This window comes from Spermophilus citellus, assembly GCF_964194105.1.
Source record: "Spermophilus citellus genome assembly, chromosome: 8".
NCBI lineage: Eukaryota > Metazoa > Chordata > Mammalia > Rodentia > Sciuridae > Spermophilus > Spermophilus citellus.
Window position 1 is genome coordinate 33407402 of NC_138189.1, and position 60948 is coordinate 33468349.

At 36.0% G+C, this 60948-nt stretch overlaps 1 protein-coding gene across 2 annotated transcripts; it reads left to right on the top strand.

The window, feature by feature from the left end:
* Window positions 1-15487: 15487 nt before the first annotated feature.
* On the top strand, window positions 15488-44225 carry TMEM33 (transmembrane protein 33). Of its 2 annotated transcripts, XM_081303323.1 has the most exons (9): window positions 15488-15662; window positions 15854-15923; window positions 18951-19045; window positions 19530-19717; window positions 24462-24529; window positions 26159-26292; window positions 33926-34009; window positions 38842-38962; window positions 39806-44225. In XM_081303323.1, exons 2-9 carry the CDS (start codon window positions 15879-15881, stop codon window positions 39809-39811), a joined length of 741 nt encoding a protein of 246 aa, XP_081159449.1. In that variant the 5' UTR covers window positions 15488-15662; window positions 15854-15878; the 3' UTR covers window positions 39812-44225. The 2 variants fall into 2 exon arrangements, with proteins under 2 accessions (XP_081159449.1, XP_081159448.1); XM_081303322.1 differs by having other exon boundaries at window positions 15489-15662; window positions 38842-44225.
* The last annotated feature ends 16723 nt before the right edge of the window (window positions 44226-60948 follow it).

Below are 60948 nucleotides of genomic sequence, written 5' to 3' on the forward strand. Positions count from 1 at the left end.
CAGTGTGTCCAGTATTATAACCACTTGGCTCACCTCTTAAAGCTTCCACCACCTTCTAACATCACCATACTGATGATGATCAAATTCCCAATGAATGAACCCTTTAGGGACAAACCACAGCAGAAAGTAAATACTTCTTTGCTTTCATCCAAAAGTAATACTGAAGCGTTAACATATACCTTAAGGAAAGTCATGCACATTGTTTATAGGCTCTGGCAGGATGCTGGTAAACTTCCTTGCTCTCTACCTTCAATTTGGCTTCGGTCAATGTGGCTCACTCGTAAGAGATCAGGAATAAGTATGTTGAGTATTTTCCTAGCTTCCTCCCTATAGGGTTGTTGCAGAATGGCTGCCCTCCTGGTCGAAGCCTACAACTGCTGCCAAGATAGTCTCTATAAGACTTCCTTTTCCTGAGTTTCCTTAAAACGTCCTCCTTTTAGAACATCGGACTTAGGGGTACTCATGTTCACATTAATTAGTTACCATGTGAGGACTAGTGCTCAGAAAGGAGCAGTACTTCTCAATAACTCAGTGTAGGGTACTGAGTATCATCCTAACGTGCTTGAAATTATCCCCTAGACCTTGGAATATAAGCTCCAGGAGGACAGGACCCTTATCTATGGTATTAACTATCCTTTTACCAATATCTGGTACCTGCCTAGAGCTCCTTCAATATTTAATGAATAAATGAAGGAATATTGAAAACCAAATCTGAATGAAATGGAATGGAGCTTAAAATTGACTTCTATATGTTTTTATTACATGCTTACTTAAAAGAATCAAGACTACTTTTACAAGCTATATTCTTAGTAAGCAGGTAGTAAGGAATAAGTATATGTTTATTATTATAACTATGGATAATGATCATTTTGATGTGGAGAATTTCTAATGGTCTTTAAGGCTATCAGATTAATTCAATGCACAAATCTTCTAGTGACTTACAAAAATTGAATAAAAAATCTATGAAACCACCATAATAGTTGAATTCCTATTGTATCCATAAAGGCAACACTATGTTATCCAAACCAGGGCTAAGCTCTTTGCAGGGCACATGTTCAGAAAATAGTGATATCAGCATGATCTGAGGGTGGAGTGTTTCGATCTTCTGACATCAAAGAAGTCACACATTGCATACCTGAATAGGCCCAAGTAAAGACTTGGCGATTTCAACAAAAGCAAACTTCAGATCCCTAAAAGGTAACTTAGGCAAAAGACATCATGAGTCACCAATTCAGAGGTGTCATCTTCAAAAAGTTAGCAGGACACTAACTAGTTGCTCACCTTGTGACCTCTAAAACTATTGATTTTTAAAGTCAACTAAAAGAAGGTAACTAAAAACAAGTGCAATGAGTTACGTCTAGAATGTTTTTTCAGGTTTTCCTTTGATTTCAAATATGCAAATGTTACTTAAACTATGAAAAACCTAGCCAGTGAAATATTATGTAGCCAATAAAAATTTAACAATGCCATAAAATGTTTTATATTTAGTGAAAAGCAAATGGATGATTCTTATAATGTAAGATAAACACAACAAAAGTATGGGCATTAACAAAACTAATGATTGTCTTTGGATGGTTGTACTATGAATGACTTTTTCATCTTTTTTATCGTATTTTTTAGATATACACGACAGTAAAGTATATTTTGACATATACATACATGGAGTTTCACTGCTCATGCATTCATATGAACATAGGAAGTTATGTCCTATCCATTCTACTATATTCCTAATCCCATCTCCCCTCCTTTTCCTTCATTCCCTTTGTCTAAGGCAGTGAACTTCTATTCTTCCCTCCCCACCTTACTGAGTGTTAGTAGTTACATAACAGAATGAATGACTTCTTTTTAAAATTTTTTCAAATTTTGTTTTTACATACTACTTGCATAATAAAAAATATCAAAACATAGTAAATCTATTATTTAAAAATACAAATAATTTGGGGCTGGGGCTGGGGCTTAGTGGTAGTGCACTTGCCTAGCATGTGTGAGGTACTGGTTTCCAGTCTTAGCACCAGATATAAATTTTTTTTTAAAAAAGGCATATCAACAACTAAAAATAAAAATAAAAAATTTTTAAAAGTACAAATAATTTTCTTCACTAACAGAGAGAAAATATGTAGATTGTAGAAAAATAAGTATAAAAATGACTCGACTTTGATCAAACTGTAAATATATTCAAATATAATTCAGCATCCCAAACTGACTTTTTTAAGCTTTCAAGAAGCCTACAAATCCCATTATGTAGGGCTCATATTCTTCTTATTTAATTTTCCTTGGATTTGGTTATAATTAAAGCACAGCTAGACAGTGTGATCTTGATCAATAGAGTTATTGCCCAGATCATACATGATAAAGTAACAAATTAAAAGGTTTTGAGATTAGCAATATTTAAGTGTTAAGTTCATTGTCTCCTACTTCCTTGTTGGTTCCACACTCCTGGAAATTTTTATCTATTTGGTGATTGAGTTTCAAAAGGTAGGGTAAAGTGTACAGTAAATTAGTCTATCAGGGTGAATTGAGATATTTGAGGTGAAAGAGAATAGAGTTAGGGTAACTTCCGTTGTGAAGAGTTATTGGATACCTTATCTTTTCAAGCAGAAATGCTTAAAAATTTCCTTCAACTGGGTGTTGTGGTACAGTCCTGTAATCCCAGCTACTCGGGAAGCTGAGACAGAAATCACAATTTCAAGGCTCACCTCAGCAACTTAGCAAGGTCCTGAGCAACTTAGCAAGACTCTGTCTCAAAATAAAAAGTAAAAAGAGCTAGAGAGGAAGCTCAGTGGTAAAGCACCCCTGGGTTCAACCCCAGTATAAAATTTTTTTCCCCTTCAATCTAGCAAAACACCGTATGCAAATCAAGGGTTGGAGGTAGCCTGGTCGCTTCTGGTCAGCTCTCTTTCATCAGTACTGGGGATTGAACCCATGGCACTCTACCACTGAACAACATTGCTGGCTTTGAAGATGAAGAAATTGGTCGGAAAATCCAAGGAATAGGATGGCCTCTAATAGCTGGAAAAGGCAAACCACCTAGAGCCCCCAGAAAGGAATGGATACCTACCTGACCTTGATCTCAGCCTACTGAGACCTGTATGGTACTTCTGACTTCCAGAAGTATAAAACAATGAGTATGTGTTGTTTTAACCATCAAATTTGTATAATTTATTGGAACACCAATAGAAAGTTAGCATAATAGACAAGAACTAGTGACATTGCTATCAGTTATCCAGAGCTTAAACTTAGCCTAGTCAAAGACAAAGTCCTTTAGCTCCAGAGTCTTCAGCATTCCATTGCATGTATGCTTATACCAAAGTCATAATTTTTTTTCCTTATGAGATAATAACAAAGGGACAAGCAATCAGGGTAGATAGATGATCTGGTTGGGTCAGGAAGACAGGGGTTGGTTCAAAAAGAAATGGAATGCTAATACCTCCAGGACACTTCCACCTCCTCCTCCTCCTTAGGTGGTGCCAAGGTCACCTGCCTCCAGAGAATTGTTCCTCCCAGCAAGGAGTTATTAATGAGGTATGTTGGATGGCTCTCTTCCTGCCCTTTACCAAAAGGGGAGAGTAGGAAGAGGGTGCATGAGAAGAAAGGAAACCTGATATCTATAAAGGGGAAGGATGCCCCCACTCCCTCAGGCACCCTCTCTGGACCACCTCCTCTCTGGAGGAGTCTCTCTCTGTTCCATCCTTTAAATAAAATTTCTTTTTTGCACTCGCCTCTGAGTTTTCCGGGTGTTCAATCAACACCAGGGGACCAGACCAATCCTTACCAGTCTCACTTACATTACCAATTTTGAAAAGTGAAAATAAACTTTATTAAGACTGCATACTCAAGAGCTACTCCACTGAATTTACAGAGCTTACTTTTTAGACAGCAAAGGAAAGTAGGAATGCAATCCTAATGAGATGAATGACTCAGCACTTAGCAATTACAAAGATGCTCTATCCAACCACAGGATTATTAATCACTGCTGGAAACAGAAATGAGCAAATTGATAACTTGATGGTTCAGGAGAATCCCACTTGGAAACTGGAGAGAGCCAAGTCATCAATAACTCAAGAATCAATTCTTGCTCCCTCAGCCAACCTCCAGCCAAAAGGAGTAATGGCCTATTGATAGCCAACTGCTTCAGCTTCTGGGATTATGTGACATCAGGATGTTCTTACCTTCAATTAAAATAAGCTGCATGACACTTAGGAATTTACCTACTTCTATGGAAACTCTTTTCAAGTAGAAGTTAGTTGGCAGGTATTGAAAAAAATGCAAAAATTAAAAAGCATCAATTTAAAAAATGATGATTGTGGTAGAATTATATGGCTTTTGCTGTCCCTGGCATTCATACCTTGTTCTTTTCATAGTGACACAGAGTTTTAGTTGTGGCTAATCCCACACATATTCCTCTCACTAACCTTCATAACAAAAACAAGAATGAATGAAGGACCCAAGCCTTGCTGTCTCTTAAACCAAATGATTAGTTTAAGAATTTTTATGGGACCAAATTTGATCTAATAGAACTCAACTCTGGATTATTATTTAAAAGTATTGGGCAGAGGCCTGATCTATGGTCTGGTCTTGCTAACATGGTGAAACATGAGCTAATGTGGAGGGAAAATCAGTTTGACAATGAAGTCGACTCAAAGGGAAGAGGGAGAAGAGATTTCTTTGATGTCTTTTGGACTCTTTAATCTAGTCATGGAATCTAGTCATATTATTTTGCCTGTAACCTCCTACTTATCTGTGTGGGCTTAATTTCTTTTCTGGTAGTCCTTTCTGTTACAGTAATCCCCCTTTGTCCATGGGGGCATATTCCACAGACCCCCTGTGGATTTCTGGAACCTCAAGAAGTACCTAATCTTATATATCCTACATGTTTTTTTCTGATACATACATACCTATGATAAAATTTAATTTAAAATTAGGCATAAAAAGAGATTAACAACAATAACTAAATAAACTAGAAAGATTATAACAACATACTGCATAAGTTATGGAAATGTGGTCTTTTTATCAACTATCTTATTGTTACTGTACTCTCCCTTCTTGTAATGATGTGAGTTTAAACCATGCCTATGTGATAAGATGAAGTGAGGTGAATGATGTACGCACTGTGACATAGCATTAGGCTACTATTGACCTTCTGACGAAGTGTCAGAAGGAGGATCATCTGCCTCATTTCAAAGTGGGTTGGCAGGAGGTTTCTTCATGTTACTCAAAACTGAGCAATTTTAAACTTATAAGTTATTTATTTCTTCTGGAATTTTCAATTTTATATATTTAATCCAGGGCACTTTACCTCTTAGCTACATCCCCAGCCCCTTTTATTTTTTATTTTGGACAGGGTCTTGCTAAGTTGAGGAGTCTGGCCTCAAACTTGCAATCCTCCCTCATCACCCTTCAGAGTTACTGGGATTATAGGCGTGGACCATGGTGCCCAGCTCAATTTAATATTTTTGGACAGTGGTGACTACAGGTAATTGAAACTGTAGAAAGAAAAACCTTACATAGGAGGGACTGCTATACTCACAATCAGAAGCGTTTAAGGCAATCATGTCAATTTAAGAAATCGTCTCAACATCAAAAAGAAGGATTAAGGAAGGAAGAAGGAAAATACATAGGAAAAAAGAAGACAGGTGTCAATTGCTAAAAATACAAAAAAAAAGCAGAGGGAAATTGAGAATATCATCCAAATGTTACATATATCATCCATAAATACAACACAAACATAACACAATATTACTTGTGATGCTTTTGCAGAGGAAGAAATACTGGATATTACTTCATTCAATAGTTGAAACTAACCAGAGAAATCTCTTAAGTTCTTGTACTACAGCGTCAGTATGCTTTATGTAGTCCCTCAATTGCCTCATACTGTACTGGAATTGACATCAGCATTTATAGTTTTATTTGAAGCTAAGACAATGACACAGAAATGGAGAAAATTCTGTCTGAGTTTGAAATGCCTGTGTGCCAGGAGGAGAATATAAAAGGAGAAAATGTAGCTATAACTAAAAGTGAGTGCCATATGTAAGTATCATTTTAGTACAAGATGATACATTGTTATCTGCCACAGTCTGGCTGGGCACAAATAACCAAGCCGCCACCAAGCCTTGTAGGTTCAAACAGCAACACTTTATTCCCCAACTCTCACCGGCACTCTACACACACTTCCCGGGAACACACTGCCTCCACCGGGCTCCACGAGACAATTCTCCCGGAACCCCCATGAGAACTCCACGGGAACTCCAAAGTGATGGGCACCCGAGGCAGCAGGATCCACCCTAATCCCGAGCCAACCTATTCCCAGCAGGATCCGCCCTAATCCTGGAGCCGCCCTATTCCTGGAGCAGGTTCACCTTTCAACCATTACCTCTGGCAAAATGCCAGGCATCATTCTGACTAAACTGTGGCTCTCAACAGTTATCTCATCTTTAGCTGTTCAAAACAAATGATTTCTTCTTAAAAAGCTTTTGAGAATCTCCATTGGAGGTCCATATCAGTGATCCTTTTAATTCTATATTCAGCACATATGAGAATGCAAAAGCAGGGTGAAATCAAAAGACCTCAATTATTAGATTAATATGACTAAGTTGATTCAGTCAGCAAAACTAAGTCAACCTATTAAAAAGAGTTTTAATGGAAAGTATCATCTTTCATAAATTGGGCATAAAAACCATGAAGCATTTGGAAAGAAAGCAACCTAGTTTGTGCCCTTTCTCATTTATCTTAATTTAATTGTTTCACAGAGCCATGGCCTTAGCCAGTTTCTGGCTCAGCTTGAGGTTTAAGGTCACAAGACAAACTGTTCCTTTTCCCTCTCTCTATATTCATTTAATATTTTTATTCATCTTTGAAAGAGAAAACTTTTCAACTCGTGTAACAAAAGACTAGTGTCAAAACATTTTAACAACACACACAAAAAATTGAACTCAACAATCAGTAATAATGGAAAGACATCTCCATAGAAAAAGAGGCAACAGAGAGACAACCTGAGTTGGTCACCAATAAACTTATGAAAAGGTGCTCAGCTTCCCTATCACTCAGGAAAACATAAATTGAATCAATAATAGCATATCATATGCAAAAGATTGATGTTATGATTCAGATGTGGTTGTCCCCCAGGGGATTCATGTGCTGGAGATTTGTTTTCCAATGTGGTGTTTTAAGAAATGGTAGAACTTTTACCGAAGGGAGATTAGGTCAGTGGGGGCACTGCTCTCAAAAGGGATTAATGCTCTTCTTGCAGAGTGAGTGAGTTCTCACTAGGTAGGTTGTTATAAAGTAAGACCACTGCCATGTGCTTGACTTCCTGTTTCCTTTCTCATTTCCCTGCCATGTTGTGACTTAGCCATGGAGCCACCCAATGTGGACTTTCAGACTCCAAATCTGACTTCTAAATAAACTTGTTTTAGAAGTTCCAAGACTCCACTATTTTGTTGAAGCAATTGAAAATAGACTTACATAGTTAGTCTGAAATAAAAATAACAAATGTTGGCAGGAATTAGGGCTACTGGCAATTACTTAATATGCAAAGTTGAAGATACCCTATGACCTACCTATTCCGGTTCTAAATATTTACTCTATCCAGTTATAAATATATTACTCTATTTAAGCTATCATGCATATCATTGTAGAATTGATTTTTTAAAAATATTCATTTTTTAGTTATAGGTGGACACAATATCTTTATTTTATAAGGAAAATACAAAATGAAATTAATAGAGCAAAAACATATTTAGGAGTCTAGGGATATAGTTCAGTTGGTAGAGTGCTTGCCTCACATGCACAAGGCCCTGGTTCAATCCCCAACACCACAAACACACACACACACACACACACACACACAGACACACACACAAACATTTAATTTGTGTAATAGCTGTGGACTAGGAAAAATGACTTTTGTAATCTTAAATCTTTACTTAGTTATACATTACTTTATTTATTACTTTATTTATTTATTTATTTATTTTTATTTCTTACATACATGACAATAGTGGAATGCATTACAATCATAATTACCCATTCACAGCACAATTTTTCATAACTCTGTATATAAAGTATGTTCACACCAAATTATGCCATTATACATGCGCTCTCTTATTTTTTTTTACATTATAATTCTTAATACACTTTTATACCACAATTCATCATATCTCTGTTTGTATATAAGGTATATTGGCACCAAATTCACATCTTCATACATGTATTTTGGATAATGATGAGGGTCTCCTTCCACCATCCGTGCTATTCCTCTTCTCCCTCCCTTGTTATACATTATATTCCCTGTTTGAGATTACATTAATCTTTACAACAAAAATGAATCTTTTGAACACAACTTTAAATGAGCTAAAGTTTAGCCTATTTTTGGAGCCATTTTAACATGGAGTAAGGTGGGAGGCAGAAATTTATCTCAGGTAAGGTGGGGCTGTTCACGAATAACACAATACAATATTACACCTAAAACATTAATCAAAGATAGGCTAAGACAGCTTTTAACTTTCTTTTTGTGGAAAAAGTGGCAGAATACTTCTACGTTTCACAATATTAACCTTTAAACAGGTCAGAATTTCATTATCTTTCAAAAATACATTTAATTTTCCACCCCAATGTAAAAGGTAACACAAAATTTTACACACATCTTATTGATAACAGGTCCAGTTACAGAACATTAAATGATATAAATAAATCTCCAATATATATAAACTTATGGAAATGTTTTTTTAAATATTTATTTTTTAGTTGTAGGTGGACACAATATTTTTATTTCATTTTTATGTGGTGCTGAGGTTTGAACCCAGTGCCTCACATGTGCTAGGCGAGCACTCTACCTCTGAGCCACAATCCCAACCCCTAGAAATGTTACTTCTATAAGTTTGAAAATACCATTTCGGACAACTTTAATTTGGAAAACACCAGCTTGGTAAAGTGCTTTCCTAAGCTTTATATTTTAAAACTTGTATATTAGGAGAACATGAATATTTAATATACAAGGAAGAACTAATAGCTAGCATCACAATTATGCAGATGTCCTTATATTAACTAAGTTCAATTTTCACAGTAAAATTCAGAATCCACAGATAGTATAGGCTTGTAGAGTTTAGTAATACCAGCAAAAATCAAGAATAGCCTTAAGTGCTAGCGCAGTAGTGGACACCTGTATAATCCCAGCAGCTTGGGAGGCTGAGACAGGAGGATCTTGAGTTCAAAGCCAGCCTCAGCAGTGGTGAGGCCTAAGCAACTCAGTGAGGCCCTATCTCTAAATAAAATACAAAATAGGGCTGGGGATGTGGTTCAGTGTTTGAGTGCCCCTGTGTTAGATCTCCGCCCCCCACCCACCGCCCACCATAAGAGAATGGCCTTAAATCTCTTATTCATTTAGGAACAGTGTTAATGATCAGAACTAGACTTAGTTAAAGCAATAGATATAAGCCAGCTTTTCAAATGGCAATGTGGCCCTTTTATGTCAGATGCAATGTATAAAAGACAGCACTTATTGGTTAAGACAAACATATATTTAGTTTCAGATGCATACATATCTCTAGTCTCATAAATTTAGGTTATGAAAATCAAGCCTGTTCAAAATTTTAAGGCATCTGTTTCTCTGGCAAAGAAAAATCCTAAAAGTAATGCACATCACACTTTGATATTTTATAGCTCTCAAGTCTAGTATAAATTGGTACTCATCAGTGAAGTTTTTTTTTTTTTTTTTTTTAACAGGCAGAGTAGGATATCTGGCAAAGCTGACTCAATTCTCATTTTAAACAACTGTCCAAAGAGAATGAATGCCTCTTTTTTTAAGGGAGTACTCTTTTTCTCCCTTGGAGCAAGTTATTTCTTCCTAAAACAAAATCTTGGTTAAGATAACACTGATCACCTTTCTGAGGTCCCTTTGATCTAGAATGCCTCACTCACTTCTAATAGACCTCCAGCAGAGCAGGCTCTATTTTCTTTTCCTGGAAGGCACTTGCAAATGAAGTTGTTGCTTTTTGGGTGAGAATGTTACTCTACATTTAACTTACACAACAAATTTTACCCTAGGAGAGGAATCACACTCTGGCATATACTGAAAAAAAAAAGTGCCTTAATCTTTTTTTTCCTTTCAGTTTGTACTCAAAGGGTTGGAGTACAGGTTGTTTGACCAGTCTCCTTTATCATCATCATAACGCCATCAACTTTAGGTGAGTTCCCCACTGTCAATCGTACCCAGAGACTCTCTCTTTATATACCTATGTATCTAGGGCACTTTGTCCAGTGAAGGTCATATTGACCACACAGAGATTGTTAGGGACCTCTCTCTGCAGAAATCAGCAGGGCCAAGACACAAGCACTTGCATTCATGGAGACTTGGGGAGGCCCTTCTATTTTAGCTCTTGGGCAACCGGCAGGGCTGTATCCAGAAGGGTCCTTTGACTAAATAGGGCATCCTGTCAGATCTTCAAAAGGGGAGACCATTTTGTTCCCAGGTTATTATTTAATAGTGCTGGAGCCTATTGCCACATTCCTTGTGACTGGCAGCTTTCATTTTCCACCGCCATTAAGATAGCTAGTTAATCATCAGACAATGAGTGTAATGGACACCAGATAAGGTTTTTTGAATGTAAAGGCAACCTATGAGGTTATGCATTTCAGCCCACTCCTTTGTCCTAGAGTGGTGAGAAAAATGGAAATGGGAGTGGACTCAACAGGAGGTTGCAAAAATTCAGACTTAAGGACTAAAAGCCAAATATGAAGTCATGGGCCAAGCCAACAGCCTTGGTACCTTCCCAACATCTGTACAGCATAGATTCTAACAATTAGCCCAATGCTTTTAATGTCTGTGCAGCCTGGACTCTGACCCTGTCTTTACCCAGAAGCCTAAGTCCCCAGACTAGTATACTCTCAAAAAGCTTTCTGCCAGTTTCCCCCCTCACATCATGGGGAGTTCCATCTTTTTTTTTTTCTTCTCATTCAAAACTAATTTTATTTCTTTTATTTTTGTCCTCTGCCACCATCCATGGATTTCATTTTTTGAACCCATGAGACAGGAACCCAGAAAGAAAATCAGTGAGGCCTACAGCCTACATAGATTTTATTTGTCTGCAGAAGCAATGAACTGAAAACTTGTTCTCAAACTCCAATTTTATTGCCATGGGCAAAGAGTGGCTGGAAAGCAGAGTAGAGGCCCAGCCCTCTTTGCCCTTTTCTCTATAGACCAGGTAGCTTTCTTTCCTGAGTTTTTCTTTTTTTCTTTTTCTTCATTCCAGGACTGGAGTCCCTGACTCACAGCTGCCCAGGGCCAAACTGCAAGGGGGGGGGGGGTACCTCTGAAGCCATGTGACTTCTCTTAGCCAATGGGGGATGTCAGAGAAAGGTGGAGTGGATCCAGGGATGGACAGCAAGGCAGTCAGTCTCACTGATGTCTTCAGAGTGAAGATCTCTGATGTGGCAGGACAAGCAGTTTAAATATGGTTCCAAGTTTATGCTCATTGGCATCACCCTCAAGCATTGCTCTGTCTTTAGATGATGGTCCTTATCAATTGTGACTAGACATTGCTAAGCATTCCTGTGGCTGATGTTCTTATAGGTGCTCAGACTGTCAGCACTGGGTTAAAGAGATTAAAAAAAATTAAATCCTCTTTTGGTGTCCTGCTATACACGCACATTAGAGGCAGCACCTCTTTGTATTCAACTTAGTTTTTGACTGTTTAGACTCCTTATTACGTACTCACAGAATCTTTCACTTATTCTGTCTCTGACAGGCCAACTCACAACCACAAAATTGTACAATAATTCAGAAAACCATTCCAAAGTCCAGATTGTTACAAGTAAAACATCATCTTTTTTTTAGACAGGTTTATATCTATAGGTGGCCCATTTGGCCAAGATGTTTCCCAAGAAACAATCTATAGGATCAACCCAGTATTGCCCAAGACTTCAAGGGTCAGAAACAGATACAAACAAAAAACAGAGACAGACAAACAGAGACGATTCCCAAACCATGGCTGCCAGGAACCTTTAAAACAGAACAGATAGGGGGAAATCCCCCCAAGTTCCCAACTCCTACTGAACCATGACTTCTACACCAGCAATGCTACAGATAGATGTTCCTATGAAGAGGGACCAGATGTTCCCTCAAAGGGGAACCAGACGTGTGGAATCAAGGGTCTCCTTGTGCACACCAGGGGAGCTTATCGGATGGCCAATGTGTTGCAACTTCACTAGGCTCAGTTTCCTTTTTCTCAAAGTAGACCAAGATGGAGCAATCTGTAAAGTTCAGGGAAGAAAAGTGAGAATTCCCCCAAAGCAAAAGGAGCAGCTGTGGGAGTTTCTAAGTCCCTCCCTTTACTCCCAGGGATATAGCTCCTCTAGTTCCACCTGAGGCACACTCACCCATCTCCTGACTTTCCAGCAGTGAACTCTCAAAAAGTTCACTGTTCATCCTCAGCATAGAAGTGCAGTTGCTTGGAGTGCCAGGTCTGCCCAAGAAAGCCAGAGCAAGGACTGTTCTCTGGTCCCACCTGGGTTGCCAAATTTGTAATCAAAATCTCAGTCCTTGTCCCCAATGCCAGTTCATGTCAATTTAATAATGAGGAGATGGTTTAGAGAAAAGGGAAAAAGAAGTTTTATTTCTTTGCTAGCAAAGGAGAAATACAGGGGACTCCTGTCCCTGAGGCTGTGATTCTGCCCATCAGGAAGAACAGGGGGCTTTTAAAGAAACTCTACCAGGTGTGCTCTAGTACGGGGGACCCAGGGTACCTTGATGGTGTGTTAGGATTCATTTGTTAATTTGGGACATACTTTCTTCCTAGATTCTTTGGCAGACATCTCCTTACTGTGGAGCACAGATAACACAAGGTAATCTTGTTCCCTGCTCTAAGTTAGGGAAGGGGTCAGGGAGAACAGGAAAAGAAAAACATGTCCCTTTTAAAATAAGCAGCAAGAGCTATATTTAAAAGGTGAAGTGGACCACTGTTACATTACTACATCTTATTATCTATGCTCTTGAGATTATTTGTGTCCATGATAGCTGTATGATGGAAATATGTATTGGTGTGTTATGCCCATACCTTCCTTCTTCCAATATACAGAAACATTATGTTGGTAGTTTGAAGAAGATCTTGGTAGTATTTATACCATGAAAATATCAGCCAACACTACAAATCAGAGCTTGATTAGTTGTTTTGTTGGTCGTCTACACTTTGATGCAGAAAATGTTAATAGTATGGATTAAATTTATAAGTGTATTATGTCGGTAGCTGTTACATTGTGAATAGCACAAAAATGAGTAAATGTTCCTCTGATATTAAAAAGCTAGAGTTCAATCTAGCAAATATGTTAATCACATTATTATCAAAGGAATAAAGTTTTAATAAATGTGTTAGTTGTTTCACTTTCATCTTTTTTTTTATTGGTTGTTCACAACATTACAAAGCTCTTGACATATCATATTTCATACATTAGATTGAAGTGGGTTATGAACCCCCAATTTTACCCCAAATGCAAATTGCAGAATCACGTCGGTTACACATCCACTATTTTACATAATGCCCTATTAGTAATTGTTGTATTCTGCTACCTTTCCTATCCCCTACTATCCCCCTCACTTTCATCTTATTCGTTAAAAATATCAAGAAACATTCACGGAATTATACTCATTCATTATAACCTTTTATTGCTATCTATGCAAAAGTTCAGCAAAATTTTAAAAAAGGATTCTATGACAATCTACTTGCTATATGGAATTTATAATAAGGAACATTTAATATGTTAATATTTTAATAATAGGATTTTAAAAATCAACAGTCACACTGGCAGGTAGACAATTATAAGAAGTATTAGGAAGTAACAAGTACTATAAAACATGTAATAAATGATATCTGGGGAGTACAGAGGAAGTAACATTTTAGCTCAGGGGGAGGACAGGTAATCCAGGCTGCAGATCCTAAGGGCTGAACTTGGCCAATGGCCTTAGAAAAAGAGAAGTTTACTCTATTATGAGAGACACCATTTGATTTCTAGGTTGCAACTGAGTAGCATCAGGATTGCCCCATGGGTCCTGAGGATAAGTATACATCTGAGGGAGCAGGAGCATGACAGGTCCAGGGGCAGGAGTATATCAACTGTCCTATAGTCTCTGGTCAGTTCCTTCTCTCCACTCCTTTAATGCTTGATTCTCAATCCACTGCTCATCTACTGCATTCTTCCCTATACTTCTTCTCTAGATCTCAGCAGATGACCTTCCCTCTCCCGCACACCTATACCCAGTCAGTCAGCAAGTCATCTTTCCTCTTCTCTTCCCCCACAACAGTGCCTCAATCTAGAATCCCATCTCTTCTCCCCTAGATGTATGTAATGGGCCTCCTAACTAATCTCCTAGCTTCCCCTTATTGTCCTTCACACTACTGCCAGAGTGATGGCTTAACCCAGGGCTGTAAAGGCCCCAGTATAATATATTCCAATCCCCCAAAAAGAACTTGGAGGACTCGGCAGAGAATGTTTGGACATTTTACTATTCAGGTAACCCTTGGTGCCACAGTCTGGAATAAACTGGGGGTACACCATGCCTACAGGCAAAGGGGAACAAGACATAGGACAGATTGCACATCAACTACACACAAAGGTTTCTTCAAATGTTTGATGAGCACATGACTTTACTTCACAACTGAGTTTGTTCTGCTTTGATACCTACACAAATACTGGAGATAAGGGAAGTAGATAGTTTCCTTCTTCCTTATGTTCCCTAGCACATTCTTTGGAGTCCTTTTTAGTTCACCTTCAAAAATAACAAGACTTCTAAGCACTGACTTGTTTACCCCAGCAATGATCTTTCTGAATCGTATGCTGTCACACATCTGCTTAAAATAATACCATGGGTCTCTGGTTTTCAGGATCAAGTTTAGGTCCTCTCATGAGCACATCCTTGTCTGCCTCTCTAGGCCAAATGTTTCACAATCCCCTTCATTCTGCTCAGTCTGAACTTGTTCTCTGCCTCTTCTGTTATTTCATGCACTTTCTGTTCCTCTGTTTGTAATCCCCTTTGACCCAACTTCTTCTTCTTCTCTCCGGCCCCCTTCAAGATTTAGGATCAGAATTACCATTTGCAGGAAACCTCCCAGTCCCCTTCTGATTTAGGCACCCTTCTCTGTGCTCTTTGAGATTAACTCAGTTTCTGCCCATATTATACAATTTTATGCTGTGATTTCGACTTATTTGTCTGGGTTTCCTGCAGACCGTGGCATAATCATCTGTTTATCATTGGAGCCAAGCATGGAACCTGTCATACAGCAGGTTGAACCATAGAGTGAGCTCCTTGAGGGAGAGATCAAAGATGTATCTAACATCTCTATATTAAGGAGGAGAGAGATACTGTGGTTTGGACATGATCAGAGCAGGGAGAATGAGGCAAAATTTGATACCTCTGTCTCGCCCTACTTGAGTAAAAGACAGGTGGAGTCGAAACGAAGAGAAAAAAACTACACTTCCCGTCATGCTCCGGGCCACCTCCGGGGTGCTTTCGTCTTCACGCCTCGACCTTGCGGAAATGAAAAGAGTACTTCCGGGTCCGGAGATTAACCGGGCGCCGGCAGCGTTGGTTCGGCCCTTTAGGGCCTTGCTCCGAAGCTCCGCCTTCGTTTCGGTCTTTCTGGAAAGCCCGCTTTGATCTCGGCGGTGCGGGACAGGTATTTCCCCGTGGCTGTGGGTGCTTCTGGGACCGTCTACTGCAACGGGGCGGGCAAGGCTCTTTTTCTCGGGAGGCTGGAAAGCTCGGAGCGGAGCAGGGCGCGGCGGGCCTCTGGAGGGAAGCAGGTTACCTGGGTCGTGGTCCAGACATTCACGTTTTGTTTCTTGTGTCTTCTCTCCGCGATTGCAGCGTCCCGGGTGCCTGTGTGTCTCTCATGGCTGAAACGACCCCAAATGGCCCCCAAGGGGCGGGCGCTGTGGTAAGTGAGCCGGCGGGGTCGCGTTGGTTGATTTGCTAGAGGTAGGAAGGAGCAGGAAGTACTGCGAGGACCCGGAGCGTTCCAGAAGCGCTGAGATTTCTGGACTAGCATGAGTGAGTGGGTGCGGGTGCGGGTGCGGGTGCGGAGAGGGGAGAACCGAAGGGAAGCTACAGAGGGAGCTACAAGTTTGCTTCTGAAACCACAGCTGACTGTCTTGGAGCAGGTGGCTGTCACCAGCGTATCTTGGAAATTGGTCCTTCTTGCTTTTCCCCACACCTCAGTCTCTAATTATCCTAGGCCCCAAGGTTGAAGATGCCGTGTAAGGGTATGCCGTGACACTAGCCTCATGGCGCACTTGCGTGGGGACTGGAAACCTATGTGTCAACTTTATGCCATTGTATAGAAATGACGCACAGAACCATCTGCTGTTTTCCTTCTTCACATTGTTCTTACTTCTTTACAAAGCAAAGTACCAAGCTTTTGTAATTTTTTTTTTTTTAAGATGCCAGTCAGCAACTTCCTAGTTACTTGCATCCGAAGCATTATTATCCTCTGATTTTTCCACCCTAAGTGTGTGAATCGGGCGAATTACTTTTTGAAATCATTTTGCAAGTATTTCTACATAAACACTTTAAAATTTTGCTGGCTCATTTAAAAGTCTTTGTTAACCCACAAATATTTCGTTATTCTTTCACATGACCACGTTAAGTTAATCACATGTGGGAAATTTAACATTGATAGGTGATATAAACTGATATGCAATTCATGTTCAAGTTTCCTTAATTGTCTTTTAAAGCTGCTTCCTTTTCCTCAGGGGTTCTGCCAGAAAGCATGCATTATGTTTACTGGTCATATATCTGCTTCCCTCCCTTTTTTGTCTTTCAAGATTGGTAATTTTTTTTTTTTTTTTTTTGTGGCCAGGGAGATTGAACCTAGGGGCCTTGTGCTTTGTGCATGCTAGGCAAGTGCTCTACCAACTGAACTACATCCCCAGCCCTAAGATTGTTAATTTTCTAGAGCCCAGACCTATTCTGTAGAATGCTTCTCAAACTGGAATCCCATGAATGATTATTTTGTTCTTCTCTGTGCATTATAAAAAAGAAGCATTTCTTTTATTAATTAACGATGGACCTTTATTTACTTATTTGCTTATATGTGGTGCTAAGAATCCAACCTAGTGTCTCACACATGCTAGGCAAGTGCTCTACCACGGAGCCACAACCCCAACCCCATATGAGGAAGCATTTCATGTTCATTTATCCTATTGTTGGGGATTTTAAGTTTGATTCTTTAATTAAGATAGTGTCCACTGGATTCTACATTATAAAGATGCCTTTTTCCCCTTTGTAATTAAAAAGTTGTTTTTGAGGCTCTGTATCTTGTTCCTCAAGTCGTTTTTTTACCTGAAGATTCATTAATATTTTTTGTCTGTACTATTTACTGCTAGTTGGTGGTTGGCCAGGTCACTCTTTTTTGTTTTGTTTTGAAATGTGGTCTTACTTGTTGCCTAGGCTGGTCTTGAACTCTTGATGGGCCCAAGTGATCCTTCCTGCCTCAGTCTCCCAAGCAGCAAAGACTATAGATGTGTGCTACCAATGCTAGTCACTCTCAAAAATCTGAACCAAAATATGCCCTTTTGACTTTTCTTTTATTGTGTGATAAAATGAAATGCATAGCTCAGCAATTTATGGTAAAATGAACACCCCATACAAATGGATTTTAAAGAAAATATCCCCAAATTAAATTTCAGATTGTGATGTAGAGCTTGGACATTTGTAGAGGAACTGAGCACAGAAAGCTAGATTTATCCTTCTGTTTGACCATTCCTGATCATTTAAATTTAGGGGAGAAATAGTATGGTAGGTAGGATACAATCAACAAGAGGCATATTTCATATTTCTGACATTACCTACATATGATTTAAGAAGGAATGCAATAAAATGTATTTGAATTTTTAAATGTTCGTGCATTTTTACTTAAAAAGTTTTTTTTGTTTTTTGTTTTTTTTTACACTTTTCCCCCCAAAGATAATGAAGTTAAATTGCTTAAAAGCAGTGTTCTGAAACTTCAAATAGACCCATTAGTGAGTTTCAAAATTAGCTCTGTGGAAGCCTTTTTTTTTTTTTTTTTTTTTTAAATACAGTAAGAATAAGTATTATTTGTGAAACTTTGTTATACTTCATATACCCATGTATGTTTGTATTAGATCTCAGTGTTAACAGTATTTGTGGTACTGTAGTTGAAAAATGTAAAATTCTCTTTAGAATATGAATATAAAATACATCTTAATGATAAAGCATATTTTTACATTTTTTTAGTGCTAATGAACACTCTGGAGAAAGAAAAGCAGCAAAGGAAAAGAATAAGAAAAAAATGAAGAAATATGCATGTGGAAGTTTAATATAGTGTCACTGAAACTTATAGGGACAAATAAAGCACAAATCCCATCTTAAAACTTGTAGGGGAGCCTTAAGGGGATGCAGAAATCATAATCAGAGAAGCAGGTGATATTTAATAGCTGATAGTTGTATGTTGAGCACTTCCACTATGTTAGGCAGATCATCCACTGAGTAATGAGTTCAACTGTAACTGACTGATGACTGTGGTTTTTACTTTGTCCTTTCAAAAGTTTATTTGTTGTTGCCTTTTTATTCAGTTCTGAGACCTACCTATTTGGGTTTGAGATTTTGCTAAGAATAGGCATTTGGTTCTCTTGAGAGCAATTAGTTCTTATTTAATGTTCTTTTTAAATAGATGAAGCCAATATTACAACTGTTGAAAGAACACAGACAATTGTAGTTAAATTTCTGTCCAGGTTCCTGTGCTTTCCAAATCAACACTATAGATTTTTTTTAACTTGTCATTGAGCATTTATGTGAAACAGTTAATTGCCTTGAGAGTTTTCACTTAATGATTTAAAAACAAATGTTATAAGGTTGTTGAAATATTTTGAATATGAATAAACTATATATTCTTAACATAATTTGCAGGCTTAATTTACTACCATATTTTTCTTTTTAAATACAGCAATTCATGATGACCAATAAACTGGACACGGCAATGTGGCTTTCTCGCTTGTTCACAGTGTACTGCTCTGCTTTGTTTGTTCTGCCTCTTCTTGGGTATGTACTATACATAATTCTGGCTTTGATATTGTTCTGTTTTTTATGAAATACTTTTTTAGGTGTAAGAATTGTTAAATTGTAAAAGGTTCAGGGACAGATAAAAACACAAGTCCTTAGTAATATAATCAGTTGGAAGGATTTATGATTTGTGAAACTAAGCATGGTGAAAATCTGAGCGAAAATGTAGGTTCAGGGTTAAGACAAGTTCATGATTTTTGCATTTTTGACCTTTTTATCTTGATGCGAAGAATCACTGCTTTATAAAATTTAGTTGGATATATATATATATATATATATATATATATATATATATATATATATGAAATGATGCTTCTAAGAAGATAGAACAAGTTCAAGGAATTTTTTTCTATTGATAGTTAAATGAGTTAGGTGTTGTGCAATTATGATGCAATTCACAAGGGAGGAAGAGACATGGTAGTTGTTTATGTCTCATGATAACTTCTCCTCTGGTAATTTACAGGTTGCATGAAGCAGCAAGCTTTTACCAACGTGCTTTGCTGGCAAATGCTCTTACCAGTGCTCTGAGGCTACATCAAAGATTGCCGCACTTTCAATTAAGCAGAGCATTTCTGGCCCAAGCTTTGTTAGAGGACAGCTGCCACTACCTGTTGTATTCACTCATCTTTGTCAATTCCTACCCTGTTACAAGTATCCTTTTCTACTTTTTTGACAGTGAAATGACCAACTAAATATGTAGGGGATCTGTTGATTATTTTTTGCTATAGGAAAGATTAGTAACAAGGGCATTCAATAAAAGTTGAAGTTTTTGCTTTTTGGCACTTCATTTATATGAAAAAGGTATGCTTATTTTAAAAATTTCAGACGCTAAAGCTTGAAATGTAAACTTTGAAGAGCTGATTTGGGATTTTTAAACTTTGTCTATAAATATTCTTTCATAAATTTCTTGATTAGCAATGGGTATTTTAAAGTTCAGATTCAAAGCATAAGCTTATATAGGATTTGTGAATACTTAAAATTTTCTTTCATTTAACTGGGCATATGTGGTGGTACAGTCCTTTAATCCCAATAACGCAAGAGGCTAAGGCAGGAAGATCCCAAATTCGAGGTCAGTCTTACAAACTTAGCGAGGCCCTGAGTAACTTAGTGAGACACTATCTCTGAGTAAATTAATATATAAATAAATAGGGCTGGGGCTGGGGGTGTGGCTCAAGCGGTAGCGCGCTCGCCTGGCATGCGTGCGGCCCGGGTTCGATCCTCAGCACCACATACCAACAAGGATGTTGTGTCCGCCGAGAACTAAAAAATAAATATTAAAAAAAATTCTCTCTCTGTCTCTCTCTCTCCTTAAAAAAAAAAAATATTAAAAAAAAATAAATAAATAGGGCTGGAGATGTAGCTCAGGTGTAAAGAAGCCCTGAGATCAAGCCCTCGTACCTCCCCCCAAATATTTTCCTTTAATTTATAGCTTCTTTGAGAAGGTATCTAGATGTCTTCCTTTTAAAAAGGTAGATCATCACCTATTTCCTTTTTTTTTTTTTTTTTTGTAGTCGTAGTTGGACACAATAACTTTATTTATTTATTTTATGTGGTGCTGAGGATCGAACCCAGGGCCTTGCACATGTGAGGCAAGTGCTCTACCACTGAGCCACAACCCCAGCCCACCTATTTCCTTTTTTAACTTTCAGTGACCTAGGAACAAATGAAAATTTATCAAGAAATGATTAGTAAATTTAAAATAATATTTACTGTATGTAATGTAGAAACATGGATAACATGTATGGAAACAACATATAGATACATATGGATAATCCATGTAGCATTGAGAATTAATAACTGATTTGGAATATGTATTCTTTCACAATTTCAAAAGTATTGCCAGATGATAATGGGTATTATTCCAAAAAGGAGAGAAGTTCTACAATTCATTGTGTTTGGGAAGCACCAAGTTAAAGATTTTGAAATAGGATTCTTTGTTATAGGACCTTTGTGCATTGTGAGATTAATGTTTCTTAATTTTTTTGTATAGATCACCCATTAGGAAGTTACTTAGTGTTTTAAGAAGTGCTGATGTAAGAGTTTGGGGTTTTTTGTTTCTTTGTTTTGTTTTGTCTTTTGGTGCCAGGGATTGAACCCAGGTGTGTGTAGCCACTGAGCCACATTCCCAGCCCTTTTTTATATTTTGAGATAGGGTCTCACTAAATTGCTTAGGGTCTGGCTGAGTTGCTGAAGCTGACTTTGAATTTGTAATCCTCCTGCCTCAGCCTCCCAAGCTGCTGGGATTATAGGTGTGCACCACTAACCCAGCTTAAAAGCTTTTGAATATTTCTGATACAACTATATATAGTGGAAAACATAATAAAATATTTCTCTAAGACTAAATGTCCACTTAGATGATACCTATATTGTGAATTATCATTTTTAAATTGTTTTTGTCATTCTGGGGATTGAACCCAGGACCTTGTATATGCCAGGCACACACTCTACCTATAGGTCATGACCTTTGTGATGTTTACTCAGTTTCCCCAAGCTAGGGGGATGAGTCAGATTAGAAATATTAAAGGTATGAGAAATTTAAGAAATAATACACAAAAATAAGTGAAAAGCAGGATCCGATGGAGACCAGCTCTGATGGAGATTGGGTCTATCTCTCCTAAATGGAGTCCCCAGGCTTTATTTAAATGAGTAGGAACACCAGTGGGATTCAGTGTAAAGAACTTCTTGAGGAAACAGGAAGAAGGTGGCAGAAACAACTTGGTTGAAGCTTAGCAGGTTGTACCCACCTTCGTCTGCATTTGTACCTAGGTCTTTGAGCTAAGGCAGGATGTCAGCATAATCTGGGCATTCTTGAAGTTCTCAGAAAAGTAACCTCCCTGCCTTGTGATGGCTCATACAAACCCATAATCATACGTGGCCTATATAGCCTCCAACACCTAAATACTGGCAAAATAAATTTCCATTTCCTCACTACTTATAAAGAGATGGAAGTGAAGTATAGCTCAGTGTCTGGCACAGATCAGGTGCTTAGTTAAGTTTTGTTGAGTGAGTCATGAGGTCATGCCAAATGAGACCCATGACTGGGAAGATAACCTGTCTTTTATATGCAGTTGGTTATTAACTAACCCATTTCTCATGGGAATGTTGAAGTTTAAGGATTTCTTCTTCCTTAAATTTTTATGGGAGGGGAAAGGGAGCAGTGAGAATAACATAAACTAGTAATTGTCAAGGAATACTAATCTGATTCCTAAGGCATTATGGTAATAAAAGTCGCCAAAATATTATCATAAACATTCTGACTTTTTAAAATATCTTTATTTGTGTTTATTTATTCATTTATTTTTTAATGTGGTGCTGAGGACTGAACCCAGGGCCTCACACATGAAGGGCAAGCACTCTACCACTGAGCCACAACTCCAGCCCCGATCTTTGTTCTTATAAAGGTGATACATTGCCCTTGCTCTATCAGTGACAAGTACTTAAGAGTTAAAATTGTAAACTTTTCACCCCTTATCTTTTCTAAATAATTTAAAAGTGACATTGAGAACTAAGATTATGAATATGTTATTAATAGTTTGTTCCCAAGCTTTGTGCTACATGTCTATTATCCCAGCTAATTGGGAGGATAAGACAGAGAATTAAAAGTTAGAGGTCAGCCTGGGCAATTTAGTGAGACCCTGTCTATAAGTAAAAAGTGAAATGTGCTGGGGATGTAGCTCCATGGTAGTGTACATCTCGGTTCAATCCCCAGTACTAGGAAAAAATTATTTATGAACTCTAGAACATTAGCAATAAAAGAAATCATTAGAAATCTCTGGCTTTGATTTCTTGTTATTTGACAGAGGATAAGGAAAATGAGGTTTGTGATAGAGCCAGGACTGGAAGCAGGTGTCTTGATCCCAATTCAGGGTTCTGTTTTCATTACCTGATACTACTACTTATTGAATTGATCTTCAAGTCTGGATACTTGTCAGAGTTTAAATTGTATTATTTAAGCCAAAACAGTTTCACAGGGGGCCTTAAAGAAGAGAGGATTATACCTTTCATCAGTTTCAAAGGATTTATGATTCATTAAAAAGTTTAAAACTGTGCGTGTGTGTGTGTGTGTGTGTGTGTGTGTGTGTGTGTGTGAGTGAGAGAGAGAGATCTCTTTTTGGGTAATTGACATTTTAATTCTTGTGAGTGGCAAGAAAGAAATGGTCAGGGTATTAATTTGGAGAACTACTGTATTAACAAGATTTGGTTCTTCTAATACTTGAGATGAAGGTGCTTACCAGTTGGAAATTGGAACCTTTGGGTCCTAACAGAGAATGTAATAAATTTGAGTCTTAGATTGTTAGAGCATTACCACTTCCCATTCATGTCAAGCCTTCAGCAAGTATAGAAAAACAATGATTCATTTCTTACAAACTGCTTATATTTTTAGGGCCAGTATTTTTACCAGTCATCATTGACTAATAGTCTCTATCATTTCATGGAAATAACAATTTTTGGGTTTTTGTTGTTGTTGTTTGTTTGGTTGTTTTTATTATAAGGCTGGCAAAAATTTGGGGTGGAGAATGGAATTTTCTGAGAAATTTCCGTTTTACAAAATGTTGCAGGAAAATTGTATATTTACCCTGGGGCATTAAGCCAAATCAATGATTTTAAATACAGAGATTCTCTATGTCTGTAATTAAACTGATGAGACTTTCAGTAGATTATATACCACCCCAGATATATACTATCTTATTTATTTTTACTAATTGAGAGGATAATTATATCAGCTTTATAGGTATGTTATCTTAAAATATAATGGGGTCTTTGTAGGAAAGAAATAATAAAACATCTTCAACTGAGAAAAATTTGGGAATTATTCCTTAAACCATTGCCTCAAACTCTCTTCATTCTCTTAATGAGACCCTGTCTATAAGTAAAAAGTTAAATGTGCTGGAGATGTAGTTCCGCGGTAGTTTATACCTGGGGTGAGATCTGTGAAAGCACTGTAAAAGACTTATCTCTGTGTTTGAAGATTAACTTAAGTGGCCAGGATGACCATTGTGGGGTTAAAAACCGCATGCATAGAAAAAAACTAAGTAGCCTAGATTTTAATTTAATTTAGCAAATATTTGCAATGTTTTATTACCTCAAAAACTTTGAGGTAGCCTAGATTTTAATTTAATTTAGCAAATATTTGCAATGTTTTATTAACCAACAAATAAAAAATAAATGAAAAAAAACTTTTCACTATTAATTTTCTTCATAAAGTGAAATAGTTTACTTTCTTTTTTATAAAAAACAAAAACTTCATTTGATTCAAAATATATTAGTAAACCAATAGCCATTTCACTGAACTCATTTTGCAGGTGGTGTTTCACATTTGTATATTTGAACTTAGTACATGGCTTGTTTGCAAAGTACTTGATAATTTTGTGTTTTCCTTAATTGTTTTCTTCAGTGAGTATTTTCCCAGTCTTGTTATTCTCTTTGCTTCACGCTGCCACATACACGAAAAAGGTCCTTGATGTAAGTAAAATAATGCTGTTTCTTTGATTCCTGGGAGTTTAAGTTCTAAGACACTCTGGCATTTGTCACAAGAAAGTTCCTCTGTTCTCTTACACACTTGTTATGAATTATTTAGTGATTTAGTAGTTTTGAGTTTAGAAGTTTTTATTGAGGTGTCACAAATAGTACATTTTGGGGCTGGGGATATAGCTCAGTTGGTAGAGTGCTTGCCTTGCATGCACAAGGCCCTGAGTTCGATCCCCAGCACCACAAAAACAAAACAAATATAGTACATTTTGTAGATAAAGGATTGTACTTAAAATATTCCCTGGTTCTCAGAGGAATTTCCATTAAAAAAATTTTTTTTAAAAACCTTTTTAAGTTTGATAGTTGCTAGGTGCAATGGCACATGCCCGTTATTCCAGTGGCTCAGGAAGCTGAGGCAAGGATAATACAAGTTCAAAGGCAGCCTCAGCAACAGTCAGGCGCTGTCTTAAAATTAAAAAAAAGACTAGGGATGTAGCTCAGTGGTAAAGCACCCCTGGGTTTAATCCTCAGTACAAGAAAAAAAAAAGATTTGATGAGTTGTCAGAGGTTTCTTATTTAGTCACTGTATAATTCCAACATACCAGATAGACTATACCAAATCTCTTTTACACTAATATTAAGAACTGCTGTCTTCCTGAAATTATTTCATTGCTGGATTGGAACATTAAGCCTAACATAAGTGTGCCAGGTGGATTTACTGCATATACACTGAAATTTTAATTAAAATATCCAAATTTGTGCCTTGAATCAGACTTCATTTTATAATTTCTTTTTTTTTTTTTCAGTCGTAGATTGACACAATACCTTTATTTTATTTATTTATTATATTTGGTGCTGAGGATCGAACCCAGTGCTTCACGTGTGCTAGGCAAGCACTCTACCACTGAACTACAATCACAGCCCAGGACTTCATAATTTCTATCATTTATTAGCTAAGGAATCACAGATATTTTAACTGTATTACTGAATAGGCAGATTTTGTTAAGATTGGAGAGAAATAATAACATTTTTTGGTAAAATAATCTTTTTTTAAAGAAACAAAAGCATCTAAGAATGAAAAATATTTTCATTAATGTTTTCGACTTCAGATACACAAAATAAAGCAAGAAAATACATTCTTCATTTTTAAATAGTTTGTAAACTTTCAGTCATTTTTGTATCACTTACTTCTGGTTCTATTGCCTGTTGGATGTGCTATTTATCTATAAAGAAAGAAAATTTAGTCAGCTCTTAGTTATCCCTTGGTTCTGCATCTGTGGATTTAACTGATTGCAGATAAGAAATATTTGCAAAAATAAGTTTGTGTCTGTAGTAAACAGGTATAGACTTTCTTTCCCTAAATGATACAATATTAATAACTATATAACGTTTACATGGTATTAGGAATTATAAGCAATCTAGAGAAGACTTAAGGTATAAGAGAGGATGTTTATAGGTTATATGCAAATACTGTACTATTTTAAATAAGCATCTTGAGTATCTGCAGATTTTGGGATCTGAGTGGTATCCTGAAACCAATCCTCCATGTTTCCTGAAGGGTGACTGTAATTGAGTTATCAAAAATACTTCATTATCGCTAATGTATATTTTCTTTTGTTTTAGGCAAAGGGTTCAAATAGTTTACCTTTGTTGAGATCTGTCTTGGATAAATTAAGTGGTAATCAACAAAATATTCTGAAATTCATTGCTTGTAATGAAATTTTCTTGATGCCTGCTACAGTTTTTATGCTTTTTAGGTAAGAATAAAAATACATTTATTTTGGAAAGCTAATGACTAAATGAATAAGTAAAAATATTAAGTTTCATGTTGCTTGAAATTATGGTGTTATAGTAATAGTTATCTATGATTGCCTCCTTATTTTGTTTGTACCCTTGGTATGGAAAGTAATTCATGAATAAAGAAAGCTCTCCTTTTGAAAGTTAGAACATTAAAATATCATTGATCTCTCTGTTGATATCTTGCATTTAAGTTTTAAAACAGGGCATATGTCTACCTGGATGATTCTTTTTTCAATTTTTAGTTTTCTAAGGAACAAGATATTATAGATAAAAGTTAAAATATTATTTGATTATAGGTCTTAGTTACAGTTTTTTTTAATCTTTTAGTTGTCGATGGACCTTTATTTTATTTATTTATATGAAGTGCTGAGAATCAAACCCAGTGCTTCGCACATGCGAAGTGAGCACTCTACCACTGAGCCACAACCCCAACCCTTAGTTGCAGTTTTGTTTTCTCTTTCTTACAGGTGTAAGAGTTTTGATATGTACATATAAAAGAATCCTTTAATAATATACAAGTGTGTAGTAAATACATAAGTATCATAATTTATTAATTGTCTCTCCCGTGCTTTTTCCTACTTGAATGTTTTCATAACCTGTTTATACTAATATACAGTCATGGTTTGTTTCATTTAATGGTTGTATAGTGTTATATCAGATGAGTATGCTGTTTTATTACCCATTTCTTTATTGTTGGACATTTTGTTTCCATGTTTTTGTGTTTCCAAATACTGATGTAGTATACATCTTTTTCTGCTTACACTTAGGTGTTAGTGTTTTCTTTAACACATCAGACTTCATTTTGCCATATTATAAGCTAAATTCATTTTGTGTTTAATAGAAATACCAAAATGTCCTGTAAAATGTTTACATATCTTGTTTTTCCTAATCTTGTTGATTTGTAATAAACTATTATTGATTATAAATTTATATTTTATAATTTCATATTCATTGCCTTGAAAAACTAATGATATTTGTATATACCTGATAATTATATCTTTCTTTAGCAGTCTCTCTAAACATTTTGTAGATTTCCTTAAATGTAAATGCATCTTTTCCTATCTTTTAAGTAATGCTTTCCTCTGAAAACTCTATGGTCACCACATATTGCTTAAATTATGGGTCCAACTAGATAATATACTTTAAATAAAGTTCTAGATTGATGCATGAAAGATTTTTATTTATTTATTTTATTGTAGTTGTAGATGGACACAATACTTCATTTTATTTATTATTTTTATGTGGTTCTGAGAGTCAAACCCAGTGCCTCACACGTGCTGGGCAAGTGCTCTGCTACTGAGCTACTGCCTCAGCCCAGGATTTCTTATTGGATGTTATGGACCTGGATTCTAGTTGATTTGACCATTAATTTATATTCTGAACCTTGAATTTCCTCATTGAAAATGTAGTTTTGGTCTAGGAATGTGGCTCAGCAACTCATGAGGCCTTAGATTCAATTCCCACTAGTGCAAATGAAAAAGAAAATTAGAAAGTAGTAGTATTACCTAACATGTGTGAGATTCTGGCACTGCATTAAAAAAAAAAAAGTTAATTGAAATAGATAATGTTGAAAATTCTTCCATCTGCAAGGAAGCTGAATATAGAATTTGATGCATCTTTAAAACTTTCATCCCAAATTTTAGTTAAGTTTTATCCTAAAAACTGAAGTTACATAAAGGGTAATGTAATCTAAGTCAAAGGAAAAAAAGAGGGATAAAATAAGAATTTCAGTATTTTCCCCTTGATGTATAGGTCTAATTTTCATCTCTTTCTTGTGTGATCTTGATCATTTAAACACTTTAATTAGTAAAAGGAACTTTTTGCCTCTTTACTTTCTTACTCATTTTTCTTGGGTTATCTAATCCTGGTCTTGAGGAATACCAGGTTCTGCCATTTGTTTCCTGTAAGTAGCTAAAAGTAAAAATAGTAGGTAACTTTTTTTATTATATATATGGATATGGATGTAATTGATGTCTACACTTCGAAACCTCCAAATTCTGTTTAATAAGCAAAATTATTTTGTTCCTCTTCAATTAGCTTAAGGATCTGGGGTTGCAACTCAGTGGTAGTGTGTTTGTCTAGCATTTGTGAGGCCCTGGTTACAGTCCTCAGCACCACACACACACACACACACAAAAAAAATGACTAAAATAATTTTAGTGAAATGCAATGCAACTTAGAGAAATACCTCATTTTTCTTGGTAGATAATTAAATTGTGCTCCTTAAAGATTTCATTTAAACACTTAACTATGTACACATACATCTTAGTTTTCACATTGTAAAGGAGATATGAATTTACCAGAAATATTTAAAGAGTAAATAGCTTTATTGATTTCTTTACTCTTAACTTACTCTTGTAGTGAAACTGTATTTTGGTGTCTGTTGTCCAACTTCCCTGTATTCCCCTTCCCTTTTCCCTTCCTAATCTCTAGTAATCACTATTTCACTATCTTCTTTGATATCAAATTTTTAAGCTTATACATATGAGTGAGAACATACAATTTTTGCCTTTCTGTGCTGGGCTTATTACTTTATAATGTCCTCCAGTTCCTTCCATTTTTGCCATGAATGACAATATATTTTTTTGTGTGTGGCTAAATAATTATTATGTGTATGTACTTGGATATGTATGCCACATTTTCTCTATTCATTCTTCTGCTGATGGATTCCTCAGTTGATTTTCATATCTTAGCTATTGTGAATAGTGATGCAACAAACACAGGAGTGTAGGTATCCCTTTGATATGTTGATTTCATTTACTTTAGCTATATATTCAAAAGTGGGATATAGCTGTGTCATAGAGTAGTTCTGTTTTTTTTTTTAAATTTTATTTAGTTTTGTGAGGAAATTCCATACTTTTCTCCGTAATAGCTGTACTAATTTACATTCTCACCCGCTGAATTTAAGAGTTGCTTTTTATTTTTTTCATTGTAGCCATTCTGAGTAAGATGATATCTCATTGTGGTTTTTGATTTGCATTTCCCCGATGGCTAGTAATGTTGAGCACTTTTTCTTGTTCATTTGTATATTTTCTTTTGAAAAACACCTATTCAGATTATATGTTCATTTGTTTAAGTTTTTTGAACTCCTTATGTGTATTATGTATATTAATCTCTTGTCAGTTGAATAGTTTGCAATTATTTTCTCCCAGGTTGCCTTTTCATTGTTGATGTTTTCTTTGCTGTGCAAAAACTTCCTAGTTTTATATATCCCATTTGTCCATTTTTGCTTTTATTGATTGCCTTTAGGGTCTTATGTAGAAAAGTAATTTGCTTATTCCAGTGTTTTGAAGTGTTCCTCTTATGATTTATTCATACTTTGATAGTTTCAAGTCTTTCATTTAGGTCTTTGACCATTTCGAGTTGACTTTACTATATGGTGAGAGAGAGAGGAATATAATTGCATTTTGCCTGTAGATATCCAGTTTTTTTCAGCACCATCATAGAGGCTATCCTTTTTCCAGTGTATGTTTTTGTTTTCCTATGTGTGTTTTTGACACTTTGTTGAAAATTAGTTGGCTATATTTATTTGTAGGATCTCTTCTGTTCTCTTGGTCTGTGTTGGTTTTTATGCAAGTATCATGTTGTCTTGGTTACTGTGTTCCTTTATATGTAAGAACAGGTAGTGTGATGTTTCCAGTTTTGTTCTTTTTGCTCATATATTTTTTTTATTTTTCTAGTCTTGTTCCATATGAATTTTAGGGTTTTTTTTCTTATTTCTGTGAAGTTGGTGTTTTGATAGTGATTGCATTGAATCTGTATATCATTTTGGGTATGGACATTTTAACAATATAAATATTCTTTAGCTATAGCTGAGGATTGAACCCAGGGGTGCTCCACCACTGCCCTCTTTATTTTCTATTTTTGAGTCAGTCTTACTAAATTACCCAGGCTGGCCTCAAACTTGCAATCCTTCTGCCTTGGTCTCCTGAGTTGCTGGGATTACAGGCCTGTACCGCCACACCCAGCAACAATAGTCTTTTAGTTCATGAACAAGGAGGGTCTTTCTGGGTTTTGTTCTTTTTTCAGTGTTTTGTGTTTTTTATTACTTTATTTTAAAGAATTAAAATTTGTTTACGAAGTTATAGTCCATTTCTTTTGTTTGTTTTGTTTTGCAGTGCCTGGGGATCCAATCCAAGGTATTGCATATACTAGACAAGGGCTGTACCACTGAGTTACATGCCCAGGCCTCCATTTCTAAAAGGAAAAGCTACTTATGCTTTTAAATATGTAACTTGAATGTACCCAAGCTAACATTTAAAGCAATCATAAATAATGACTATTCTTTGTGTGCTACCTTTCATGGTAGACACACAGTCTAATATTAGAAAACTATATTTAAAAATGAACTTATAATTTGAGTTGTGTTACACATACATGTACATGCATGCAAAGATGGGTAAACGGATGATCATTATAATTTTATTCCTAATTGTGAACTGGAGCTATCCTAAATATTCATTACTAGGGAGCTTGTTACATAATGGTACAAGTAAGTATAAGAAGGAGTATTTGAACCTATAAAAAGAACAAGGTAATTTCTGTATTGTCATATGGGATGCTTTCCAAGGTATAATAAGTTAGTTAACAGTAGTATGGGCTGTTACCATGTGTGCAGTGTTAGTATTAGCTATTTTGTATACTTGTGTACATAAATAGAAGTGTATTTGAGATTGTGCTAAAACTTTGAGAAAGGGCTAATTTGGATGAGGGGAAACTTGTTTTTCAGTGAGTATTTTCTATGTACATTTTCTGTATTCTTTGCATTACTTCTTCAATTTATGTATTTATTTTTTAAAAATATTTTTTGGTTATAGATGGACAGAATATCTTTATTTCATTTATTTTATGTGGTGCTGAGGATCAAACCCAGTGCCTCACCCATATGAGGCAAGCGTTCTACCATTGAGCCACAACCCCAGCCCCTGTTTGTTTTAATATTTTTTAGTTGTTGATGGACCTTTATTTATTTGTATGTTGTGCTGAGAATCGAACCCAGTGCCTCACACATGCTAGGCAAGCATACTACCACTGAGCCACGACCCCAGCCCCCCTGTTTGTTTTTTTGATTTTTAATTTTAAATTTTAGTTGTCAGTGAATAAAGATTCACTGACAACTAAAATTTATTTTTTATATGCGGTGCTGTGAATTGAACCCGGTGCCTCACACATGCTAGGCAAGTGCTCTACCATCTACAACCCTAGTCCTAGTCAATTTAGAAAGTTAAGTTAATTTGTCAAATTGTTGGAGAAAATGGATGTAACATTTAATTTAGTGATGTTTGTAAGTTTGTACTTTTGCTATAAAAGTAATATCATGCATTGGGTGCAGTGACACATGCCTGTAATCCCAGCAGCTTGGGAGGCTGAGGCAGGAGGATCACGAGTTCAAAGCCAGCTTCAGCAACAGCAAGGTGCTAAGCAACTCAGTGAGACCCTGTCTGTAAATAAAATACAGAATAGGACTGGAGGGAGATGTGTCTCAGTGGTCAAGTGCCCCTGAGTTTGATTCAACATCCCCTCCCCCCGAAAATAATATCATGCAACTTGAAAGACTAAAAAATTAGCATAAGAAACTACCTTTAGCATCTTAATGTATTTCCTCCAAATTAAGTTTCAAGATACAGGGCTGGGGATGTGGCTCAAGAGGTAGCGCACTCGCCTGGCATGTGTGCGGCCTGGGTTCGATCCTCAACACCACATACAAACAAAGATATTGTGTCTGCCAAAAACTAAAAAATAAATATCAAAAATTCTCTCTCTCTCTCTCTCACTCTTTCTCAAAAAAAAAAAAAGTTTCAAGATACAGTTGTAATAGTATGTATAGATTTATGTTCTGCTGTTTTCAAAGTTGTTATATAGTTTTTATAACAAAGATTATAAGTAGTTGCATACTAAATCCATTACATAAACATAATGATGTTATATAAATTTATGTCACCCTACTACTTTTCTGTCCACTGTAGGTTTGTGTTGTGTTTTTTCTTTCTTTTTGGTGATAGTAGGGATTGAACCCAGGGTCTCTTACATGCTTAGGGAAGTACTCTTAACACTGAGCTACATCTCTGGCCCTTTTTAATTTTATTTTGAGACAGAGTCTTGTCTAGGATGACCTAACTTGTGATCCTCCTGTTTCAGGAGTAGCTGGAATAATAGGCATGTCCCACCACACCCAACTTATTTTTTCTTTATTTATTTTTGCAGTACTAGGCATTGAACCCAGGATCTTGCACATGCTAGGCAAGTACTGTATCAGTGAGCCACATCCTCAGCCCCATTGCTATGTTTTATTAGTTATTTCCATGAAAGTTTTAATCCAGATGGAGTTTTCTAGGAAGAATTCCAGACTTGGAGTTTCAAAAACGTATCTATAGATAGATAGACATAACATATATTTATATATACATATATATATATATATATACATCTTTCTTGAGGTATTTAATTATGCTTTTTTTTTTAAGAGGAGGGGGAGAGAGAGAGAGAGAGAATTTTTAATATTTATTTATTTATTTTAGTTCTCGGCGGACACAACATCCTTGTTGGTATGTGGTGCTGAGGATCGAACCCGGGCCGCACGCATGCCAGGCGAGCGCGCTACCGCTTGAGCCACATCCCCAGCCCTAATTATGCTTTTTAACCAAGAATACTTGTATAGGCTGTATAAATTTGCTAGTGAGCCAGTATAATTTTTTTTTTAATATTTTGTTTTTAGTTGTAGATGGACACAGTACCTTTATTTATTTATTTATTTATTTATGTGGTGCTGAGGATTAAACCCAGTGCCTCACACTTATCAGGCAAGCGCTCTACCACTGAGCCACAACTCCAGCACTGCCATTATAGTTTTAGTTTTTGTTTGTTTATATAAAATAAAGTACTTTTTATTTGAATATGTGTTACGTCTTAAAATTTAATTTCATCAATGGTAATTATGGAAGCACTTTTATGTAACTTACTGATTTATTTAGTATGTTATAATTTCAGCTGAGCACAGTGTCCCACACTTGAAATCCCAGCTACTTAGGAGGCTAAAACACTAGGATTTGAGGCCAACCTCCGCAATTTAGTAAGACCATATCTCAAAATAAAGTAAAAAGGGCTGGGGGTATTGCTCAGTGGTAGAGTGGCCCTGGGTTCAATCCCCAGCATTGAAAAATAAATAAAAAATTCAAAAGTAATACATGGCCAGGTGTGATGGTGCACACCTTTAAGCCTAGCATTTTGGGGAAGCTGAGACAGGAGGATCGTAAGTTTGAAGTTAGCCTGAGCAACTTAGCAAGACCCTGTCTGAAAATGAAAAGCACTGGGGCTGTAGTTCAGTAATAGAGCACCTCTGGGTTCAATCCCTATTACCACCAAAACAAAATAGGTAATATTTATAGATTATGTTTATAAAAGTTTAAGCAATAACATTTTACTCTTTACCATCATCTATATTCTTTTATTTCCTTTTTAAAAATAACTTGGGTTTAGATATATTTCATTTAAATGAAGACATACATTCTCCATTTGAATTGACTATTGCCTTTTAAAAGTATATGTATGAATTTGTAATGTATGTTATTACTCTGTATTTGTTTATTTCAGTGGCCAAGGAAGTTTGCTCCAGCCTTTTATTTACTATAGATTTCTGACTCTTCGATATTCCTCCAGAAGAAATCCATATTGTCGGTAAGCTGATGATAAGTTTAAGTATTTTCTATTTTTTAGAGAATTGTCGAAATATAGTATTACTTGTAAAAGTAATTTGACTAACAGTTTAGAACTTGGAAGAGACGTTTTTGCTGTTTGTTTTTTTATTTAGAGACAGCATTTCACCGAGTTGCTTAGTGCCTAGCTTTTGCTGAGGCGGCTTTGAACTTATGATCCTCCTATCTCAGCATCCCAAGCTGCTGGGATTACAGGCATGCATCACCATGCTGCTGGTGGTAGCTAGGGTTATTGAGGTAGTTGTACAGATGCTATTTGACTTATGATAGCGTTATATCGTTGAAAATATTGTAAAGTTAAGAATGCATTTAATACACCTGCCCTACCAAACATCACAGCTTAGCAGTCAGTAAGTACACTATGTCAGTTGTTCACTGTCATGATTAAATGGCTAACTGGGCTTACAGCTTTCCTCTGTTGCACACTCTCACAATTAAGAGTATTCAGCATATTTCTAGTTGTGGTTTCTGTTGAATGTGTCACTATTCCACCATAATAAAATTGAAAAACTGGAATTTCTTAGTCTGGAAACATCTGTATTTCTTTTTAGAAATTACAACTGGGGTTATCTTGACCACCTTTAAAACACTACTATGGTTAGGTAATTTAAAGATGTGTAAGACAAAAAATCCCATTCTCTAGGAGCTTTCCTAGTTGAAACAAAAACATGTCCTGAATACTAATAAGCAATAGTTGAGGATAAAATATTCACAAATCAATATACAGTAGTCCCCTTCATCCACAGTTTTACTTTTTCTTATTTCAGTTACATGTCATCCAAAAGTGGAGAATTCCATAAATAAATAATTCACAAGTTTTAAATTGTGCATAGGTCTGAATAGAATAATGAAATCTTGTGCTGTCCTGCTCCTTCCCACCTGGGATGTGAACATCCCTTTGTCCAGCATATCCATGATATATAATGTCTAATTTATAAATAAAGGTTTATCATAGCTATATGTGTATGGGGAAAAAAAAAAAAACAGCCCCAATGGAGGCTCCTGGAACATGTCTTCCTTGCGTAAGGCAGGGATCACATATAATGAATTGCCATATGGTTGCTTTTTTCTATCCGTATTATCTATAGTCCACAGAAGTGGGAGTGGTCATTGGGCCAGAAGATAGACAAGCCTAGGAAAATTTCCCAAATTAGAGGTTTAAATTTGATCTGGAAGGATTAAAACATTAAAGCATTTTAGGTAGGCAGGTAGGTATTAGGAACATAGTTCAGAGGAAAAAAAGTGCAGGCCATGTTTGAAGGGGCATTGAGTAAAGGAGTTTGATTCCAGTGCAAATTCAGAATGATAAATTGCTGAAGCAGAATAAGACGGTATATTGGAGTCATGTCAAAAACTTCTTGAGTTTCAATATCAAAAATTTAAAATCTGTTAGATATGTGGGAATGATGATTTTAACATGCTCAGAATATTCTGATATTCTTGTACAGAATGGGTTGGATGAGAATAATGGGGAAGCAGAGAAGTATTTTAGGAAATTAGTAGTTTTCAGGAATGGAAGTTTAGTATACACTGAATTATATATTCTGTTCTCAAAGTGAAGTAGAAATAAAATGAATAACTGCATTTAGTAGATTTTAAAATGTAATTCGGTAATGTTAACACACCTTTTATTTTCATGTTTAAAATAATGTAGTAGAATTCAGCAGGAAATTCAATCAGTGTGTTATGATTAACTCTATAATACCATCACAAGTACACTTAAAAGAGCTGAATTTGAATGCTGACCCATCATTTACCAGGTGTGTGACTGTAGGCAAGTTATTTAAATTTAAATTTCTTCATTGGTAGAGGGGGAAACCTCCTCCTGAGGGTGAAATGAATCATATTTTGAAAGTACTTAGACTATTCAGACATGTACCTCTAGTCTCTATTATGTAGGCTGGTGAGGTAATAGGATTCCATGATTCCAAGAATTCAGGCCATCATGGGTGAAACTATTGAGACTTTTTCTTTAAAAAGTAAGTGCTTAGACTCTCATTATCTTTTAGGTTCTAAATAAATATCTTCCTTATTCTATGAGCTGATTTTCCTTTCTGGGGGCTTTTTATGCTTTTTTTAGACAATGTCTTTTTATGATATTTTCTGAAGTAGAGCTTATTTGTTTTAGACATACAATCCTAATGAGTTCCTTAATAAAATAAGTCTTCATTTTTATTGATTCCATGAGTCTTTTCCTTTTCTTTCTGGTCCATGCATTCATTTCAGGTATTATCTTCTAGTTCCCTGACCTGACCTTCATTTTTCATTAGCAAATTATACCCTGTTTTTTTCATATACCCTTAAGTCACATTAGTACATCTAGAAATTTAGAATGTTTCATAAATAAAAATGAAAAGATAACAGTGGGTCAAGCTACCACAAATATGTGCTAATAAATGTCTTCAAAGATTGCTTATAAGTATACATTTTAATCATAACAGTGGAAAGGTAATGGAAAATATCAATAAAAATGCAATAAAGCTACATTTTCTGAACTACACTATTTTTTGTTAAGGGTTTTGAGGCTGTCTGTACTGACAGTTAATACCATTTTTACCTGTCATGATATTTATTATTTATAAAATTTTAAACTCAGCTCCTAAGTCACAATAAACTCTCATTTAGGTACTTAAAAACCACATGTCACTGGTGGCCACTGTATTGGACAGCCCAGATACCTGGTATTTTCATCATCACTGAAGATTCTGCTGAACACCATGACTCTTTTCTTTCTTTTTTATGACCACAGTATTTTTTAGGGTACTTTCTAGCTTTATTCATTTGATTGAATTATTCAGAAAACATTGATAATGTATGATTATAACAGGTGCATGTAGAATTAAATATCTGCCTTGTGGGACTTACAAGTTAATTAGACTCCTAAGTCAGTATGATGATAAGGTGCTGTGAAAGCATAGAGAATAGGAGATAAGTGAGAATTCACTGAGGAAGTGGGATTATAAACCAAGTCTTTTAAAGAATGAACCTGAGTCCTGGAACAAGGGTGCCTGAAAGTGCTTGTCATACCAACATTTGATGTCTGAGCTCAGGAGATACATAGGGAAGTGGTAAAGGTCTTTGCCCAGAACGATAGATGGTAGAAAGGACTAGATCATGAAAGGGTGTGGATTTTATTTCGAGGTGGGGGAGCCTTTGAGGTTTGTACATGGAAGGATTGGGAACACCTGTTTGATCTGATTTTTACACATATATATTTACATATATGTATATGTATTTGTAGTTTAATTAGATTGACAGCATGCCTTTCTTTTACTTATTTTTTGTGGTGCTAATGATTGAACCAAGTGCCTCACATATGCTAGGCAAGCACTCTGCCCCTGAGCCACAGTCCCGGCCCCCGATTTAGAGTTATTTCAAAAGATGTATTACAAGCTTATCAAGAAGAGAAGATGACCCGTGCAAACCCATTAGAGTAGTACAGAGCCTGCAGTAGTGGAAAAGCTAAAATGTTACGTAGGATGTAGCATCTTAGAGTGTGGGAAGAAGAATGAGATAGAATGCCTCCATCTCCAGGTTTTGGGTCTGGTAGCTAAAGAGACTGTGAATAATGGTGCTGTAACAAGGAAAATACTGGCCTTTGGTTGTATGTGCATCTTTTCAAATTGTATTCCTGTCTTTGTGTGAGAGCATATTAAATACTTAAAAAAAAAAGTTCAAACCATAGATGTCACAAAACGGATACAGAAAAGTAAAACAAGAGTTGCATCTTCATGCAGGATGAGTCAACATATAAGGTCAAACTCATAAATAGTAAAATACTCTTGCTCTTTCAAATCACTTACAAATTTTACAATATACCTGTATATATTTTGTGTATACCTGCCAAATAGTATACATGTAACATGTACCATGTGTAATAAAGGGTACTTTGTAGGCAGTGAGCACAGTTGGGGCAAAGGGAAAGTCCACACTGTGTTTGAGGCATATCTATGCAACATAACTCAATTAGAAGTTGTGGCGAGAGATGAGCCAATAGTTAGATTGAGATAAGATCATATAGTGTATTTTATGGGCTTTAGTCTGAATATAAAGAGCCAGTTCTATCAATAGAAAGAAGCTCTGGGAAGTAAATTCTATTGACCACCTTTGTTGTCTTATTTAAACTTCACTACAACTCTGTTAAATACATGCTTTTAATTTACAGAAGAGGAAAACTCTTGAGAGAATATGTTCTTTAGTAGTGTGTGAATTACCCATAATTTTTTTTTTTTTTTTTTTTGCTCTTTTTAAGAACAAGTTGAATTTGCCGAAGTTAAATGTGAATATTACCTGACTCTACCAAAGAAAAGAATGAAAGTCTTTCCTAATCTCAGTCCTCAGAGATAGTTTTTATTTTGGTGGTGCCTTGTGCGTGCAAGGGAAGCACTCTACCAACTGAGCTATATCCCCAGCCCAAGATAGCTAGTTTTTAGAATGCGTTTGTTATTTGAACTTTTTCACTGAAAAAAAGATATGAGTGCAGATTTTGAGAATTTCATTGTGGATATATATGTTGTTTTTGTTTTTTTGTGGATGTGTTTGTTTTTTTGAGATGGGTCTCACTGTGTTACCACCACTGGTCTTGAATTCCTTGGTTCAAGCAGTCCTCCTTGAGTGCTGGAACAACAGTTACATGCCACCCTGGTGATGTATATATTTGTGTGTTCCCTATGATTCATTCTATGTTAATCATTCCTCAAATTCTTTGTTGACTGGGTAACATCTTCATCAGCATTTTGTAACACTATATTGCTTTTTTCTTGTGTTTTTGAAAAAAACTATTTTATCTTGCAGGAACTTGTTTAACGAACTGAGAATTGTTGTTGAACACATAATAATGAAGCCTGCTTGTCCACTGTTCGTGAGAAGACTTTGTCTCCAAAGCATTGCCTTTATAAGCAGACTGGCACCAACAGTTGCGTAGTTTAACTTCTAGTTAAGCTATGTATATAATATAAGCATTATTAGCAGCTGGTACTTCTACTAGGGTATCCTAAATTCCAGGTGTTAACACTGACCTCAATTCAACTTACATAATTTACATAGTAAATGCATCTCAATGGAAAAACAGTCATTTTCCTGGCATGTTAAATCAAGCCTTTTCAAAAGTTGATGAGAAAAATTTTACTGTGCTCTGTTGCTAATGGTTAAGGAAGTTTGTATCTAGTGATAAATGTATCAATTTTTTTAGATGCTGCTGTGCCTGTATCATGAAGTACATTTATTTTTTGAAAAAATAGTTCTGAAATTTGTTTCTACCTAATTTGTAACCTAATCTGGCATGAATTCATTATGGTAATAACATATGAATTTGGTATATTTTAAGACAGTATTCTTTTTCCATTCAGTAATTTTGGTTGATGATTTTAACAGAAGCACTGTAATTCTATTTCAAATTGTTATTGATTTTGTGCTACTTTGCTAGGACAGATTTATTTTGGATGTATCATTATACGAGGCAGTTTATGTCTTATGCTAGGAGCTTCTGAATTTTTATTTCCATAAGAATTCTGTGGCTTTGATTTTTTTTTTTTAACTCAACTGTAAGCCTGTTAGTCAATTGGATAAATATTTGGGGTCACATAACCACTTTATATCAGAAAGTAGTAGTGACACAACTTTGCTTTCAAAGACCCATTGTGAAATATTTCTTAAATAGGAAATCCTTTTACAAATGTGGACAGATAGGTTTATTAGTATTATAGTTTGTAAAATTACCTAGTTCAGGTTCTTGACTTCAGTTTTCTTGGTTTCTTAGGCTTGAATTTTCCTAGAAAATTGCAGCAGTCAGATGCCTTTTGAAAGGAATGTAACTGAAGATTGAGCATATGGCTATACTCATGTCTGAAATAATAATGAAGAATATCCTGTAGATTACATATTTATCCATCAAATCTGATTTGAAAGGTTAAGTGGAAAGTTTTTTAGGTAAGGTAATATGTAATGGGCCTGGGAGAGGAATCGGGAATAGTATGCATTTCAGTCTTGTAATGCATAGATATATTTGAAGAAATTGGCTGTATTATGCAACTGTGATTTGAGTTGTATAATGTGTTAAATCCTGTTCATTGAACTCCCATCAACTACTTTATAAAATTCATTCTGATCCTTATTATTGTTGCATGATTGGGAATGTTCAAAAACGTAGCACAATTTTAGTATAGAATAATATAAATGTTTTTGTATCCTGTTTTCTTCTGTCTGCATGTAATATGGATTTCTCAAATACATTCATTAGTGATTTATCAGTAATATCAGTTTTTCTTTTGTTCAACTTTCTAATCTATAGAAAGATGAAATTCTTAGGCTAGATTGCCAGAAAAATTCTACTTTGATAGCTTAACTGTAACCAGCTATTTTTGTAATTTTGTAATATTTATCCACTATGTTGGAGAAGCAACCTCATAATATACAGTTGATTTTGTGTGTGTGCAACTAGCCTCATCACTGTATGTATAATCTGATGGTTTTGAAAACTAACTTTCTAGAGCAATAAAGTGACTATAATGTTAAGTAAACACACTGATTTCTAATGTGTTTTAAAATATTATCTAATTATATCAACAAATTTTGGCAGCTGAAGGCATAATTTATTTGAAAAAAAATTTCCTTTTTTTTTTAATTGTTAGAAGAATTTGAGAAGTAGTGCTGTGAGAGTTCATTTATACCTATTACTTAGCTTCCTCTTATGTCAGCATCTTATGTAACTAGTAGAATATTTATCCAGAGTAAGAAATTAATCCTGGACCATTGTTAACTAAAGTTTAAAACTTATTTGGATGGCACCAGTTTTTCCATTTGTTGTGTACTTGCATTCTATTTTTACCTTGATTGCCTTTTACTTTTAAATGTCTATAAGTATTAATTTTGAATTTTTCTTCTTTATTTTAAAAATTAACAGTGGTCAAAAAGATGTCCCTAAAGGAAGTAATCCACAGTGGTTTAAAAAAATTTTTAATCTTAAAACTTCTGTAATTTCAGATACTTGTGCTTTAAATCAAGGCTTTTAAATCACATAGTAGGATTATAATATTTCTGATATGCTCATGTTTGAATGGAAAGAATAGATTTATTTCTTAAAGGAAGACTTAATATATAAATAATAGTCAAATTTATGAGAAACTTAATTTTACAGTTTGAGCATTACCAGATATTTGATTTGCTAGAAATTCTGCATAATGAATGTGTACAAGTATAGCTTATTTGGTATCTGAAATCATAGCGTTACGTGTACACCTCTAAAATTAAGAAAATCTAAAAACAGTATACAGAATGAATGCAGTAGGAAAATTAAATCTTACTGCGTAACTGAACTAATTTTTTCTTACAGGTGTAAAAGAAGTTGATTTAACATCCAGAATATCTCATTGTTTAGGAAATTGTATAGTGCCATTATTTATTAGAACCTCTTGGACAGGTGGACACCTCATACAAAATACATTATTCTAGCAAGCGTTCTCTATTACGTTTGTTTTGTATACTTGGTTTCTCATTAATTTAAAAAGTCTCAGGTATAGTTTATATTTAAATTTTCTTGGAATAAAATTCACCAAGATTAGTGCTTCTGGGAAGAAGCTAACATCATCATCATCATCATCATCATTATTATTATTATTAAGTTTGCGTATTTAAGAATGTCCCTTACAGAGAACATGAGGCCAAGCTCATAATAAACCAGAAGTTATGAAAGATTAATACATTCTGTCATCTAAGTAGGAATTGAAAAACTATTAGTACTTTACTTTGTAAGAATCAGGATCAAAAATTCAGATAGGGTTTGTAAATTTAAGGCATGGATATTATTTATTCTGGAAAGGAAAATGAATATGTAATGAGACAAATGGAACTGAAAGATTCCGTTTTTAAAGCATTCAGATGACAGTGAGTAAATTAATTTTAAGGGATTGTGATAAACACCCTCAACAGCTATTAATATAGCTATTCTAAAGCCTCAGAGCTGTCACTTAGTTTTGATAGAATGAAAACCTCAAGGGAGAAAGTAGCCACAGACAGTTATGTTTATAACAGTAGGTGTCACTCTTTCCTAAAGTTGCCTCCCATTTTCACATGTTATATTGGAAGGTTAAATGCCACTGGAACAGTGCTGAGTCAGCCATAAAACTAAGGATCTGAATTCCATGACCCTTTTTAATGTGTATTAATTCAATATTGAACAAATACTTAGTGAGCATTTACCATGAGTACTTTAAGTGCTGGCTCTTAACCCCAGAGCTTCATGTTCTATCATTGAGCCTATGTGAACATTTTAAATATCCCTAAATGTCAGAAGTACCCTGTCAAACATGTGCTTTTTAGGAAAGTAGGCCACAATTGGAAGTCGAATACAAATCATTGTCTCTTTTTTTTCTTTTCCATTCAAAGTGCCTAAATCAGTTAAATCAGTTATAAAATTGTTCTTCATTTTCAGATGTGTAGAAATATGCAACTTAAAAATTTTCATCGCCATTTTGTAGGTACACTTAGATACAGCTAATTTAACCTCTTAAAATTTACACTTTTCATTGTAATATAAAAACATATTGAACTTCTGGGATGTTATATCAGGAGTGGTACCTATATTTGAAAATTAAGTATGAGTTGTAGAGACACTACTAGTTTTTTGTAGCACTTCACTGAAATTCTAATCCTAGAGAATTCTAGTGAGACTATATGATAGTATAGTTCAACAGATAGCATACCAAAGGCATTCCTTTAAAAATCCAGGAGTTATTACTAGAGATTGTTTTAGTGAGCACTCATCTTTTATATTCTAGTGGGAAGTTATTAGATCTGGTATTAAAGATAAAAAAAGGAGCTGCTTAGTTTGGGAAGCTTTTTGGTAGAAATTAATCTACGAAATTTTTATAATAGGAGGAACATGTTCCCATGTGGGGTATTTTATCTAGTCTTTTCCCTCTTGTGAAGTTCATATAAGAAATTGATCTGCACTGAGTTTGAGTTGATATGACAAGAGAAAGAAAAGTACAGTATTTTTAAATATAAAGCTGATTGTTTTTCTTGGAAAACAATAAGAAAAGTTACGGATTGACGTTTTTGCTAGAATTATCTCATATCTTAGGAAAAAGAAGGGCCCATGAATCCTTTTACTTATTTTATAGCCATTTACAGTCACTTTTTGATATGTTCATCACTTTGGAACTAACCTTTTTTTTTTCTTTTTTTTTGTTTATGATAGCTTAATTCTAAATTGTTACTATTTTTCCGTTGTAACTTTAAGATAGAACAATTCCTTTTGACATTAATTTTTACCTACATGTGTTTATAAGTTGGAGACCAAATGAGCAAAGTCTTGGACAGGTAACATTTATGATGTGTTTATATTGGAACAATTGTGAAAAGGTCACGAAAGTTAGAAACAGAGTCATAAAAAACTGCTTGATTTATAAATGCATTACTTTTGGTGCTCTATATAATGGGATATATTGAATTAAAATTTTGTATATATAGTATGTCAGCATTTCTTAGTAACTTCTTGAATCTATTTTTAATATCTAATATTGTACAGGTTGGGGAGTTAAGCTCTTCAGGCCAATACTATCCACACTGTAGAAATTTATAAAATAAATTGAAAAATTCATCATTCCTCTGTATTCAGGACCAAAACACATAATGCTAATGTAGGGCTCAGAGGGGAAATATAGGTCTCCTGCATATTTGAGAAAATGTGAAGTTCTTTCAAGAAAATCTAATAAACATAATAATCATAGCCTGCTGACACTAAGGAAAAAGGACCTCATTCACTCTTTCTTTTATGCATCGATTTACTGGTCCCTACTGATTTCCAAATTGGATCACTGTAGTAAATTATCCATGCTGGTACCTGTGAAAGTAAGCCCTGGGATCCATATTTGTTTTGTGTTCTGCTTAAATCAGCAAGAATGATAAATTTGATGGTGTGAAATTGGAAGTATCAAGGGCTTTCTTTGGTGATTGAGCAAAGTAATGTCTCCACTTGTAATATATTGTGACCCTTTTTCACTGTGTGTGCTTTGTATGTCCAATATTTATTTCAGTACAAATTAAATTGTTTCTTCACCTATATTGTTATATCTAAGATTTTATTGATGTTAAAATCAAATTGTATAATAAAAATCTCTCTGGATTTAAGCAGATTTTAAAATGTTATGTTGCAAAAATACATTTACAGTTAGAATTCAGCTTTCCTTTGAGCCTAATTGCCTTATTGTTAGAGCACTTTTATCCTCAGTCCATTACAAGTAATAGAAACGCTGTGATTTTGAGGTCTAACAAGAAACTGGAAAAATAAGGTGTGAAACAAAACTGGAGGGAAAAAATTTCATTCTCATCCCCATTCACTTTCCCTTCTCCTGGTTTAAAGCATTTCACATTTTACATTGCTTATCAGTAAAATTCCCTTCTGTGTCTCTAAAAGAGAAGGATCCTTTTTAAGATCAGTATAAAAAATAAACAATCAACATGCCTTTTAGATTTTAGGTTAATGACTAGAAGTGATTAAGAGTAATATCCTTATAGAAGGCTTATGTGACTTTATAACAATAAGTATATTAGGATGGAAAGAGAAAATAATAATTAGGAGGACTTCTTCACCTATATTGGTAGCCTCAGAGGAGGACACAGACCAATAGTTGTACCCTCTTGGGGAAGTGGTAGGGAAATTCTGTTTTTCCATTTTAATACCTTTTATTTTCATACCAGAGATTGAACCTGTGGGTACTTTACACTGAGCTACATCCCTAGCCCTTTTTATTTTGAGACAGGGTCCTGCCAAGTTGCTTAGAGCCTTGTTAAATTGCTGAGTCTAGCTTTGAACTTGGGATACTCCTGCCTCAGTCTCCTGAGTTGCTGTGATTGTAGGCTTGCACCACTGTGCCAGGCCCATTTTGATTCTAAAGGAGATTGATAGGATATCCAGTTATTTTTCTTTGAAAACGTGAATGTGGAACTTTGATTGGCAGTCTCACTAAAAATAGAATAAGGAACAGGTCAGTTCTGCAAAAGGAAGGAAGTGCCGCTAACCAAACAAGGGGGTAATTTGGGACTCTGCCACTGAATTAAGAATTTAGTATTAGAAGCATTATTCTTACTAAATTAAATTGCCTTTAAAACAAATATTTTCAAATTATTCGATTGTAGAATTTAGGGAAATTTATTACCAATTTTACTTTTTAAATGTATTTCCTTTTTAAAAAAACTAATTTGTAGAATTTTAATTTTTCTTTAAATTCTTTGAAGCTCTATAATTGTTACTATTCTAGAAGTGATACCAAGGTGTCTCAGGACAAATAAAACTGGCAGTGATCTAGAATAAAATAGGTCTGTTTTTTATCATTAACTGATGAAAGACACAATCATGTAATAGGGATTCTGTGATCTGAAATAATGGTTCTTGATATTTTGAAGTATCAGGTTCATATTTAGCAGTTAAGTATAGTAATAAACATTTTTTACTGTCATTCATCTCCTGAAATATTTAGAAATTACTGTTTTACTACTTTACCTAGAAGACTAAACTTTTTCAAGCTATTTTACTCATTTTGAATTAATGGTTTTTGTATGAACATTGTATGTTCATTTCCTGATGGTAGTCCTCAATTTCAAAATAAAAGCAAAAAAAAAAAAATTCTTAAAATTTGAAACAATTTTTAGGAAACATTTTAATTTGGCTCTTATATTTTTTTAGTTATATGGCTAGAAATAAAAATATTTTCTTCAAAGCAATTAGACATTTCTCCTATAATTTGCCAAGTCAGTTTCTCTTAGGAGACTTATTACTCTTGAGTTTTTGTTATTATACTTACTTTAAAATTGTTTTGTGGCAGCTACACTTATATATTTATATACAACTGATATGATTTCAGTAACAAAATCTCTTCACCCTTTATATTAAAATGCAGAAATGAGCTCGAAGCAGGTTTATAAAATCATTATTTTCTGTATACTAATAGTTATCTCATTCTCAAACTTAAAGTATAATCTTATTTTAATTGTAAGCAAACTTCATTCTGGTGGTAAGTTTTCTGAAAAGCAATTCTAGTAACTCATTTTGTATGTAATAAAAAACAGGAACAGCGGGAAGACATAGCTCAACTTCATAGTATTTCCAGGTTTTTATTTTTTATTTTTTTACACTAAATCACCTAATCAGTGTTAAGAAGGGCTTCTTGGGCTTGGGGTTGTGGCTCAATGGTAGAGTGGTTGACTAGCACATGTGAGGCACTGGGTTCAATTCTCAGCATTATGTAATAGATAGATAGATAGATAGCTCAGTTCATCTACAACAAAATATGAAAAAGGTGGGGGGTTTCTTTCTCAGGAGGCTAAGGAGGATCACAAGTTCAAAAAGGCTGGGAATGTGGCTCAGCGATTAAGCACCCCTGGGTTCAATCCCTGGTACCCCCCCCCCCCAAAAAATATATATATATATATATATACATATGTGTATATGTATGTATGTACATACACACACACATGCATAAACAAGGGCCAGGTGCAACGCACACACCTGTAATCCTAGCAACTCATGAATCTGAGGCAGGAGGATTGCAAGTTCAAGGCAAGCCCCAGCAACTTAGCAAAACCCTGTTTCAAAATAAAATAGGGCTGGTGATGTGGCTGGGTTCAATACTTAGTTACACCCCCCCCCCCCCCCCCAGTCTGGCTGGAGCCACTTGTCAAAAGAAATGGAACTTTATTTTTAGAATACACACACCACACCACACAGCTCCTCAGGAAAAACCTTCAGAGCCCAACTGCCACCACCGGCTTCCCACAAGCCTCTCAACCTCCCCCACTCCTCCTGCTCTTGAGGCTGGCTGGATCGCATGGGCAGAGCCAAAAAAAGTCCCCCAATGAGCAGCTCCTTGCTCTGAAAGGGCGGGGAAACAGCCCAATGAGGAACCAATCAGTTGGCAGCTAGAAGTTTGCTGCGGCCGCTGTGAGCGAATCATCAGCTGGCAGCTGGAAGTTTGCTGGGGCCCCTTGGGCTGTGGCTCTCAACACCCCCCCCCCAAAAAAAAAAAATCCATTTAACGGGTGTGAAACAAGTTTGGGTTACCATAATCAACTACTTAATAAATCTTGTAAGTCAAGGTATAAAGTCACAGAATCTTTTGAAGATTTTTAAAAATTGCTATTGAATGTTGATGTAGGCTCTTGAACAGTTGACCAAGTTTTCAACTACATACTTACTATTACACAGGGAAAGTAAACCTAAAGGATAATGTCACACAGATGAATTTAGGGGCCCTAACAAAAATAAGTAAATTAGCCAGTGAAAGCACTTAAAAATATTGGAAAGACTGAACTGGAAAGTACTTGATTAATTTAAAGGCATTTCAATTTAAAAAATTTAGGAGCTGAGGGTAGAGAGAGTGCTTAGCATGCACAAGGTCCTGGGTTAAATCCCCATCAACCCCTCCTCCCCAGTTTTGTTTTGTTTTTTAAACTCTGCCAATTACACACCGTGGACCTAATTAATGACCCAAATGTTAATATTATCAAGGAGTTAAAAATATATATAGCATCAAGAGTAACACCAGAAATAGTTGTTCTAGTATTTGGACATTCTTCCATGGGCCTCAGTTTCCTAATTTGTAGAATGTAGCCAGTAGAAAATTATATTAGAGGTTTGTTTGAGGTAGTGTATGTGAAAGTGTTTGTACACTAAAGATTTATACAAACAGCTAAATTTAAATTTTTTTTAAAGATTTTATTAGTTGTTGATGAACTTTCATTTAGTTATATGTGGTGTTGAGAATTGAACCCAGTGCCTCACACACAAGCACTCTACCACTGAGCCACATCCCCACTCCCAATTTACATTCTTTTATGGTCTCATTTTTACCTTAGAAAATTCTGGGACTCTTGAAATTTAAAGAACTGCCCCCAAAGTCATACTTAATGAGTCAGTGTTAGTTAAATTTTGTGACACTATGTTGTAAGTCACTACCTTTCTGAGAAAGAATGAAAACATTGAAGCCTGGGAATGTAGCTTAGTGGTAAAGTGTATATTTAGTGTGTAGGAGGCCCTGGTTTCAGTCCTCAACACCAAAGAAAGAAAAAAAAAAAATTAGCCTGGCCTGGTGGTGCTTGCCTGTAATCTCAGAGGCTAGGGAGGCTCAGGCAGGCGGATCACCAAGTTTAAAGCTATCCTCAGCAATTTAGGCCCTAAGTAACTTAGCAAGACCCTGTCTAAAAGATAAAAAGGGCTGGGGATGGGTCCTAGTGGTTAATCACCCCTAGGTTTAATCCCTGGTACAGAAACAAAGAAATGAAACTTTGGACCTGTCAAGACCAAAAAAGACAAAAGCCTTATGTCAACATTTGGATTTTCTTTATCATCAAAGTTCCAGAGCTTATGCAGGAGACATGTAAAAGTGTTATTACTTATCAAAATCAGATCCACCTCTATAATTTTAGAAGTTTTCTCCAGAAGTACATCTTCAAGATCAGCAAATGATTTAGAAGTCCTCTCCAAAATATACTCTTTTTAAACTATCCCAAATTAATACATAAGGAGGCAAAAAATAGTCTATGAAATACTCAAAGCTCAATTTATCTGTAATGTGTAGAGAATGTGGCCCAGAATTACAATTCTGTCTTCATTAGAGAATATGCCAGAAATTGAGAGTTCCCTGATTCTTATCCTAAATGAAGCTTCTAGGAAGCACAGATAAAACCTTATCATCTCAAAGCAGTAAAACCTGGCCTGTCTCTAGGGCTCTGAAGTCTGACAGGCCTGGCTTCAGTTTTTTAGTTGTGTGGCCTGTCTCTCTTCTGTAAAACGACAAAATATCAGCACCCTGTGTAAAATGACCTAAGGTATATATTATCATAGTGCTTTGCATATAAAGACTCAGTATATTCTGGCAGTCATCATCATCATTAATAATTTAAAACAGTTCTGTGGATTGCTTCATTGACTAAATTGAGTAATATAATTTCCCATGTCCTTATATACCAAAGAGAAAACAACTATAATGATTCTCCAAATGACGTATAGTATAGTAATAATTGATACTTTTAATGATGACTGCCCATCATTTTACCCTATACAGGAGTTTTAAATTTTTGAATTGTCAGAGAAAGTTTAAAATTTTAGAGGTTACATACAAGATATTGTGATTTAATGGAAAGAGCTTTAAATAGGGATTAGCACTCAGACTTAAGTAGTAACTATGTAGGGTCTGTGACCTTGGGTAACATTTTTTAACCACTATGAACATCTGCTTTCACTTGGAAAATAGGGAGATACAGGACCCAAATCATTAATTGCATGGATGATGGGATGGTGTTTTCTTCCTTGCCACTCCTATTTTCTAAAATGTTGAATCTCTGAAGACTACCTTAATAGAAGGATGGTTTTAAAATGTTACATAAGGTATCAGTGTAATGAGAAATCTAACTGCATTAAATATTTAAAAAAATTTTTTCAGTTGTTGATAGACCTTTATTTTATTCATTTATCTGAATGTGGTGCTGAGAATCAAACCTAGTGCATCACACATGTGAGGCAAGCACTCTACCACTGAGCCACAACCCCAGCCCTGCATTAGATATTTTACCAAGTAGTCAGATCCCATGAGGACTTTCCCCCTCTGCCTCATGGCACATTTGGCAAGTTTTGAAACCTCCCCACTGTCAACCAGATAGAGCACAAAAAGGTAGAAAATATCCTTTGGAGGCAAGATCCAAGGGGAGTTGGGCTGACATTTTAAGGAAAGAGTATATTAAAAGGACCAAGAGACTGTATAGCAGCACTGTCCAGTGGGAATAAAATGCAAGGCACAAATGACAACCACCTATGAGATTTAAAATTTTCTAGTAGCCAGATTAAAAACAGTAAAAAAGGGACTCAAGATGTAAATCAGTAATAAAGCATGTGCCTAGCATGCATAAGGACCTGAGTTCAATTCCTTTTGACAAAACAAGAAGCCAAAACATAGTACAAAGAAACAGATGAAATTATTTTTGTGAGGTATTTAATTCAACATATCCAAAATATTATTTCAACAGTATATAAGTTATTAATGAATTTATTTTTTTTAGTACAGTGTTTGAAATCTGGCATGGATTTTATTTTTGTGGCACATCTCATATGAAAGAAACCATCAGTGATTCTCTGGTGAGCATGGTATAACCACCACTTGTTGTTCCACAGAGCCTAGAGCTAAGTTCCATTCATTGCTCTAAATAACACTTAGAACAAGTTGAATAGATTAAAAAGTGATTTAATGTCACTGGCTGGTGGACACTGTGTGGTTTGAATGATATGACCTGAAAATGAAATTTTTAAACATTTTTGGGATTTTGTGTGTGTATTTAATTGGCCAAATTAAGACTGTTTCACTATAGATTAAACTACCTTTCTCTTCCATTTTGTGGTGCCATAACAAAGTCTAACAGCCTGGGTGACTTGAACAACAGAAATTCATTCTCCCTCAGTCTGGAACCTGGGAAGTACAAGATCAGGGTGGTGGTGAGAGATGTTTCATTTTGAGGCCTCTTAGTTTGCAGGCAGCTACCATCTCATTATACGCTCATGTGGCCTTTTTTTTTTTTAATGACTATGCATGGAGAGAGAGATTGTTTTCTTCTAAGGCCACCAGTCCGTTTAAGATACCATTATAATCTGACTTAACCTTAATTACCTCCTAAAGACTCCATCTTGTATACAGTCATATTCGTTAGGGTTTCAACATATACTTTTGGGGTGTGCCCATAATTCAGTTTATAGTGTGAGCTTTAGTGTTCATATGTAGACATGTGTAGAAAATATAACTAGAAAAAAAGAGAAATTTAGGAGATAATGGAATGCCACTTCTGAGTGTATCTGTAATAAATGGTCCTTTGATCTGTGAGTTAAAGGATCCAGTGGTGTTCAAACCTGGCTCTTGTACTCACTACTACTAGTAGGTGAATTGAGGCAAGTTACCTACTTCTGTGGCTCTCAGTCTCCTTTTCTATAAAAAGCTATACTTAACCTCAGGGTTGTTGTGAGTTAAATAATGAATATTAAAGTGCTTTTTAAACTTGCTATTTAAAATGTTTGGTGTTGCCACATTACTGTGACTTGCACATAGTAGGCACTGAAAATATTTTTTAAATGATTTCAACACAGTGATAATATATTTTATTACATGCATCAGATAATGTGAGCTTTTAAGAGGGTTTCTGTCATTACTGAGGGAGAACACGTATGCTAATCCAGTTGTCAGAAGCATTAAGTCATCAGAATGTCTCAAAATCAATCTGTTTACAAATTGTGTCAGTTATACCTTCAAAATATATTCAGTATTAGACCATTTTTGCCTGCTTCAGTTCTCACCATGGAGTAAACTATCTTCATTTCTCACCTAGATTATTGCAACAGCTTCCTTATTTTACCCTTTCTTCTGCTTTTGTCTCCCTTCTTCCTAGTTTTTATTTTTGTTGTAGCAACCACAGTCATTCTGTGAAATCACACATCAGAATCTGTCTCCTGAAGGAAAACAACAACAACTTCAAGTGGCTTCTACTCTCAGAGTCCTTGCAGTGCATATGTGCCCCCAGGATTCAAATCCAGGGTCATACACATGCTAGGAAAGCACTTTAACACTGAATTCCATCCCCAGATCTCCAAGCACCTCTTGATCATCTCTTATTTTCCCCCTCATTCGGTTCATTCTAGCCACACTGGTTTCTTGCTCTCCTCTGAATAAGCCAAGTAGACTCCTGCTTTGAGCATACAATTGCTCCAGTCTAGAATGTTGTAGTTGATATCCATTTCACTCATTCCTTTACTTGCTTCAGATCTTTATTCAAATGTCACCTGGTGAGACTTTTCTGGACTGATCTATCTAAATATATTGTTCTTACCTCTACAGTAGTCTTTCTTCTTGTTTTATTTTTTTCTCTAGTACTTGTCATAGTCTTACAGCACTTACAGATAACAATTATCATACACATTTTTTTAATCATGTCTTCCTCACCAGAATTTAAGCTTAAGCTTCATTAGAATAAGAATCATTTTGTTTTCCTCATTGTAAAAACCACTTGCTAGAACACAGTAGGCACTAAATACAAGCTCAATGTTTGAAACCCTCCCTGTCAGTTAAATAAGAGGAATTCTTAGAAAGATATTGGTGGTTAAAAGTTGGAAAGAGTGTAGAATCAGGATTGGAAACTGTATAACTGAGAATGATACAGTTTCCATTGGGAACAGTCATTGCTGTTGGGGCACTCCCCTAGTCTTCTATCCTTACCATCCCTGAGACCTGGGTATAATTTATTTCATAACCCTTCACCAGAGTATACTCCATGAGATGCCTTGCTTTTTTTTATTACTTTCAAATTGAAACCTCTCAAAAGATGTTCTGATAGTTAGTTGGAGCCTCTGTCACAATGCATGGGCCCTAGCTGCAAAGGAGCCCAGAAAGCAAGATCCAGCTTTCTACCTTGAGGAGGAAGATAGGAAATTTCCCAGATATTGAAAGTTATGTTCAAAATATACCAGTAGGCATGAAATCAGATAAATGCCCTCCATAGCACCAAGTTCTGTCATTAAAAATAAAACTTGCAGCTCAAGGACTAAACATAATTCAGATTTTGTTTCCAACAGCAACAACAGTTAAAAAATATCTTTAAAAAAAAAAAAAAAGACAGTGTCTCCTGATGTTGCCAGGGTGGCCTCCAACTTCTGGGCTCAAGTGATCTTCCTGTCTCAGCCTCCCTGATCCTACTAAGCAACTATAACTTACTGTGCCCAATTCCTTCTTTCAATTTTGTTTTTTCATTTTTTATTTGGCAGTTTTGGCGGTACTGGGGATTAAACTCAGGCAGGGCCTCACATATGCTAGGCAAGCACTCAACCATTGGAGCTATATACCTAGCCCCTTTATTTTCTTTATTCTTGACCTTGCTTTTATTCTCTACAAGTAGTTTCATATATTCATTTGGCCTCTTAGTAATAAGACCAAGCCTACTGCCTAGAGTATAGTTTCCATTGTGACTGGTAGGCCTTGGCTAGGGTGGGATGAACAAAAAATTGCATCTTTTATTCATGAAAGGGAATCAGGTTGTGAGCCCATTGTCAGAAAATGTGTTAAAGCATGTAAAATATCAGATTGCTCAACTTTTAAGGGCATATTTTCTGCTTGTTACAAACCATGCTTTGATGAGGTCAAATGCTAGATTGAATTCTATGAATAGAATTGATACTAGTTTATCATTTTTTTTCTGTAACCATCTTCTTTTGTTTTTCTTTTTCAAGTAGGGATTGGGAGTTACTCTTAAATTATTAGATATTCAAGTTTAGAATCCAATGTCATTATTATACAATTCAATTGCTGAAATAACATGTAGCAGATGCTATAGTGCAAGTTAATAAATGGTTCTTTTTTGCACTCTAGCCTCTGATTGCAATTCCTTTGTCACAGATGTGGGTTTAGTAATTATTCTTTTGATACTTTATAGAAATTTGGCTTTTTAAAAGGCATTTTGCTTCTATTATTTGCTTTTATTTTCTATTTTCTACTTCTTAAGTTCTTACATTTATCTTAACTCTTTATAAAGCCTCAGGACTTTTTAGTTCACTTCTGCTGTGCAGAAGAATGTGAATACTTCCAATAATTCTTTCCTTATTGTAACCAAGCCAAAGCTTGTTTTCCATTTTACTGGCACAGTCGAGGCCTCAACTTTTAAGGGCATATTTTCTGCCTGTTACAAACCATGCTTTGACTTCCCTTTTCCAAGCTTGTCTTCTTCCTAATCAGAAAACAAGGAAGGGCCAAGATTTTCTTCCCATTCAAATTTCTATATAGTTGCTTGTATCCAAAGGTAGACATGACATAGATAAAATTAATACCAGAATTGACTCAATTCAATTTTTTTTTTTGTCGTGCTGGGAATTGAACCCAGGGCCTTGTGCATTCAAGGCAAGCACTCTACCAAGCGAGCTATATTCAATTCAACTTTTTTGAAAAGAAGACCAAAAAAGGTAAAGATCTAGATATTTTTAGAGCAAATGGTGCAAAATTTCACAGAAATCTCTTTATATTTGGATTGATGTCAGATAAAAGTATTTTCAGCAAGCTACCTAAAGATAAGAAATGTTGGAAGTATTGGGATAAAAATGTAGTAAAATTAATGTGAACCTAGAAGCTGTACTGATGTGTGTCCATGCTGTTGAAATATCTGGAAGATGGAATTTCCTTGAAGATGAAGGAAGAGTGTAAGAATAGAATAGACTTAAGAATCTAGCCCTGTTTATCTTTTTACCTTCATATCTCTTCTAGGATAGATAAATATTTGATGCAAAATTATGAAGAATACTGTTCCCTATTCCTTTCTCCTTGATTCCCAATAGTGATGCTGATAATGTGAAGTGGCTTTAGACATGGAGAGAGGTGGTGGGTGGGAAAATCTGTATTACTATATATACATGAAGATTCAGAAATCTAAAAATAAACACACATACAAACACACTAGGTGGAAGCTGATGATCATTGCTTTTATATAGTGCCAAACTGTTATGGTTTCTCAGTAGTGGTACTCTTTGACATTTGGGGGGATATAATTCTTTGTTGTGAGAGGCTGCCCTATGCATTGTAGGTTGTTTAGCAGTATCTCTGGGCTCTACCCATTAGATGCCAGTAGCATCCAGCTATGATAGTAAAAAAGATCTCCAGACATTTCCAGAAGCTGCCCCTGGTTGAGAATCACTGCTGCAGAAGCAACTTGTGTTTGGGCATGGGGGATGTGGAGCCTTGAGCTTGGGCACGGAGACTGGAAAGGCCAAGGGGCAGAAGTGTGAGGGTTGTAAGGATACCTGTGGAGAAATGGAAGGAGATGGTAGATGAAGGAAACTGAATGGAATGCTGGGACAGACTACATATGTAGATTCCTAAAAGAAAAAGAAAGGATCTAGAGGCTGAGAGTCTTTCATAAATGTAGGTCAGTAGTTGTAACATTTAAGGGGATAGACTTATTTCTCTTAGAAAGTTTTGTTTACTGAGAGGGAAGAAGAGTTGATCAGAAAAAGAAGTGGAGGGGCTGGGATTGTGGCTCAGCGGTAGAGTGCTCACCTAGCATGGGACCCGGGTTCGATCCTCAGCACCACATAAAAAAAATAAAGGCATTGTGTTGTGTCCCTCTACATCTAAAAAATAAATATTAAAAAAAAATAAGTGGAAGTGCCTTGAAAGCTGTCTTTCTACTTAAAGTTGGATTGATGTCACAAAAGTAAACTGAATCCCTTGTCCTTCTCAGTGAAGGAGAATGCAGTTATGTAGTTCTTAGAATTTTTATTCCTCCCATCATTTGCATACATCATGTGTCCCATGTGCTATAATATAAACTGAAAATTAAAAATAAAAAGATGAAGAAACATTCCCTATACAGTATTTACTGTATATTAGGCAAAACAAAAATTTGAAGCTAGTTTTACTGAAAATCTCAACTCCAAAAGCATAAACACGAGCTGGGCACGGTGGTGCACACCTATAATCCCAGCAGCTCTGGAGATTGAGGTAGGAGGATGGTGAGTTCAAAGCCAGCCTCAGCAACAGCAAGGCGCTAAGCAACTCAAGTGAGACTTTGTCTCTAAATAAAATGTAAAATAGGGCTGGGGATGTGGCTCAGTGGTTGAGTGCCCCTGTGTTCAACCCCCATACTTGCCTCCACTCAAAAAAAAGCATAATCTGTTTTATATAGTTGGCACTTTTTACAATTTCAGTGTCTCTATATATCAGCCTCCTTAAATTACTATAATTTTCATTTTAGGTATTGAAATTTAGTCCTAATCATTTAAAACAATCTCATATTTAGTTAAAAAAAATTCAACTACCCTCTGGGGAAAACTAGATCTGTGTTCCAGCTTTCTTTGCACACATCTCTCTTCTGCATGCCTGCTTTTTTAATGGTGAGGTCAGGAGGCTCAGGAAGGAAAACAGGCAATATCTTAAGGACTGGACTGTAATAAGGTGGTTGTGTAGGTCACTGTAGCTTATTTAGTTTACTCTAGTGAAGAGACATGGTTATCCCAGCAGGCCTCATGAGAAACTCAAACCCAAAGCAGCCCCCTTACAAGACTTATATCTGTCAGCTGACTCCCTACTGGCAGTAGTGAATTCTTCTGACACATACATACTTCTGACCCTGTGCTTTCTTCCATAGCAAGACTCTAGGCCTCAGTCTTATTTATTCTCTGATCCCAATTTTGAAGTCTGTTGGATCAGATAGTGCTGGGTTTCTGTTCTCACGACTAAAAGGCTTAGGGGTCACTCCAGTTAAACTGGGCTAACTGGGCTGTGCAAAATAACCACACAAGAGACACAAATACCTTTTTCTTTGGGGTCGCTGTGATGGCTCCTCTGACCTTAAGGGTCCACAGAAAGGAGAGAGTGAGAGTACATGCTGACCCCTTTTAGTGAGGAGAAGCTATTCAAATGAGGCAAGGGGTCAGGTTTCAGGGTTTTGAATCTATCTTCAATGATGTCCACTGTCAGCAGGTTGACTGACACCTGGGTAGGCCACATCCAAGGGCACAGTAAGAGAAGGGGACACACACAAGGCACTTCCATGGAAGATTCTATCCTAAACAGGGCAAGGGGTTATATTACAAAGGAACAGGTGAGCATTGTTTCACCCATGGGGCTGTAGCAAGATACACCCATGAACCAGACACCGACCCTCACACCCAAGAAGGTGGGGAAAGCTCTGCCACATTTCTGCGACTGAGTGCCTCAGCACCCAGCTGGGGAGTGTAACTCAGTCATGTGTAAGATTGGTCTCCCACAAGATAGAATCCATAGTTGTTATACCATAGAAATTCTCTTTAGTCTTATTTCTCCCCAGTGCTCAAAAAATCCCTCCAGGTTCATAGCATAGGGGCAGGCAACTTTGATGGCTAAGCAGACATCCAAATGGGGAATGGAGATACCAGTCTTCTTTCCTGTTTTGTTTGTTTTGGTATCAGGGATTGAACCTAAGGTACATTCCCTGTCCATCACCCCAACTTTTTTTTTAAAAAAATCAAATTTTTTATTTGTTGAGACAGGATATCACTGAGTTGCTAAGGCTGGCTCTGAATTTGGGATCCTCCTGCCTCCACCTCCTGAGTTGCTGGGATTACAGGCAGGAGCTCACACACCTGACACTAGTCTTTTTGTCTTGAAGATATAAAAACTCTACTAGTACCATGTGATATTCACAAATGTCGTAAACAAAACAGAAAAAAGTATTAACCATTAATGAAACAAACAAATAATTTAACACCAAGTACTTCTTTTTTTAAGACTTCAGAGGGTTGGGGTGTAGCACGGTGGTAAAGCACTAGCTTAGCTTTCATGAGGCCCTGGGTTCCATTCTCAGTTCTGCAAACAAACAAAAACCATCATCTAGATGTTGTGATACATATATCCAAGAAAATCTTGCTTTTAGAAAAACATAAAGAGCTTTTAATAAGGATGAACAACACACTAAAAAGAAATATGGGCAAGAGTCTTGAATAGAATATGAAGAGGAGATCCAAAAAAGACAAAATTTATTTTTTAAAAGGTGTCCAACTTCATTTATCATCAAGGAAATGCAAATTAAAATTACAATGCCATGCCATTACAAATTCACCACAGTGATTAAAATAAAAAAGAATAACAAATGTTGATGCAGTTGTGAGCAAACAGAACTTTCAAAAATTGCTGATGGGAGTATGTACAGATAAAAGCACTATGGAAAACTGTTAGTAACTGCTAAAGCTGGAAGTGTGCATTTCTCTGTAATCCAGTAATTTTGGTTCTAGGAATGTATCTATTAGAAATGCACACATGTGTCCAACATAATTTGTTAATGGCCCTAAATTGGATATCACCAAAATGCTCATCAGTGGTAGAATGGATAAATTGTGGGATACAATAGAATCCTATCTAGCAAAAATAAAAAACACAATATAGATGAATCCCACAAACACAATGTTGAGATAAAGAAGCCAAACCCAAAGTGTATGTAGCATACAATTTGTGCATACAAAGTCCACAAAAAGGCAAAATTACTCTGTTAGAAGCAGGATTAATGGTACACTTTCAGGGTAGGAGACAGTGATTGCCAGAGAGGCTTCTGGGAAGCTGGCACTGCTGGGTACTGGTTTCATAGTTTTGTTCACTAGTGAAAATGTGTGCCCCTAAGAATTGCATCTAACATCATCAAAATGGCGATATTACCCAAAGTTCTCTACAGGTTTAATGCGATGCCATTCAAAATCCCAACGGCATTTCTTGTAGAAATAGACAAAGCAATCATGAAATTCATATGGAAAAACAAAAGACCCAGAATAGCAAAAGCAATTCTAAGCAGGAAGTGTGAATCTGGAGGTATATCGATACCAGAGGTCAAACTGTACTACAAAGCAATAGTAACAAAAACAGCATGGTACTGGTACCAAAACAGGCAGGTGGACCAATGGTACAGAATAGAGGACACAGAGACTAATCCACAAAGTTACAGCTATCTTATATTTGATAAAGGGGCTAAAAGCATGCAATGGAGGAAGGATAGCATCTTCAACAAATGGTGCTGGGAAAATTGGAAATCCATATGCAACAAAATGAAATTGAATCCCTTTCTCTCACCATGCACAAAAATTAACTCAAAATGGATCAGGGAGGTAGATATCAAATCAGAGACACTGCGTCTGATAGAAGAAAAAGTTGGCTACGATCTACATATTGTGGGGTCAGGCTCCAAATTCCTTAATAGGACACCCATAGCCCAAGAGTTAATAACAAGAATAAACAAATGGGACTTACTTAAACTAAAAAGTTTTTTCTCAGCAAGAGAAACAATAAAAGAGGTAAATAGAGAGCCTACATCCTGGGAACAAATTTTTACCCCACACACCTCAGATAGAGCCCTAATATCCAGAATGTACAAAGAACTCAAAAAATTAAACAATAAGATAACAAATAACCCAATCAACAAGTGGGCCAAGGACCTGAACAGACACTTCTCAGAGGAGGACATACAATCAATCAACAAGTACATGAAAAAATGCTCACCATCTCTAGCAGTCAGAGAAATGCAAATCAAAACCACCCTAAGATACCATCTCACTCCAGTAAGATTGGCAGCCATTATGAAGTCAAACAACAATAAGTGTTGGCGGGGATGTGGGGAAAAGGGTACACTTGTACACTGCTGGTGGGGCTGCAAATTGGTGAGGCCAATTTGGAAAGCAGTATGGAGATTCCTGGGAAAGCTGGGAATGGATCCACCATTTGACCCAGCTATCGCACTTCTCGGACTATTCCCTGAGGACCTTAAAAGAGCGCACTATAGGGATACGGCTGCATCAATGATTATAGGGGCACAATTCACAATAGCTAGACTGTGGAACCAACCTAGATGCCCCTCAATGGATGAATGGATAAAAAAAAATGTGGCATCTATACACAATGGAGTATTATGCAGCACTAAGAAATGACAAAATCATAGAATTTGCAGGGAAATGGATGGCATTAGAGCAGATTATGCTAAGCGAAGCTAGCCAAGCCCTAAAAAACAAATGCCAAATGTCTGCTTTGGTATAAAGAGAGCAACTAAGAACAGAACAGGAAGGAAGAGCATGAGGAAAAGACTACAGTAAACAAAGACGAATAGGGGGAGAGAAAGGGAGAGAGAAGGGAAAGCATACGGAAATGGTAGGAGACCTTCAATGATACATAAAATTATAAGAGGTCATGAGGGGCAAGGGGGAGGGAAAAAAAAAAGGGGAGAGAATTGAACAACAGCAGGGGAGGTAGAGAGGGAAGATGGGAGGGGAGGGGAGGGGAGGGGGGATAGTAGGGGATAGGAAAGGTAGCAGAATACAACAGTCACTAATATGACATTATGTAAAAATGTGAATATGTAACAGATGTGATTCTGCAATCTGTATTTGGGGTGAAAATGGGAGTTCAAAACACAATTTGAGTCAAATGTATGAAAGATGATATATCATGAGCTATGTAATGCTTTAAATAATCAATAAAAAAATTAAAAAAAAAAGAATTGCATCTTCTGAATATACCTCAACAAAAAATACCACTGGATTTATTTTCACTTTACCAATGAACTACATCCCCAGCCCTTTTTATTTATTTATTTTTTTATTTTGAGACAGGGTCTTGCTAAGTTGCTTAGGGCCTCGCTAAATTAAATTCTAAAAAAGAAAAAAAATTGAATGAGAATTTCTCTTGGTGTGTCTAACTGTGGTTTCAGGGGAAAAAAAATGACTCCACAAATATTGTCTTCTCAAGAAGTACCAAATCTCCATGATCCATCCCTAGCTTTTTTCTCACAACAAATATTACCCAAATGTTCAGTTTCTTTTGCCCCCAAGCATATTTAGTAACTCTTTCTCCAACTGTAATCCCAATCTTACTAACTTCTGAACAAAGTGTATGTGTGTATTTATAAAAAATTGTGACCAAAAAAAAAAAAAAACACAAAATAACTTAGAATGTCAGAGGTGGAGGATCTGTGAGAACAACCTACCCTTTTCCCCCACCCCCTTACTCAGCACATATAGAGATTTGGAGTCAAAGGACCAGAGTCTGATTCCATGTTCTATCACATTCTTCTTCTTCTTTTTTTTTTTTCCTATCACATTCTTGCTTAATGAAATGGGAGGAAAAAATCTCAACTTCTGGAAAATGAAAGGGAGGATTAGCAACCTGGTCTGAAATCATATCAACTCCAAGTTGCCCTTTCTTTATTTATGCAGGAGAAGTTTGCCTATATGTACAAAATGTGTCTGTGCACATCCACTTTACTTTTGACCACGGCAGAGTGTGACACTCTTGGTAGCCATGATTATCATTTTTATCCGCACGTTATGATAAAGGTGTTCTCATGGGACAGCTCCTTCTTTCGCCTGAGGAAAAAGAA

What these genes read in the sequence shown, in the direction of transcription:
- TMEM33 (XM_081303322.1), top strand. Translation starts at nt 15,879, where the DNA reads ATGGCTGAAACGACCCCAAATGGCCCCCAAGGGGCGGGCGCTGTG. An exon ending in CAATTCCTACCCTGTTACAA is followed by an intron (nt 19,718 to 24,461) that starts GTATCCTTTTCT and finishes TGTTTTCTTCAG; the next exon opens with TGAGTATTTTCCCAGTCTTG. An exon ending in ACAGTTTTTATGCTTTTTAG is followed by an intron (nt 26,293 to 33,925) that starts GTAAGAATAAAA and finishes TGTTTATTTCAG; the next exon opens with TGGCCAAGGAAGTTTGCTCC.